At 47.1% G+C, this 72089-nt stretch overlaps 2 protein-coding genes across 2 annotated transcripts; one reads left to right on the plus strand and one right to left on the minus strand.

Moving 5' to 3' along the window:
* Positions 1–11121: 11121 nt before the first annotated feature.
* On the plus strand, positions 11122–14833 carry LOC127566477 (C3a anaphylatoxin chemotactic receptor-like). The gene is made up of 3 exons (XM_052008909.1): positions 11122–11233; positions 11963–12007; positions 13903–14833. Exon 3 carries the CDS (start codon positions 13910–13912, stop codon positions 14831–14833), a length of 924 nt encoding a protein of 307 aa, XP_051864869.1. The 5' UTR covers positions 11122–11233; positions 11963–12007; positions 13903–13909.
* A 10770-nt stretch (positions 14834–25603) lies between these two features.
* LOC127566499 (C3a anaphylatoxin chemotactic receptor-like) lies at positions 25604–49614 on the minus strand. Its single transcript, XM_052008936.1, has 2 exons — positions 49376–49614; positions 25604–27368 (listed from the first exon to the last, which is right to left on the minus strand). The coding sequence occupies exon 2, from the start codon at positions 27359–27361 to the stop codon at positions 26315–26317; it is 1047 nt and encodes a 348-aa protein (XP_051864896.1). The 5' UTR covers positions 27362–27368; positions 49376–49614; the 3' UTR covers positions 25604–26314.
* Between the last annotated feature and the right edge of the window lie 22475 nt (positions 49615–72089).

Here is a 72089-nt window from a genome sequence, read left to right on the forward strand (position 1 = left end):
AAAAGGTCAAAGCCTGTCCGACCTCTGCCTATAACTTAGTCCTGATAGTCTTGGAAATATCATTGAAAATATTGTCCGTCCTCTTTCTAGTTTAAAAACATTATTCTTTTAGGGAATCACCTTCGGACACCAACTCATGTCAATCTATGTTTATTAAATATATGCGGACCAAAACTTGCACCGAACTACAGATACGACCTCACCAACAATCTCTGCATCAGCAACCCGAAGAAGCCCACCTTGGCCAAACCAAGGAGCAGACCGACCAGGAGGTTCCACTCTCCACCCCCCACCCCGGTCCGCAGAAGTGGCAAGATGTTGGGGAGTCCGTGAAGAAAGCGGTTGCATGGCACCGCTCTGTGCAACAGTCACTGTCCCAGGTCGCCGATGTGAAGATCGAGTTCTCCTGCGTACCGAGACCTCCACTGAGGACCCTTCGCTGCCGGACGTCCGCCTTCTCCGCCAACACGGGATGTCGCTCAGCCGAGGGTCCGCCAGGGTGTCCCTCAAACCCTCGTCTCCGCGGTGACCGTGGTTTCGGAAGGAACGTTCCCTATGTCTGGTCCTCTCTATCGAAAGCCAGGCGGAAAGAGGCGACCAGGGTGCAGCTGAAGTCCTGGCGGAAGACGCGACAAGTACGCTGTTGATGAAGGACAGGCCAATGGTGACTTATATCCAGACATTGAGAACAGGTTTAGAGAAGTCCTGGAGAAAGCCGCAAACAGTATTAGGGAGCCAGAAGCTTATAAAGGCCCGACCACGGCGGACAGGAGACCTGGACTTGGAGAACCTGTCCACGTGCATCTTCCGGCAAATCAGGAGGTAGCAGGTCATGATCACAATGAGGAGGCCGAAGATCAAGACGGACCAAGTCACCTCGAGCATGGCCCTGCTCTAGTCCCCGAAATACGAGACAATCAGTTCAATGATCAGGATAGGTAAGCCCTTGAGGAAGGCTATGCCCCAGGCTCCAGGTCCCGAAGCAGGCCGCACGCACCCATGTCGGGCTCAAGTGATGCCGGAACCAAATGGGTCGAGTAACGGCCAGGTAGCGGCAGATGCTGATCAGGGTCAACAGGAAGACACTGGCGGCAATGTAAACTTTGAAGATGGAGACGAGGAATATTGAGAATATGTTGTCAGTTGAGAAGAAACTTGGCAGGAAGACGAAGGCCAACCTGATGGGAAGGGGGTGTGAGGCAGTCAATCAGGTCCGCCACAGCCAGGTTCAGGAAGCACATCACGTGGACGCTCCTTTTCATCTTGGAGCCCGTCACTGAGACGGGCGGGCCGTTGCGGAGGAGCACATTGCGATTTTAGGGCGAAGATGATTCTGCACAAGATGGAAATTACTGGCCACTGGACCCCGAAGTCTCCTGGGGTGGAATTGTTGGAAGAGAAGTTCCGACCGAGGGTGGAGTTGGACGGGTCTTCGGATAGCGACATGGTGAGTCTGATGGGGGAGAGATTGTGGAGATGAGAGGGGTGGGTAATTGAAGGAATAGGAGGGAGTGTATGAGAAATGAAACTGAGGGAGAGAATGCGGAGGTAGGGGCAGGGGAGAGACGGATGTTAGGAGTGAGCGAAAAGTGCCGGAGGGGGCGTGAAGAGAACTTATGATCGGCAGGGGTGCGAGGGAAGGAGGAGGAGATAACTCCGAGATGGAACAAGGTTGGCCCCTCCCACACTGCGGCACTTCATCGTCGCCGGCCCTCCCGGAGCGGTGCTCCCTCACCACACCTGTCGCAACGCGGCGCTTCCTCCTCAGTGCCCCTCCCGCAGAGCAGCCCTCCCTCACTGCGCCTCCCAAATTGCGGCGCTCCCTCCTCACCGTCCTTACACTGAGTCCGTCCCTTTCTCTGCCTTGGCCATTGACATGCCCGTCCGGATACTTAATCAATGTTGTGAGAGTCTCTGCCTCCACCACACCCCCCCCCCCCCGACGAGGAAGCGCGTTCCAGATCCAACCCCCCCCCTCCCCCCCGGAGGTAAAATTCTTCATCAGATCCCCTCTACTGTCCTCAGTCTAAACTCACGCCCTCTTGGTTTAGACACTTCTGCCACTGGGTGATGTTTCAAACTCTCCACCTTATCTCTGCCCTCATCATTTTGTACACCTCTATCACTTCCCCTCTAAGCCTCCTCTACTCCAGGGAGAACAGACCCAGACTCTCATCATAACTGAAACGCTGCATCCCAAGCACCGTTCTCGGGAATCTCCTCTGAACCCTCTTCAGTGCCCTCATATCCTTCCCATAGTGCGGTGATCAGAACTGTACACAGTACCCCGGGTTTGGTCTTACCAGTGTTTTCTCAAGTTGTACCAGAACCTCCCTGCTCTAATGTTCTGTGTCCCGGCTGATGAAGGCAAGTATTCCGTACACCTTCTTCACCGCCTTATCTATCGGTGCTGCCTCATACATGGATTCTTGGGCTTGTACACCGAGGTCCCTCTGTTCCTCAGTACTCCCTACCATTCATGGTGTGTGTCCTACCCTTGTACTCTGAGGCCCCTCTGTTCGTCAATATTCTCTATTATTCATTGTGTCTGTCCTACCCTTGTCCACTGAGGTCCCTCAGTTCATCACTACACCCTACCATCCAGGTCTTGTGTCCCTCCCTTGTACGCCGAGCTCCTTCTGTTCCTCAATACTCCCTACCATTCATGGTGTTTATCCTACCCTTGTGCACCGAGGTCGCTCTGTCCGTCAGTTCTCCTTATCACGAATGGTGTGTGTCCTGCACTTGGCCACCGAGATCTCTCTGTACCTCCATATTCCCCACTATTTAATGCTGTCTGTCCTTTACTTGTATACCAAGGTTCCTCTGTTCCTCAATACTTCAGACAATTCAGGCTGTGCATCCTACTCTTACAAACCGAGGTCCCTCTGTTCCTCAATACCCCTATCATTCACTTTGTGTGTCCTACCCTTGTACCCGAGGTCCCTCTGTTCCTCAATACTCCCTTCCGTTCATAGTCTCTGTCCTAGCCTTGACAGCGAGAGCCCTCTGCTCCTTAATATTCCCGACTATTCATGGTGTCCGTCGTACACCGAGGTCCCGCTGTCCGTCAGTACTCCCTACAAGTCATGGTATGTGTCCTACCCTTGCACACTGAGGACCCTCTGTTCATAAATACTATCTATGTCTTCTGTCTTACCCTGGTACGGCGAAGTTCTTCGGTTTCTCAGTACTCCCTACCTTTAACAGCGTGTGTGCTAGCCTTGTACACTGAGATCTCTCAGTCCATAAATAACCTCTACCATTGATGGTATCTGTCCTACGTTTATACATCGAGTTCCCCCTGTTCCTCAATACTCCCCATCGTTCATGCTCTGTGTCCTACCCTTACACAGCAAGGTCGCTCTGAAACACCACCAACCAGTTGGTGGGCACAGGTTTTCCGCACCTGGCCAAGTACGCCGTCGGGGCCTGATGTCTTGCGAGGATTCACCCTCTTGAAGGAGGTCCTGACATCGGACTCCGAGGCAGACATCACAGGGCCGCCAGATGCTGTGAGGATTCGCCCAGGTATAGTGTTATTCTCCCTTTCAGAGCGTGCATAATAGGCAGGGAGTGAAGCATCACTGACATTTCTGCTGTTAGGTTTCGCCTTGTAGGAAGTAACGCCATATAAACCGTGTCACAGCTGCAGTGTATCCGATTGTGTCTAACTTCACATGGATTTGCCTGTTTGCTCTCCCTATGGCCTTCCATAGGTCGTACCTAGATTTCTTGCAATATTCTGTATCGACGGTCCTGAACTCCGCAGATCTAGCCCTCCGCAAAATATGAAGATCCTGGTTCATCCATGGCTTCAGATTTGTCAAAGCTCGGTAGGTTTCGAAGGCATACGTTGGTCCATGCAGTTATTGATGCAGTCGCAGACGACTTGATCACGCAGGTCATGAACACGGCAGAAGTGAGGTGTTACACTTTGGGAGGGCAAATGTAAGGGAAGAGTATACTAAATGGCTGTACCCCGAACAGTACTGATGTTCAGAAGGGTCTTGGGGTCCAAGTCCATAGCTCCTTGAAAAGAGCTGCACAATTAGATAGGGTAGTGAAGCATGCTACATTCATCGGTAGGTATATTGAGTGTAAGAGTCAGGAAAACCGGTTGCAGATGTCTAAAACCGTCCCTTGCTCTGGGACAGCAGGGAAGTTAACATTGGCCTGTCCTTCAAAAGTACCCTTCCCTCCGTCTTCTCCGACCGCGACTTCCGCCAGGTTCTCAGGTGCTCCCTGGCCGCCTTTCTCTGCCTGGCCTTCGCCGAGTACGGGACAGAGTTGAGGAAAGACTCTCCTTAGCCCAATTTCACAGCGGAGACGAGGATCTGAGGGACGCCCCTCGCGGACCCTTGACCAAGCGACATCCCCTGACGATGGAGAAGGAGGAGGTTCGGCAGCAAGGAGGGTCGCAGTGGAAGACGCTCTCTCTGCGGGAGTCCGCTCCCTTTACATAGGGTGGACAGAGTTGCCCAGCGTGCTAAAATATGAACCAGAGAACAATGCAGCACAGTAACAGGCCCTTCAGCCCACAAGGTCTGTGCTGACCATGATGCAAATTTGAACTAACCCTATCTGCCTGCACATGGTCCATATCACTCCATTCCCTGCCTGGTCATGTGTCTAAATATCCCTTCATCATTGCTATCGTATCTTATTCCAACACCCTCCTTGACGGCCTGATCCGGGCACGCACCTTTCTCCGTGGACAAACTTGCCTCTTCATCTCCTTTCAACATAACCCCTCTCACATCAAAGCGACACCCTCTCGTATTTCACATTTCTACCCTGCGGAAAATATTCTAACGGCCTTTCATAATTTGATAATCTTTTATATCTTCTGAGCCAACGACGCTCCAGAGCGAGGAATCTAAGTTAGTCCAACCTCTCCCTGTCTCTAATATTCTCTAACCCAGGCAACTTTCTGGTCATTTTTTTCTGCACCCTCTCCAAAGCCTACACATCCTTCCTGTAATGGGGAGACCAGAACACTCAAAGTGCGGCCTTACCAAAGCCTTAGACATCTGCAACATGACTTCCCGACTTTTTGCTCAATTCCCCGACAATGAAAGCAAGTATGTCGTGCGTCTCCTTCACAATCCCGTCTGCTTTTGTTGCCATTCCAGGGATCTATGGACCCGGACCCCACGATAGCACTGCATAAGGATCCTCTGGGCCCTGCCTTTGTGAAGAATATTTAATGTCCAGGCCAGAATGCCGATTGCTGAACTTAGCCTTTTCGCACGTCAGACGCAACTGTCCAAAGCTGAGGATGCTTACCGTTAAATAGTTGAAGTTCCTAACTAATCATCTTTGCTCATCCTCTTGAGCTGATCAAGAGAAGCAAAACTGTCCATGTTGACCCACAAGTCTGTGACCTCATCAAGAGAAAGGACATTGTCCATGTTATCCTGATTAAGATGGTCCATCCAATTGATCTGATCAATGCAGTTCTAAAACATCGCTCGGAGATGAGGTCGTCACTAGATGACTGGATAAAACTGGATTTAAAAATGAGAGGAAGTAAGGGTTGTTCTGGAGTCCCAGCGATGAAGACGTACAATCCATCCTTCAGCCTCGTCCCGAGAAGGATCTCTAGTTTGGAAGAATTTCCCTTGCGTGTTGGAAACCCCTTATAAAATTATGATCGCTGTTAGAATTTACTCCTCAGATTAAAATCTGTTCCATTTAAAAGAATGTGTTTAATCTGTTTAGTCAGCTGGAAGTGTCCCCTGCTTGGTTGGAGGCAAGGAGCCATCACTGAAATGCAGATGATTGACGGCTTAATCCCTTCAGAAGAGAGACTAGAATAGTTACGTCAAATTTTCCGTAAACTACAAGTTGATTCAGTATAATCTCCCTGAAGTGAGGGAGCAAGTAGATACTGAAACCCGCTAAGGCGGAATGTGTTGGCTTATGTTTTGGGCTCTCGGACGGGTATACTCAATATCGTCACAGTTGGCACCCAATATAAAAACGTTTTATTAATTAGCAGTTGTGCAACTCAGAGTGTGATCGATAAGTGTTACGGCAAACCACCTGGTAATGTCAACGGGGGAAAAGACTGGCCTCGTACCCTATCTCAGCCTCTCAATATTTTACAAACTACATCAGGTTCCAGAGAACGCTCCAGATAAAAAAAAAGAAGTTTCTCCAACCTTTCCCTGTAGCTAATACTCTTGAATCCAGGCTACGTCCTTGAGAACCTCTCCTGCAGCCCCTCCGATGCCTCCACATCTTTCCTGTAATGGGGTGACCAGAACTGCACACGATATTCCAAGTGCAGCCTAACCAAGGTTTTATACACTGCAACATAAATGCCCGACTTTTATACTCGACACCACGACTGATGAAGGCAAGTATGTAGTACACCTTTTTTTAGCACCCAATCTACTTGTATTGCGACTTCTAGGGAGCTGTGTACTTGGACCCCAAGATCCCATTGCATATCAGTGCTGCTCAGGGTACTGTAAGTTACTGTACACTTTTGTATGATATCTGTTCTCTCAAATTACAACGCCTCACACATGTCAGGATAAAATTCAATTCCCTACATTTCCAACTGATCACTTCTGCTGAATCCTTTGACAACCTTCGTCACCGTCCAATCTTAGTGTCGTCTTCAAATTTACTAACCCACCAATCTGCATTTTGATCCAAGTCATATATATATATATACAGAGTATCACAAACATCAGAGGTCCCAACACTGATCCCTGCCCAACACCACTGGTCACAAACCTCCAGTCAGAACAAATCCCATCCACCACTGTATTCTGTATTTTATGGACAAGCTAATTGGAAATCTTAATCCTATTTCCCATGTGTCTTAATATTCTGGATCAGCCTACCCAGTGGAACCTTTTCCACAGCTTTACTGAAGTCCATGTAAACAACATCCACTTTCTACCCTCATCGATCATCCCTGTCAACTGTCTCTACAACATCACATCAGAACATCCCAGGGTTAGACACAGAGTGAAGCCCTCTCTGCACCGTCCCATCACACACTCCCAGGGCACGGGTTAGACACAGAGCTTCATTTCCTATGTTGCTTCTCAGAAATAAGGGAACTATTTGGTTGTTCTCTGCTGCGACAGTTCAGTGTTATCTCCTGGTGACATCGACCCAACTTCCGCAAACTGAGCTGTGTCATTTGCTGGCTTGCCAGCACTGTTTGTGACCTAGTTTGGTTCTTCAACCATCCCATACTCTCGGACTGTATATACGTTAACATTGGCCTGTCCTCCTCCAACACCGCCATTCTCTGCGTCTTCGCAGACTTCCGCCAGGTCTTCAGGTGCTCCCTGGCTACCTCGCTCCACCTGGCCTTCGCCGAGGAGGGGCCAGTGTTGGGGAACGACCATCCCCGCCCCACCGTCGAAACGGACACAAAGGTGTGAGGGAGAGTCGGGCGTTGCAAGAGAGAGGGTCTCCAGTGGATGTCTCCCTGCCAGGGAGTCCTCCCCTTATAAATCAGGTGCCTGGGCCGGAGCCTACTGCAGATAGCGTTAAAAACATAGAACAAGGAACAATTCAGCACAGGAACAGGCCCTTTGACCCACCGTGTCTGCACCGACCACGATGTTAATTTAAACTAATTCCGTCTGCCCACACATGGTGTATATCCCTCCATTCCGCGCCGGTTTATATGTTTGTGTTGTGTGAAATAGTTCTTACTGTCTTAAGGATCAAGGACTCTGAACACGAGCTTTCTCGACCAAAACTAGTTTAATCACAAAGGCAAACGTGGGACAGAATGGATGGGAACAGACACACGCTCACTCATGCACAGAATACCACAAACACGAGAGGGGAAGAGCAACTGGGGTAAAATAGACACACACTAATACACACAAGCACACAGTAACAATGCTCAACTTCAGGATATAACACTTCAATACCCATCCCACACTAGCATTGGCCCTTAACGCTCCCTGAGCACGTGGTGATGCACTCTTACCAATGAAATCTGCAACGTTGTCTCACTAATCCTGGGGTCGTCAAAAGAGGAAGGGCTAGTGGATGAAGCCCTTTTTATTGTGCTAGTATGCTGGGTGGAGCCTGATTGTTGTGATTTAAACAAGCCAATGGTGTGAGAGTCAAAGACAAAGGTTCCTGCCACAGCCCATGGTCAGGCAGGTTCACAGACAAAGGGTACTTGTCAGGCAGGTTCAGAGTGGCCAGGCAAGTTCAGAGGAAAAAGGTACTCCCACACCTGAGGGGTGGGTGGAGAAGCACCTTGATTGACAGTAGTATCACTTCAGATCAGAGGAGCAATGCTGTCCTCCGGTCAGCGGGGGTCAATGTCGTTACTGTCACGTGACAGCCATGTGTCTATCTCACAACAGTTTGCCTAAATAACTCTGAAACGATGATAATTCCAATACCTCCCCTTGGTTACCCGTTCCAGGCACAGACCACTCTGTGCAAAATGTGTTTCATAAATCCTCTTTAATCTTTCCCCATCCAGCTGAACTGCATGTCGTCGAGTACTTGACATTTCTGCCCTGGGGTAAAGGAAAGGTTCTGACTATTTAATCTACAACTGCCGCACACAATTTAATACACTTCTGTCAGGTGATTTCAACTTCCCCGATATAGACTGGGACCTCCATGGTGCAGAAGGTTTCGATCGGGCAAAATTGGTTGGACATATCCAAGTGGTCTTCTGAAATCGGTGTGTAGATGGTCCTACTTGAGGATAGGCCAAACTGGACCTGGTGTTGAGACATCTATGAATAAGGATGAGAATTGCGGGAGAACATTAAATTGCCGCAGGTCAAACTACGAGAGTACTTGGCAAGCATCACGGAGAGTACATTGGGAACAGCTGCTTTTGGGGCCAGTCCACATCTGACATGTGGAGGGTGTTCAAAGTCCAACTGCACAAGAGTACGGGGCAGATATGTTCCACTAAGCAGGAAGGACAAGGGTGGCAAGTTAAGGGAATTCCAGATACCGAGAGTGGTGGTGAATTTAGTCAAGGAGGAGAAGAAAGCGGAAGGTAAGGCTTCGGAATTTAAATCAAACAGGGCCCTTGAGGATTATAAAGAAGCTAGAAGGGAACATAAGAGGGGAATTAGAAGACCCAGGAGGGACCTTGAAATGTCCTTGGAAAGTTGGAATAAAGAGAATCCCAAGGCATTCTAAACGTATATCGAGCAAGAGGATAATAAGGGAGAGGGTAGGAGCACTCGAAGATAAAAGAGGGAAAATGTGCTTCGAGGCGGAGGATGCGAGCGAGGTCTCAAATGAGCACTTTGTGCCGGTATTTTCCAAGGTGTAGGAAGTGGAAAATAGGGAGATCGATGTGCACCGTACGCATGAGCTCGGGTATTTTGGGATTAAGCAAGAGGTTGCGTCGGGTGTCCCAAAGAACATAAACATGGTTAAGTCCCCAGGGCCAGACTACAGAGCGAGGCAAAAGATGAGATTTCTGGGGCCTTGACCAAGTTCTTTGTATCCCCACCAGCTGCAGGCGAGGTCCCGGGGGATAAGCTCATGTTTTCCCGTTGCTTAAGTAAGGAAATAGGGATGATCTTAGAAACTATAGACCAGTGACACTCGCGTCAGTAGTCGGGAAACTATTGGAAAAAATTCATTGGGATAGGAGTTATAAGGAATTTGGAGAGTCATGCTTAATTACGGCAGGTCAACATGGCTTTGCCGAGCAAGTCATGCCTTACCAACTTGATTGGGTTTTATGTAACTCTTACGAAAACATGGATGGTCGGACATCTCCCTCTACATCGTCCCATCACACATTACCAGGGTTAGACATAGAGTGAAGCTCCTTCCACATCGTCCCATTACACACTCCTAGGGACAGACACAGAGTGAAGTTCCCTCTAAACTGTCCCATCACACACTCCCGGGATCAGACACAGAGTGAAGTTGCTCTACACGGTCCCATCACATACTCCCGAGGTCAGGCATAGAGTGAAGATCCCTCTGCACCATCCCATCACACCGTCCCATGGTCAGACACAGACTGAGAATCCCACTAACACTGTGAAGGTCACTCTACACTGTCCCATCACACACTCTAAGGGCACAGGTTAGTTTCATTATCTATGTATTCATTAAAGTTTCATTATCTATGTATCATCTCAAAAATAAAGGAAATGTTTTGTTCTTCTGTGCTGAGTGACCTCAGTGTTATCTCCTGTTGTCATTGATCTCACTTCCTCAAACTGGGCTGGGTGGAGCTTGGTACGCACAGGGTGTGTGTCTGCTGAGACGGACTGATCCGTTTCTCAGCCTCATACAGGATCGAGTCCACTCTCCAGTTCACTCTGAGACCAGCGTCCACCTCCACCACACGTCACCCTTCACCGATCTACCTCGACCGCGCCGACAATCCCAACGTCGAAAGCTGCTCGGTTCCTCTTTCAGTTTACTGCCTTGTAGTTGGAAGAATAGCGGATCTGAGTCCAACTCCCGAGCTGCCCAGAACCACGCACCGTGCCGGAGATTCCGGGGAAGGTGAGTTGCACCTCGAGGGAGGACAGTGTTCAGGATTTCTCTTCATTTAGAAAGGCAGCGTCTGATCAATGAGAGTTAATTTGTTTTTGTGTGGGACACATCCTGCCTCACTAATTTCAGAAGGTTTTTAAAGGAGGGAACTCAGAAGACCGATGAAGCCAGGCCGGTAAATGTTATCAACATCGACTTCAGTAAGGCATTAAACTCCTTGTAGTCATGATACCCCACCTGGGAGGCTGGTCCAGAAGATTAAGTCACATGGGAACCAAAGTGAGTTCGCTTATTGGATCCAAAATTGGCTTGGTGATAGGAGGCAACAAGTAAAGGTGGAAGGATGGATTTGTATTTGTAAGTCTTTGACCTCAGGGATCGGTGCTGGGATCTCTGTCGTTTATTGTTCACTTCACCTATTTGGATGTGAATGTCGGAGGTACGATTATGGGGTCTGCGGATGAGGTGAAAGTTCGTGGTTTTGTGGATAGCGATAAACGATGCCTTTGGCCACAACAGGAGACAGAGCAGTTGTAAATTTTGGGGGGAGTGTTGGCAGACGGAACTTAATGCCGACAAGTGCGAGGTGATACATGTTGTGATGTCAAATTTTGTGCTGAGTAATGTTGATAAACAGAGACACCAGAAGTTTCAAGTCCATAGACGCACAGAGTAATAGAGTCACACAGCAAGAAAACAGGCGCTTCGACACAACTGGTCCATGCCTACCAAGATTCTCATCTGAGTGAGTGCCACATGCCTGTATTTGGCCCATATCCCTCTAACCTTTTCTTATCCATGTAACTGTCCTAGTATCTTTTAAGTCTTGATTCCCCAACCCTGGGAGAAAGACCATGCGCAATGACCCTGTCTCTGCAGCCTCGTGATGTTATACACCTCTGTAATATCACTTCTCATCTCCTACGCTCCAACGAAAAAAGTCCGGCCATTCCACGCTGCTCAAGCTCTCTCCATAAATCACTCCCTCCAGCCCTGGCAATATCCTCGTTAATTTTTTTGCACCCCTTCCAGCTTAATGGAATCTTTCTGATGGCAGCGTGACTAAAACTGAACAAAAATATTCCAAATGCGACTAATGTGTGGTGCAAGAGCTGCAGGATATTCGAACTTCTGTACTTAATCCCCGGACTGATGAAGGCCAGCATGCCAAATGCCTTAAGCACCAATATGTCCACCCTGCAACGCCACAATCAGGAAGCCATGTAATTTTACTCCTAGGCCCCTCTGTCTGCAAGACTTCAGGGCACTATCGTTCACTGTGAATATCCTGCCATCATTTGTCTTCCTGAAATACAACACCCCGCAGCTATCCGAAATTAACCCAATTTGCCATTCCTCGGTCCTCTTAACCATCTGACCAAGATCCCTCTGTAAATCCTGATCACCTACTTCAACGAAACTAGCTATTTTACTGTCATCTGCAAACTTACTAACCATGAGTTTCACCTTGCAGAATCGGGAGGTTGGACGAGATTTGGAGCGAGAGATTTGAAAAGAGGTGAGTCTCTGTGCGTGTGCTTGTGCGTTTCCCCTTGCATGAGTATCAAGGAGGTATATTTGCAACTTGTTAATGGCTGATTGGCTAATTAACATCAGCGAAATAAAGGAAGGTAGGTAAAAGAGGAGCAGCCATTTGAGGAGAGGATCGGGGTTAGAGTGGGGTATTCAGACGCGTGGGCGAGAGGAGGCGGGGGCTAAGGTAAGTCTCTGGTAAGTTTCTTTCTTTTTTTGGTCTTTACTTTCATGTCTGGCCAGAGTAGGTAGAATGGCTCCAGGGTCAGTGGTGTGTTTATCTTGAGTGATCTGGGATACCTCCAGTCTCCCTGATAACTACATCTGCATGAAGTGCATTTCATCTGCAGCTCCTTACAGACTGTGTCAGGGAGCTGGAGCTGCAGGTGGATGACCTTCTGCTCCTACGGGAAGGCGAGGAGTTCATAAATAAAAGCAACAGGGAGGCAGTCACTTCTAGTCTGCAGGAGGCAGGAAATTGGGTGACTTTCAGGAGAAGGAATGAGAAAAGGCCGGCAGTGCAGAGTATCTCTGTGCCCGTTCCCCTCAATGACAGGTATTCCGCTTTGGATACAGTTTGGGGGACGACCTCTGAGGGGAAGGCTGCGGTGATCAGGTCTCTGATACTGAGACTGGTTCTGTGCCGCAGAAGGGAAGGGGTGATAAAATAAGAACGGTAGTGATAGGGGATTCCATAGTAAAGGGGGGGGGCAGATAGGAAATTCTGTGCACGTGTAAGACACTCCCGGATGGTATGTTGCCTCCCGGGTGCCAGTGTCAGGAACGTCTCGTATTGGGTCCACACTATTCTGAAAGGAGAAGAACAGCCAGAGGTCGTGGTATATATTGGTACCAATGACATAGGTAGGAAAACAGGTGAGGTCCTGAAGAGGGAATATAGGGAGCTAGGTAGGAAGCTGAAAAGCTAAAAAGCAGGACCTCAAGGGTAGTGATCTCTGAATTGCTGCCTGCACCACATGCCAGTGAGGCTAAGAATAGATTGATGTGGCAGATGAATGAGTGGCTAAGAAGTTTGTGCAGGGGGCAGGGTTTCAGATTTGTTGATCATTGGGATCGCTTCTGGGTAAGTGACACCTACACAAAAGGGACGGGTTACACCTGAACTGGAGGGGGACCAATATTCTTGCGGGCAGGTTTGTTAGAACTTTTGGGGAGGGTTTAGATTAGTTCGGCAGGGGGATAGGAACCCGAGTGATAGGTCAGAGGTTGGTGCACTTACTGTACAAGTAGATGCAGCGTAAAGAAAGACTGAGAGGAAGGATAGGCTGTCGAAAGGGCAGAATTGCAGTCAGTTGGATGGGCTGAAATGTGACTATTTTAATGCGAGAAGTATCAGGAACAAGTCTGATGAACTTAGAGCGTGGGGAAGTACATGGAACTGCGACGTGGTGGTCATTCCAGAGACTTGGCTGTCACAAGGGCGGGAATGGCTGCTGGATATTCTGTGGTTTAGATGTTTCAAAAGGGACGGGGAGGGAGGTAAAAGAGGTGGGGGAGTGGCTTTGCTAATCAGGGACAGTGTCACAGCTGTAGAAAAGGAGGATGTCCTGGAGTGATCGTCAATTCAGTGAGTGTGCGTGGAATGTGCCTCCGGAGGAGTTGGTAGAATCAGATACAGTGATTGCTTTTAAGGGGCATTAGACAGACACTTCAATAGCAGGGTACAGAAAGATGGGGATCTAAATCGGGGAAATGGGTTTGGTGCTTATGGGCAAAAAGTTCCGCATGGACGTCTGGGCTGACACGCCTGTTCCTGTGCTGTGTAACACCCCTCCTATCGTCACGCTCCCACCACCCCTGCTCTCCTCTTACTCTATTCCCCCAACAGCCCTCTCACCTCCACAATATTTCCCCCACCAGAAGCACCATGTCGCTCTCCGACGACCTGTCCAAATCCACTCTCGGTGGGAACTTCTCCTTCAACGCTTCCACCTCCGAGGACAGCACGATCACGTGGACAGCGCCCTCCATCTTGGCCATGATCATCCACGTCCTCACCTTCCTGCTGGGTGTCCCCGGAAACGGCGCGGTCATCTGGGTGACGGGCTTCAAGATGAAGAGGAACATCAACACGGTGTGTTTCCTGAACCTGGCGGTGGCGGACCTGACCTACTGCCTCTCCCTCCCCTTCCAGATGGCCAACGTCAAACTGCAGGTCTCCTGGGACAAGAACTTCGTCCTATGGATATTCTTCCAGTCTGCCATCATCCTCAACATGTCCGCCAGTGTCTTCCTGTTGACCCTGATCAGCTTCTGCCGTTACCTTGCAGTCACTCGGCCCACCTGGTTCCGCCATCATCTCAGCCTGTCTTGGGTGCGTGCGGCCTGCTTCGGGGCCTGGGGACTAGCCTTCGTAATGTGCCTACCCACCATGCTGGTTAAGCAGATTGTCCCCTATTTCCAGGACAAGACCTGGGCGGTATTGCAGATAACTTGGGTCGTCTTCATCTTCATCCTCCCCATTGTGATCATGACTGCTTGTTATCTACTGATTTGCGGGGAGCTTCACGGAAAAAAGTTAGCCAAGTCCAACAAGCACGTCCGCCTCACCATGACTGTGGTCGCTGTCTTCATCATCTCTTGGTTCCCGTACCAGGCTTGCGGCCTCGTTCGGGCCTTTTCCAATCCGCCTGCCCTGATATGGTGCAAAATAGCCTTCAGCCTATCTTCTTTCAACAGCGCCCTCAACCCCCTTCTCTACGTCTTCACTGGCCGAAACTTCCGCCAGGTCTTCAGGCGCTCGTTGGCCGCCTCCCTCCGCCTGGCCTTCGCCGAGGAGGACCAGACTTAAGGAACATTCCTTCCGAAACCACGGTCACCGGAGAGACGAGGGTGTCAGGGACCGCCTGGTGGACCCTCGGCTAAGCGAGATGCCGTGTCGATGGAGAAGGTGGACGTTCGACAGCGAGGGGTCCCCAGTGGAGGCCTCTGCACGCAGGAGAACTCGCTCTTCACATCGGCCGTGAAACCAGTTCCCGAGCCACTTCACGGATATCCTAGCCGCCTACCACTTCTGCGAAAGGAGACGCAGCCTGTTAAAGCTATCTCCATATCTCAGTCCATCGAGTCTTAACAACATCCTCGTAAATCTCCGCACTCGTCACAGCTAATGTGGTATCTTTCCGAAACTGAACACAATATTCCAAATGCGGCCTCACCAATGGCTTGTACAACTTCAACATAACATCCGGACTTCTATACTCAGCGGCGTGACTGATGAAAGTCAGCGTTGCAAACGCCTTCGTAACCATACTGTCTGCCTCTGATGCCAGTTTCAAGGAACCATGTACTTGTACTCCTCTGTCTCTCTGTTCGACAGCACACCCAAGGACGCTTCTGGTAACAATAAAAGTCCTATTTTCATTTGTCTTCCGAAAATTCAACACCTAAAACTTATTCGAATTGAACTCCATTTACCTTACCGTGGCCACACCCAGCTGATCAAGATCTCTCTGAAAATCCCGATAACCATCCTCATTGACAGATGCAGACACCATTTTTGTGTCATCCGCAAACTTACTGGTCATGCCTTGAACAATCTCAACCAAATCATTGAGACAAATAGAGTGGTGAAAAAGGCATATGGCACGTTTGCCTTCATAGGTCGAGGCAGATAATATAATCGTTGGAACGTTATGTTGCAACTTGACAACACACTTGGGGCACAGTGCGCAGTTTGGGTCGCAACATGATAGGAAGGATGTGCTTTAGCTGGTGAGAGTGTAGAGGCGATTCACCACGATTGGATAGCTTTAGTTTTGGGGAGAGATTGGATAGGCTGAACTTTTCTTTCCCCTGGAGGGACTGAGGTCGAGGTGTGACCTGATAGAAATCTATCAGATTAAGAGTGAGAGGGTAGATGTGAGAACCCTTTTCTCATGGCAACGGTATCAAAAACAGAAGGGCATTAGAGAAAAGTTTTAAAGGGAATCTCAGACAATTTTTGTGCACAGAGGGTAATTGATATCTGGAAGGTGCTGCCAGGGGAGAAGGTGGAATTAAATACAATCACTACGTTGGAGTCATGGGGAATTTAGACACATGAAGAGACATGGTATAGAAGAGTTCGCTCCTTATGCGGTCAAAAGGGAATGCTGTAGATGGGCAAAACGGTCGGTGTGGAAGTGTTGGGCTGCAAGGCGGTTTCTGTGCTGCGTGACACTCCTTCCCTCCTCCCGTTCCCCCCTCCCTCCGTGTTTTCCTCCCTCCATCTTCCAAACATCAACTTCCAAACTTGCACTTCCAAACATCTCCCCCCACTAGATCTATCATGTCGCTCAATGACGAACTGTCCAATTCCACCCTCGGAAGGAATTTCTCCTCACGGTTCCATCCCCGGGAACTTCAGGAATCAAATGGCCAGCCTCTGCTGGCTCCCATACCATGATTGCAGTCTAGCCCGGCCCGTTTCCAAACCCGCCGCTCTGACATGGAACAACATACTCTTCAGTCTATCCTCCTTCAACAGCTCTCTGAACCCCCGTGCCTACCTCTTCATTGGCCACAGCTGCCGTCAGGTCATCAGGAATTACCTGGCCGTTTCACTCCGTCTGGACTTTGCCAAGGAGGGGTCAGAGTTACGCAACGACCCTCCCAACTCCCCTGTCTCCGCGGAGAGGAGCATCTGAGGGAGACCTTCGAGGACCCTCGGCCGAGCGAAATCCCATGACGACGGCTGAGGACGAAGTTCGGAAGCGGGGGGTTGCCCTGTGGAGGTCTCTCAACGCGGTATCTCCAACCTCCCCTTACGCCCACTGCTCTCTAACCCAGTTAACATCCAAATTAACTTCTTTTGCACCATCTCCAAGGCCTCCATATCCTTCCTGTAATGTAGCAACCAGAACTTCACACTATACTTCAAATGCGGCCCAAGCCAAATTTTTATACAGCTGCAACATGACTTCCTGACTCCTTTATTCAATGTTCCGACCATTGAAGGCAAGCATGCTATACGCCTTCTTCACCACCCTATCGAATTGCTTGGCTATTTTCAGGGATGGCTGGACCTGAACCCAGGATCCCTCTGCACATCAGGGCTGTTAAGGGTCCTGCCATTAATGTCTACTTTCCCCTTACCTTTGACCCCACCCCCCCAACGTGCAAAACCTCACACTTGCACAGATTAATCTCCATCTGCAGTTTCTCCGGCGATACCTGTAACTGATCTTATATCCTGCTGTGTCTTTTGATAACCTCCATCACTATCCACAACTCCACCGATCTTTGTGTCGTCTACAAACCTACCAACCCACACATCTAGATTTTCATCTAAGTCACTTACATGCATCAAAAACAACAGGGGTCCCAGCACAGATACCTGCAGAAAATTACAGACTTCCAGTCAAAATAACACCCCTCTGTGTACTTTGGGTAAGCCAATTCTGAATCCAAACTACCAAGTCATCATGGATCCCATGCATGTTGTATATTGAAATTAATGTAGAAGAAATAACAGCAGTGCACTATTTTGGAATTTAACCCTGTAATAAATTTTACTTTCAAAACAAAGTGTATGACTTGACACAGAGTGAAGCTCCCTCTACCCTGTCCCATCACACACACCCAGAGTTTAACACAGAGCTCCACTTCACATGTTACTTCTCAAAATTATGGGAAATATTTTGTTGTTCTCTGCTGCGTGAGGTCTATGTTATCCCCTGGTGTTATCGACCCAACTTCCTCAAGCTCAGCTTTATTATCTGCTGACTCACCAGCACACATTTTGGGTGACTCTGGGCTTTCAACCCCCACATGCTCTGCGACGTCACCATCGGCCTGTCCTCTTTCAACCGAGCCCTGAACCCCCTTCTCTATGTCTTCGCCGGCCGTGACATCCGCCAGCTTCTCAGGCGCTCTCTGGCTGCCACCCGACCTTGGCCGAGGAAGGGCCAGCGTTGGGAAAAGACCCTCCAGAATCTACCGTCACCCCCGAGACGATAGTCTGAGCGATCCGCAATCCGCTGGCAGACCTGCGGCAGAGCGACATCCCATGAGGACGGAGAAGGAGGATATTAGGCAGCGAGAGGGGACCCCAGTGGAGGTCCATCTACACGGTTAGTCCAATGTCTCCTTACTCCACTGCTCTGTAATCCAGGCAATATCCTGGTGAACGTCCACTGCACCCTTTCCAAATCCTCCACATCCTTCCTGCAATGGGGCGATCAGAACTGTGTACAATACTGAAAATATAGTCTAACCAAAGTGGGCACACTCCTTCATCTGGAAGGCCCATAACCCGCCAGCGGGGCCCTCCCACCACCTTACAGGCCACTCCCAGACAACCAAGACCATCCTCCGTTCACCAGTCGGCCAGACCCCACAGCCAGTTGGCCAATCCTTTGACAGGAAGCTCCTCCCCTCTATCAGCAGGCCCCGCAGTTCTTTGCGTGAGGTCCCTCCTACAATGGGTCCCTGTGCCCCTCCCATAGCACAAAATCCCTCCTCTTCGGTAGCCCCTTCCCCTCATATCAGCTGGCCCCTTCCCCTCCGGCCGCGCCGCGCATCGGTTCTTCTCTGAGTCCACAGCCGCAGCCTGAGGGCCTGGCATAGATCGGCCAAGCGGCTCTGCATGCAGGGTCTGCAGCCACCTGTGTTTCGAGCCGCTACTTCCCCTCATTGAAGATGAGGTGGCCGGCTGACTCCAGCCGCTCGAAGGTCCAGAATCCCTCTCCGTCGGACTGTAGCCGATGGGTGTGAGACTTCTGGAATTCCGGAGGGAGAGACCGTCTGCATTTAGGCCTGCGATCCTGCAATGCACCTCCCCCTCCTCCACTCCCTCCGTAGTCGGAGAGCCAGCCACTGGAGGCAGAGACCTTCTCGTTGGCCACTCCCCCTGTTGCTCTGGTACTTCGGAGCGCAGCCTGTCCTTGGTGGCCCGTCCCATCGTTGTCACGGCATTCACAGAAGGCGAGGCACTCTCTTATTGCCATGTTTTCCAGCAGCGGTGGCCCTTTACCTCCTCATGGCTATTCCCATGGGATGCAGAGAGGCCGGACCCCATCCGGATGACCCCTTACATATTGCTATGGTAGCAGGAACAAGCAGGACCCCTCTCCATTCAAGGGCGTTGCCATGACGGCGAATGCCTGTTTCCATGGAGGTGGGTTCCTTTCACCTACCCTTCCCCGTTGCTGGGGTGACCTGTTGTGATTGTTGTCGAGGAGGCGGAACACACTTAGCTGCTTTTCTGAGGCAGAAAGGTTGTATACGTCGCTGATCAATATCCCCATGTAAGTTTTCATAATCTTTTACATGATTTAAAAAATCACCTCCTTTACTATCATCCGCAAATTCAAATGGTGGGTTTGGGAAGTGATGAACCTCAACTGTGGAACGGGTAGTGTTGATGAGATTTGTTTGTAAATACGTCGTGAATCCTTGAATGGTTGGGAAGTAATGAGGACACTAGATAGAAGGGCATGTTTTGATGAGGATGCTGTGAATCTACAACGGGATATAAATAGATTTAGAGAGGTGTCAAATGGAGCTCAATGTGGGGAGCTCACTTGGTTAAGAGAAATCAAAAAAGCATATTTCTCACCAAATTGGTGAGAAAGGGAGTGAAATTCAAAGGATGTCGGTGTTCCATGTAGGAGCCACAAAAAAACCACGGGCGGAACGATAGCACAGCGGGTGGCGCGACGCTATTACAGCGCCGGCGATCGCGGATCCATTACCGCTGCTGTCTGTAAGGAGTTCTCACCGTGTCTGCGTGTGTTTTCGCCGGGTACTCCGGTTTCCTCCCACGTTCTGAAAACATACGAGTTAGCAGGTTAACATGGGTTTAAATGGGCGACGCGGACTCGCTGGGCCGGAAGGCCCTGTTGCCATGCTATATAAATAAAGTTTTGGAAGTTTTTATTTGAAAAGCGACATCCTATCCGGTTACACCACAGCTTCGTATGGCAACTGCGCTGCCCAAGACCACAAGAAGCTGCAGAGAGCTGTGGACGCAGCCCTGTATTTCATGGAAACCAGCCTCCCCTGCATGGAATCTATGCCACGAGAGAGGTAGAAGCCGGATCAACGCATGCATTTAAAGTGGAGGTAGAAAATGATTTGATCGATGGACCAACAGAGGGTGAGGAGGAACTAGCAGGGACAAAGAGTTGAGGCCGGTGTAGACCAGCCATGATAGTATCGAGTGTTGGGGCAGGACAGCGTTGGTAGTGGAGTCCTGCTCCTGTTTCCCTGTGTGGAAGTCACAACAGACTTGTTTGGTCTCACCACAACCCAGTGGAACAGGCAGTTCCATTCAGAACTGAGGAGGAAACGTGCTTGTCAGAGACGGCCCTTCACAGGCTCATCTTTGGGTGTGTTTTGTCCTTATCGTATGTCCTCGTCTGGGTGTGAATCTCTCTCTCTCTCTCTCTCTATCTCTCTCTCTCTCTCTCTCTCTCCCACTTTTTCTCTCCACCCTCAGTCTCACTCCCTCTCCCCTTTCTCACACTCTACCCCGTCTCTCTTTAGCCCTCTCTCCCCTCTTCTCCCCCTCTCCTCTTCCCTACCTCTCCCTCACCCATCCTTTCCACTTTCTCCCTCCCCTTCGCTGTTTCCCCACTCTCTCTCCTTTCTCATCCCTGATCTCCATCCGTCTATCAGTCCCGCCTCTGCGTTCCCCACTCTTTACCTCGTCCCACTGTCTTTCCCTAAGCTCTTTCCCCTGCCCTACTCTTCCCTATTCCCGTTTACACTCCCCTCCTCCCACCTCACCACCTCTCCCGCCCTTTCCCTCCCTCCCAGTTCCCTCTCTCCCACTCCCAATCTCCTTCCGTGGGTGACATTCCTCCCGCCCCCAAAGTTTGGAACGTTCGCTGTGATTGGGAGGACGTGCTGTCAGGTGGCGAGAGTCAGGGCTTGTATGTTCCACCAGCGGTAGGTCTGACATCCCTGATTGGCTCACACAAAGAACTGGTGCTCCCAGTTAAATAGCAGCCCCGAAATTTCTCAGATATCCCCACGAACTGTGAAAAAATCTGTTGGAGGGTGACAATTGATCTTTCTGTGCAAGGATCAACTTCCTTTATTTATGACACTTTGCAGGCGTCTCACCACGGGGGTGGTTTGGGAGAGGAGGGTTGTGTCTTGGAAACCCTGCATAGCTTTCTCATTGGTCTTCTATGGGGGTCCAGGCAACAATATACCCATTAGATGAGTGCACAAGCGGCATCAGCATCGAAGTGGAGGGAGAGTTCTTCCAAGCCGTCAGGGACTGTAGGATATTGCTGCTGTCAATCACTCACCGACCGTCGCCTTGGTGGGTGTCCTGGAGGATGGGGCCATCTTGGAGCGATTTCCACCTCCTCGGCTCTGAGAGAGGGGTCATAGTGGAAGATATGTTGGTTCTTCCAAATACCATGGCAACGATGGCGGGACCTACAGTCATGGCAATGGGCCTTCATCTCTACTACCTTGGGAAAGGAGGGAGGGATTAAGTGAGCTCCAACTATTCTGGATACCATGGCAACAGGATTCCCCTGGCAAAGGGGGAGGGTTCATGAGTGGGCTGCTCCTCCGCCGGATACCATGGCTTGACTGTCATGGAAACCCGACTGCTCTGGGAACGAAGGGAGGGCCGAAGAATGGGATAATCTTCCAGTTACCATGGCACCGGGAGAGAGTTCATAAGTGGGCCCCGAATACTCCAAGTGCAATGGCAACAGGTCTTCATGGTCAGGGAAACTCCCTTGGCAATGGGAGAGGAGTCAAGTGTGTTCCGGTTATCATGGTATCAAGGTAGGGGTCATCGGAAGGGGCTCTGCCCCCAGTTTCTCTGAATCGGATAACCTTTTCATCCCAGAGTAAGCCTCGGGAATCTCCTTCAGACGGTCTCTGATTTCACTCTGTTTTCTTAGGTATGAGAACTATAACTGTGCACAATACCAGCGAACTCACCAACGTCCTGTACAACATGAACAAAACCTCCCGGTTCCAAAACTCCAAGCCCTTCGCAATGAAGGCCGTTTGCCTCCTTGGTGGACTTACGTGCTAGATTTTAGTCGTTCATACACTGGAACACCGAGATCCCTCTAATCTTCACTCACTTGCAGTCTCCCTCCATTCAGGTAATAGTCTGCCTTTTGATTTCATTTATCCAAGTACCTGACTTCACATGTCCCCACAATTAACTTCATTTGACCACTCACTCAATATTTTTCTTTCCCGTTGCAGAATCACAGTATCGTTACCACAACATGCCCTTCCACCTGTCTCCGTGACATTGACAAATATGGAATCTTTCCATACTATTCCGTCCTCCAGGTCATTCACCTAAATAGTGAACAATTAAAGCCCAGGATTGATCCTAGTGCACTCCACTAATGACCTACTTCCAGAATGAAAATAACAGTTACATGCTAGAGCAAGTTTCAAGTTAACCTTGAAATTCGAACAACGTAGTAAATTATAAATGCTATGGGGTAAACAGAGTGGGGAATGGGTCAGGAAGGGTGAATGGAAGATTTACTCCGTGTCTAACCCTGTAAGTGTATGATATGCCCAGGTAGAGGAAGCTTCATTCTGTGACTAATCCTGGGAATGTGTGATGGGATTATATAGAATAAGATTCACTCTGTGACTAACTCTGGGAGTTTTTGATGGGACAGTGTCGAGTGAGATCTATTCTGTATCCAGTCCTGGGAATGTGTGACGAGACGGTGCAGAGGGAGCTTCAGACTGTGTCCTTACCTGAGAGTGTTTGTTGGGTCGGTGTAGAGGGAGATTCACTATGTATCTGACCCTGGAAGTTTGTGATGGGACGTTGCAAAAGGAGTTTCACTCTCTGTGTAATCCTTTTATTTTATGTTAAACAATGTTTACTCCCAGAATAAAACAAAGCTTAGTCAGGCACTGACAACATCATAAATATTAGATTATTGATGTCTATTTGTCTCTCAGCCTCACTGAAGGATCGCTTTCCCACATATCCTGCGGGATAGGACCCAAGTATCCGATGACGGAACGGTGTGGAGATATCCTAAGGGTAGATATTCACTGTTGCAGAACGAGGTTCGGACACCAGATGGAGGGATGCGGAGGGATATCTGTGCCGAACACGATGGTGAATTAAGCTAAACACCTTCTGCCTGCACGTGATCCATATCCTGTCATTCCAGATATACGCATGTGTCTCTGTAACAGCCTCTTAAACGCCACTAACGTATCTGCTTCCGCAACGCCGAAGGCAGCCCGATCAAGGCACCTATAACTCTCTATGTAAAACATACCCCGCACATCTCTTTTACACTTTTCCCCTCGCGTCTTAAAATTGTGAAATTTAGTGTCTACTCTGCAATTCCCTTCTTAATTTTATGATCTTCTGTCAAGTCTCCCCTCAGCCTCTGCTGCTCTCGGGAACACATTCCAAGATTGTGTAACCTCTCGTTACAGCACATATCCTCTCATCCAGGCAGGATCCTGTTGAACCTCTTCTGCACCCAATGCAAAGCTTCCATTTAATGAACTGCACGCAAATGCACTCCAATTGAGGCACAACCAATGTTTTATACATCTGCAGCATTACTTCCAGACTCTTATACGCATTGCCCCCACGAATGAAGGCAAGCATGCCACACAGCTTCTTAAAACCCCTATCTACGTGTGTGACCTATTTAGGGGAGTCTCTTATGTGCAGCAGGTTTATTAGGGGTCCTGCCATTAATTAGAAACTTCCCAATATTTTTGTCCTCGCAAAGTGCAACACCTCACAGTTACCCGGATTAAACTCTATCTGCCATTTCACCGCCCATGTCTGTAACTGTTCAATATCCTGCTCTATCCTTTGACAACCTTCTTCACTTTCCACAGCTCCCCAATTTATGTCCCTAGTGCAAACACATTGACCTACCCGTCTACATTTTAATCCGCCATTTATTCTTATCACAAACAACAGAGGTCCTAACACTGATCCCTGCAGAACACGACTGTTCACAGACCTACAGCCAGAATAACACACCTCCACCACTACCATATGTATTTTATGCGCCAGCTGATTCTGAATCTAAACTATCAAGTCACCGTTGATCCAGTACATCTTAATCTTCTGGATCAGCCTACGATTAGGGACATGGTCAAGTGGCTTACTGAAGTCCATGTAGCCAACAGTCGCTACCCTACCCTCATCAATCAGTTTCGACACCTCCACAAAAAGCTCAGTAAATCCATGCGGAACATTCCTCCTCTGGTTTCTCGTTCATTGTCCCATCAGGTCCTGGGGACTTATCCATCTTAATGTTCTTCAAACGACCCAGCACCAACTGTTCCTTCATCCCAATATGCCCTAGCATATCCCAAACTGCTCTGACTACCCAACTTCCTTCTCCTTGGTTACTTCCCTGCTCACATCCTCTGACTCCAGGTATGACCGTCCATCCCTTGGCCTTGAGTGGTCCAAACTTCTGCCCGGTTGTTCTCTTGTTTTTAATGTAAGTATAATATGCCTTGGGATTCTCTTTAATTCTCCTCACAAAATGGACACGTTCTTCCTAAGCCCCTGATGGCGTTCTTTGCTGCATTTTTTTTTGCATTCTTTATATTCCTAATTGCCTCTCAGTCTCACTGAAGGATCATTCTCTCTGCATCTCCAAATTGACTTGACACAGGTGTCCGATGACGCGACTGTGTGGAGATGCCCTCAGGTTAAACATTCACTGTTGCAGAACGGGTTTCGAACACCAGATGGAGGCACTGTAGAGGGATCTCTGTACCGAACACGATGTCGAAGTAATATTAATCACTTCGACCTGCTCATGATCCTTATCCCTCCATATTCATGTGTCTATCTCACTGCCTCCTAAACACCACTGTCGTATTGGCTTCCACCACTACCCTTTGTAACTCGGTCAAGGCATCTACTCATCACTGTGTAAAAGACATGCCCCGCACATCTCCTATAAGCTTTCCCCCTCTCACCTTAAAACTATGCCCTCTAGTATTTACCATTTCTACTCTGGGGAAAAAATATTCTACCCTATCCTTGAAGCTCATGATTTTATAATCCTCAATCAGGTCTCCCGTCAGCCTCCAACGCTCCAGATAAACCAAGCAGAGCTTCTCCGTGCTATCCTGAAAGCTCGTACCCTCTGATGCAGGCAGAATCCTGGTTGTGCCACGGACTGCAACGATCAGCTTGGAGAACCAACTTATACAGACCTAACCCTCCCTCAGCAATGCAACACGATGAACTACCTCTTGCGCTATCATGGACTTGTCTTTCATTGTGCCTTTGTGTTTTTCACCAAGGTATTGTTTTGCTTTGAATAGTCACCTCTCTCTCTCTCTCTCTCTCTCTCTCTCTCTCTCTCTCTCTCTCTCTCTCTCTCTCTCTCTCTCTCTCTCTCTCTCTCTCTCTCTCTCTCTCTCTCTCTCCATTGTCTTGTAGACGTTATATATACATTCTGTGTGTTGTTTGTACCTACTGGCATGTGTTACTGTCGCAAGCAAGTTTTTCATTGCACATGCACCTCACCGGACTTCTACACGTAACAATAAACTGGACTTGGCTTTACTTTCCTTGACTTTAATTGGCAATGTGGCAATTATTAGACATTTACAAAGAGTTTATTTAGGTTTCCTTCTCCTCTTGGTTGCAGTTGTAACATCGCTGATCCTTTTTCTCCAACTGATTGTTCGTTGCTCCAGATTCCAGCATCCGCTAGCTCTTGATTCTTCGTTGCTCCTCACGTATGGAGAGCAGGGACGTGCTGGAACAACTTTATAAAATATTGGTCAGGACACAGCTGGAGTACTGTGTACAGTTATGGTCACTGAACTGCAGGAAGGAGGTGACTGCACTGGAGAGGGTGCAGAGGAGATTCCCCCAGGACGTTGCCCGGGATCGAATGTTTCAGTTACGAGGAGAGACCGGAGAGGCTGTGTCTGTTCTACCTGGATCGGAAGAGGCTGGGGGGTTGGAGAATGATAGAGGTGCAAGGGGCAAAAATAATAGAGCGTTCGTGCTTTTTTATCCGGTCGCATAACAACGAGTCAGCCGAGCCAAGAATTCAGTCAACCAGCTTCGCATGGATTCACTTACAGGCCCCTAATAGACGATGTGTGGGGCAGGATTTGGCGGATTACACCTTCCTATCGTTTACCGAGAAATATTGGGTTGGTTGCTCTGGAATTTAAACCGGTCATCGGCAGAGCGGATGTGGTTTACGGCCTGGGATTTGGCTGGAAGCCTGGATCGGTAGGCCCGCGGGATCGGGTCAACAGTGGCGGGACGAGGTGGGTAGGGGAGGGAGTATCCCGTCAAAGAATGGGCGGGGCACACTCAGACGCTGTCTTCCACGCTGCAGGCGGTCTTGACACGTGTGGTGCAGACCGAGTCCGTCGGCTCCTCAGTGAAGGCCAATAGGAGCGAGGCGGTCAGGGAGCGCCTGAAGACCTGGCGGAAGTTGCGACCGGCGAACATGTATAGAAGGGGATTGAGGGCGCTGTTGAGGGACCCCAGGCCCACGGCCACGCTGTCCCAGACCAAGGCCGCGGGACTGGAGGTGAAGGCCTGGGCGAGGCCGCAGGCGTGGTACGGGAGCCAGCAGACGAAAAAGGCGCCGACCACCACCGCGATGAGGCGGATGGTCTTCTTGGACTTGGCGAACTTGCTCCTCTGCAGCTTGCAACCAATCAGCAAGTAGCAGAAGGCCATGATCAGGAAGGGGAGGGCGAAAGCCAAGAGGGACCGAGTTATCTCCACCACTGCCTTGGTCCTTTCCCCGAAGTACGTCCCGCTGTAGTTAACGTAGCAGAACGACAAGCCCAGGTCGGGATGCGTGACCACCTTCCGGATGAGCAGGGTGGGCAGGCACATGAGGAAGGCAAGACCCCAGACTCCGAAGCAGGCCGCACGCACCCAAGGCAAGCTCCGGTGAGTCTGGGACCAGATGGGCCGGGTGACGGCCAGGCATCGGTCGATGCTGATCAGGGTCAACAGGAAGACGCTGGCGGACATGTTGAGGACAGTGGTGGTGGGAATGAGCTTGCAGAGGACGTCGTCTGTGGGCCATACATGTCGCAGGGCGACGTTGGCCATCTGAAAGGGGAGGATGAGGCAGTAGGTCAGGTCCGCCACAGCCAGGTTCAGGAAACACACCGTGTTGACACTTCTTTTCATCTTGAAGCCCGTCACCCAGATGACCGCGACGTTGCCGGGGACGCCCAGTAGAAAGGCGAGGGCGTAGATAATCAGGGACAAGGTGACGGACATAATCTGTTCAATCTCGGGCTCCTCGGGGGAGTAATCGGCGGAGGAATTCATTCCGTCGCTGTAGTTCAACGTATCGTCGTAAAGGTCTTCAAAATTCTCTTCATAGGGTGACATTGTGTACCTGGTGGGGGAGATATCGTGAAGGTGAGAGAGGTGAGAAATGGAGGGCAGAGGGAGGGAGAGCAGTGGAGGCAGAGGAAAAGGGAAGGGATGGAAGTTCTCAGAAAGAATGAGGTGCAGGAGAGAGCGGACAAACGATTCGGAAATCTCGCAGGGCGGCGCTCTCGCCTCAGCACCCTCCCCATAGTGCGGTGCTCTTTCATCCGCCCATCCCACAGAGCGTAGCTCCCTACTCCGCCCCTCCCACAGTGTGGAGCTCTCTCCCCACCGACGCTCCCACAGCGCGGCGCATCCTCCTCACCACCCCTGTCACAGTGCGGCTCTCCCAACTCTCAGCCCCTCCCACAACGATTCGGACAATTGAGTCGGAGGGCCGATTGGTAAGTCGATACAAAATTGGAGGAATTGTGGGCAGCGAGGAAGCTTGTCACGGGATACAGATCAATTACAGACTTGGGCCGAGAAAGAGCAGATGGAGTTTAATCCTGGCAAGTGCGAGATGTTGCAATTTGGAAAATCAAATGCAATTGGATAGTACACAGTTAAATTCAGGTCCTTAAACAGCATTGACGTACAGAGGGAAACTGGGGTCCAAGTCCATAGTTCCTTCAAATTGAGAATGCAGTCGACAGGCTGGTGAAGAATGCGTATGGCATGTTTGCGTTCATCGTCGGGGCATTGAGTATAAAAGGAGGTCTTGTTGCAGCTGTTACGAAAACTTGCTTCGGCTGCATTTTGAGTATTGTGTGCAGTTCAGGTCGCCCCATTACAGTAGGGATCTGGAGGCTTTTCTGCGGTTGCAAACGAGGTATACCCAGATGTTGCTGGGAAGAGTGCGTAAACTCTAAGTAGAGTTATAGATTAATTCAGCACGTAAACAGGCCTTTCCAGCTGAACTGACCCATGCCACCCAAGATTCCCATCTAAGCTAGTCCCATTTGCCCGTATTTGTCCCTTATCGCTTCATCACATATTGATGTTAAGCTATTAGTGAGACTTGGTTGCAGGAGGACCAGGACTGGCGGCTCAATGTTCCGGGGTTCCGATGTTTAACACATGACAGAGAAGGGTTTTTTTACGGGGAAGTGATGGTATTACTCACCAGGAAGATGTCACTGCAGTGCTCAGAGAGGACATGCTGGAGGGCTTGTCTTCTGAGGCAATACGGGTGGAATTCAAAACAAAAATAAGGATGACAGTGTTAATTGGACTATATTGTACACCTCCCAATCGTCAGCGGTGTTTAGATAAATAAATTTGTGGACATTGCAGACTGTTGAAAGAAAAAATAAGGTTGTGATCCTGGGTGATTTTAACTTTCCACATATTGACTGGGCCACCCATACTGGAAAGGAATCGGATGGCATAGTGATTAGAAAGTATCCTTATTAAATATGCAGATGTTCCAACTAGGGAGAGAGAGAGCAATACTGGTTCTCCTCTGACAGAACGAGACAGGGCAGTTGACAGAAGTGTGTGTCAGGGCACACTTTGGATCTGGTGATCATAATTCCCTCAGTTTCAAGATAATCATGGAGAAGGGTAGGATTGGTCTTCGGGTCAGGATTTTAAATTGGAGTAAGACCAATTTTGATTTCATCAAAAGAGATCTGGCAGTCGTGGATTGGGACAGGCTATTTTCCGGAAAAGAGATGATTGATCAGTGGGAGGCTTTCAAAAGTGAAATATTGGGAGTACAGAATCTGTATGTTCCTGTTAGAATAAAAGGCAAGGCTTACAGGTTTAGGAAATCTTGGTTATCGAGGCATACTGGTAAAGGAAAATAAGGTGTTGTGTATCAGGTATAGGCAGTTAGGATCAAATGAGGCGCCTCGGCAGTGTAAGAATTGCAAGAAAACACAGGAGATAAATCAGAATGACGAAAGCAGAAAATGAGCTTGCTCTGGTAGACAAGGTGAAAGGGAATCTATTACAAGAGTTTCCATAATTATATTAAGATCAAAAGGGTAGCAAGGGACAAAATTGATCCACTTGAAGATCAACGTAGTCATCTATGCACGGAGCCAAGAGATATGAGGAGGTATTAAATTATTTTTTTAATCCATCTTTAATTTGGAGACAGGCATAGATACGATAGGATAGAACTGAGACAAAAGAACAGTGAGGTCATGGACTGTATCTGGATGACGGAAGAGAAGGTGCTCGCTGTCTTGATGCGAACAAATGTGGATAAATCCCCAGATCCTGACAGGGTGTCACCTTCGACCTTTTGGGAAGTAGTGCAGAAATTGTAGGGTCTCTGACAGAGATGTTTAAAACGTCTTTAGCCACGGTTCAGGTGCCAGAGGATAGCTAATGTTGTTCCGTTGTTCAAGGAAGGCTCTAAGAACAAGACGAGAAACTATAGGCTGGTGAGCGTGACGTTGGGCGTGGGTAAGTTATTGGAAGGCATTCTAAGGGACAGGATATGTAAATATTTGGACTGACAAGATCTAACAAGGGAATGTCAACATGGAGTTGAGTGTGGCAGGTCATGTCTAACCAATATTATAGTTTTCGGTAAGGTTACCAAGCAGTTTAATGAGGAAAAGGCGGTGTACGTTTTCTACATGGACTTCAGCAAGGCCTTTGAAAAGTCCCTCAAAGGAGGCTGATTCATCAGATTAAGTCGCATGGCCTTCAGGATGAAGATTCATCATTTTTGCTTAGCGGGGGAAGCCAGAGAGTGGCAGAAGATGGTTGTTTCTGTCTGGAGACCTGAAACTCGTGGTGTGCCAGAAGGATCGTGCTGGCTCTGTTGTTGTTTATCGTCTATATTAAGGATTTAGATGACAAAGTGGTACATTTGATCAGGAGGTTACAGATGACACCAAGATTTGGGGCGTAGTGGACAGCCATGAAGGCTATCAAAGCTTCCAGTATGATCTTGAACAGCTGGGAAAATGGGCTAAAAATAGAAGATGTAATTTATTGCAGACAAGTGTGAGGTGTTTTAGTCTGTGAGTACAAACCAGGGTAAGGCTTACACAATGAATGGTAGGGCTCTGAGGTGGGCGATAGAACAAAGAGACCTGCGTGTACAGATCCATAATTCCTTAAAAGTGGCGTTAAGGGTAGATAGGTACGCAAAGAGAGCTCTTGGCACATTGGCCTTCATAAATCAGGGGTATGGAGTACTGGAGTTGGGATGTTATGTTGAAGTTGTACAAGACACTGGTGAAACATAGAACATAGAAACAAAGAAAACCCTACAGCACAATGCAGGCTCTTCGGCCCACAAAGCTGTGCCGAACATGTCCCTATCCTAGAAATTACTAGGCTTACCCATAGCCCTCTATTTTTCCTAGCTCCATGTCCCTATCCAACAGTCTCTTTGAAGACCCTATCGTATCCGCCTCCACCACCGTTTCCGGCAGCCCATTCCACGCACTCACCACTCTCTGAGTAAAAAACTTACCGCTGACATCTCCCCTATACCTACTCCCCAGCACCTTCAACCTGTGTCCTCTTGTGGCCACCATTTGAGCCCTGGGGAAAAGCCTCTGACTATCTACCCTATCAATACCTCTTAACATCTTATATACTCTAACAGGTCCCCACTCATCCTCTGTCGCTCCAAGGAGAAAAGGTCGAGTTCCCTCAACCTGCTTTCATAAGACATGCTCAGAATTCCAGGCAGCATCCTTGTAAATCTCCTCTGCACCTTCTCTGTGGCTTCCACATCCTTTCTGTAGTGAGGCGACCAGAACTGAGCACAGTACTCCAAGTGCGGTCTGACCAGGGTCCTACATTGCGGCAACAATACCTCTCAGCTCCTAAATTCAATTCCATGTTTGATGAAGGACAATACACCATGTGCCTTCTTAACCACAAAGTCAACCTATGCAGCTGCTTTGAGCATCCTATGGATTCGGACCCCAAGATCCTTCTGATGCTCCCCACTGCCAAGAGTCCTACCGTTAATACTATATTCTGCCATCATATTTGACCTACTAAAATGAACCACTTCACACTGATCAGGGGTGAACTGCATATGCCACTTCTCAGCCCAACTTTGCATCCTATCTATATCCAGCTGTAACCTCTAACAGGCCTCTATACTATCCACAACACTTCCAACCTTTGTGTCATCCGCAGACTTACTAACCCATCCCTCCACTTCCTCATCCAGATCGTTTAGAAAAATCACAAAGATAAGGGTCCCAGAATAGATCCCTGAGGTACACCACTGGTCACCGACCACCATGCAGAATATGACCCTTCAACCACCATTCTTTTGTGGGCCAGCCAGTTCTCAATAAACCTTGCATGGGGTATCTTATCAAACGCCTTGCTTAAATCCATATACACGACATCTACTGCTCTCCCTTCATCACGGTGTTTAGTCACATCCTCAAAAAAATTCAATCAGGCCTGTAAGGCTGGATCTGCCCTTGACAAAGCCATGCTGACTATTCCTAATCATACTATACCTCTCCAAATGTTCATAATTCCTGCCCCTCAGGATCTTCTCCATCAGATTACCAACCACTGTGGTAACATTCACTGGTCTATAATATCCTGAGCTATCTCTACTCCTTTTCTTGAATAAGGAAACAACATCCGCCACCCTCCAAGCTTCTGGAACCGCTCCAGTCTCCATGGAATACACAAAGATCATCGCCAGAGGCTCCGCAATCTCCTCCTTCGCCTCGCATAGTAGCCTGGGGTACATCTCATCTGTCCCGGCGACTGATCCAACTTGATGCTTTCCAAAAGTTTCAGCACCTCCTCTTTCCTAATATCTACGTTCTCAAGCTTTTCAGCCTGCTTCAAGTCCTCACTACAATCCCCCAGCACTTTTTCCGTAGTGAATATTAATGTCAAGTATTCATTAAGTACCTCCATTATTTCTTCCGGTTCCATACACACTTTCCCACTGCTGCACTTTATAGGCCCTATTCCTTCGCATCTTATCCTCTTGCTCTACATATACTTGTAGAATGCCTTGGGGTTTTCCTTAACCTGCCCACCAAGGCCTTCTCATGACCCCTTCTGGCTCTCCTAATTTCATTCTTCATCTCCTTCCTGTTAGCCTTATACTCTTCCAGATATCTAACATTTCCTAGCTCTCTGTACCTTTTATAAGCTTTTCTTTTCGACCAGATTTATTATAACCCCACGGTTCCTGTATCCTCTCTTGACTCCCCTGTCTGATTGGAACATGCCTCTTCTGAACGCCACACAAATATCCCCTGGATCTTTGCCATATTTCTTCCGTACTGTTCCCTGATAACATCTATTCCCAATTTAATCTTCCAATTTGCTGCCTCAGAGCTTCATAATTCCCTTTACTCCAAGTAAACGCCTTTCTGCTCCGTCTGTTCCTATCTATCTCCAGTGCTATGGTAAAGAAGATAGAATTATGATCACTATCTCCAAAATTCTCCCCCACAGAGAGATCTGACACCTGACCAGGTTCATTTTCCAATACCAAATCAAGCACAGCCTCTCGTCTTGTAGGCCTATCTACATATTGTGTCAAGAATCCTTCCTGAACATACTGTACAAACTCCACCCCATCTAAACCCCTCACTGTATGGAGATGCCAAATGATGTTTGGGAAATTTAAATCTTCCATCACATCAGCTCTGTCATTATCGAAGTCGTTGTGATATGGTGATGCCAAATTTCGAGTATTGTGTGCAGTTTACAAGGCTGTTGCCGGGATCTGAGGACCTGAGTTTAAAGCAAAGGCTGAATAGGTTCGGATATTATTCCCTGCAACGCAGGAGAATGAAGAAAGATCTCATGGGGATGCACCAAATTATGAGGGTTAAAGATCGGGTGAATGCATGCAGGAAATTTTTCCGAAGATTGGGTGAGACCAGAATGAGAGGTCATAGATTTAGGGTGAAAGGCAAAATATGGCAAAGTTCTTCACAGAGGGTGGTAGGAGTATGGAACGAGCTGCCAGCGAAAGAGGTAGACGGGTTTCAATTTTAACAGATAAGATAAGTTTGGACAGGTACATGAATGGGAGGGGTTTTGAGGGACATGGTCAGGGTGCAGGTAGATGGGACTAGGCAGGAGATCAGGTTGGCATGTACCGGATGGGCCGTATCTATACATGTACCTGTCCAAGTAGCCTTTAAACGTTGTTAGTGTACCTGCCTCAACCAACTTCAGCTGGCTGGCCATTCCATCTACCCACCACTTTCTGATAACTATGGGGAAGGTTTAAAAGGTTTAAAATAGCTTCTCAGGGGGACGGGTACCTGAACAACAAGTCCTTAAGTAAGAGAACGGGCAGCAGAGCTGATGTCAGTGAATGCAATATTCGGCAGATTCCGAATAACAGGTGTGATGGGAAGAATGGTTTGAAGTGTCTGTACTTCAGAAATATAGAAAAACTACAGCACAATTAAGGCCCTTCGGCCCACAAAGCTGTGCCAAACATGTCTCTACTCTAGAAATTACTAGGCTTACCCATAGCCCTCTATTTTATTCAGCTTCATAGACCTATCCAACAGTCTCTTGAAAGACCCTATCGTATCCGCCTCCACCACCGTTTCCGGCAGGTCATTCCATGCATTTAATGCTCCGAGTATTACAGGCAAGGGTGATGAACTTAGAGCATGGATCAGTACATGGAACTATGATTTTGTGGCCATTGCAGAGACTTGGTGGTGGAAGGGACAAGAATGGGTGATCGATGTACTAGCGTTTCGAAGTTTTAGAAAGAATAGAGAGGGGAGGTAAAAGAGTGGGAGGAGTTGCAATATTACTCAGAGAAAATATATCAGCTGAACTCCGGGGAGACATAGTTGAGGACTCGGATACAGAGTCTATTTGGGTAGAACTGCAGAATAGGAAGGGTGCAAACACTTTCTTGGGGGTGTACCATAGACCTCCCAATAGCGACCTGGGCATTGAGGAACGGATTAGGGAAATGTGTAAAAGTTACAGATTTCAACTTCCCTGATATAAATTGGGAACTTTTAAGTGCAAGCAGATTACAAATCTGGGGCAGAATTTGTTAGCTGTAACCAGGAGGGGTTCTTAAATCAATATGTTCACGGTCCAACAAGGGGAGAGGCTATCCTAGACCTGGTGTTGGGTAATGAGGCTGGCCAGTGACTCACCTATCAGTGGGTGAGCAATTGGGAAACAGTGTCCACAGCTCATTAACTTTCAAGATAGCTACAGATAAGGATAGGCATGTGGCTAGAGGGACGAATTTTAGTTGGAGCAGGGCTAATTATGAAGGCATAAGGTAGGAACTGGGTAGAGTAAACTGGGAACACCTTTTTGCTGGCAAGTCCATGAAAAAGTGGGAAGTGTTTAAGGATCAAGTACATAAGAGTACAGGGGAGGTATGTCCCGATGAGAAGGAAGGACATGAAGGCAAAATAAGAGAAGTGATGAACTTAGTCCAGTAGGAAGAGCACTGGAAGTTAGGAATAGACAGAGAACGTGAGGACTATAAATAGGCTAGAAATGAACTCTAGTAAGGATTTAGGAAAGTCCACAGGGGCCATGAAAAGCCGTAGCAAGTAGTATTAAGGAGAATCCAAAGGTATTCGATACTTACATCAGGAATGAGAGGATACCGAAGGAAAGGACAACTTAAGGATAAAGAAGGGAATTTATGTTTGGATGAAGGGGATGTGCGTGAAGTACTGAATGAATATTTCTCTTCAGTATTTGCTCAGGAAAGGTACTTGCAGGATGCAGAAATTGGAACTCAGGTCGTAAACGTGTTAGGGCACTTGGAGGTCCAGGATGAGGTAGTGTTAGGTCTCTTAAACAGTATTAAGTCACCTGGGCTCGATGGGATAAAACCCAGGTTACTGATATGGCGAGAAGGGAAATTGCTGGGGCCTTGACCGGGATCTTTGTGTCCTCTTTGACCACGGAAGAGGTCCCGGAGGACTAGCGAGTGGCTAATGTTGTTCCTCTATTTAAGAAAGGAAAAAGGGAAAATCCGGGGAACTATATACCAGGGAGTCTCACGTCAGTTTCAGGGAAATTGCTGGAGAAAATTCTTAGAAATAGGATTTCCGATCATCTGGAAACCAATGGCTTGATTAGGGAAAGTCAGCGTGGCTTTGTGCGGGGCAAGTCGTGTCTCACTGACCTGGTTGTGCTTTTTGACAAGGTGACGAGAGAGATTGAAGGTAGAGCTGTGGATGCCATCTATAGGGACTTCAGTAAGGCATTTGACAAGGTCCCACATAATCGGTTAATCAAGAAAGTTCGGATGCATGGGGTCAGTGGACAACTGGATGTGTGGATCCAGAACTGGCTTGCCCGTTGAAGACAGAGTGTGGTGGTTTAAGGGACATTGGGGCTGAGGCCTGTGAGTATTGGTGTTCCACAGAGATCTGTACAGGGACCTCTGCTGTTTGTGTTGTACATAAATGACCTGAATGAGCATGCTAATGGATGGGTTAGTTTGCAGACGATACCAAGATTCGTGGAGTTGTGAATAGTGCAGAAGACTGGCGACGAATGCGGCGTGATATAGATTCAGTTGCAGATCAGTTACGGGTTCTCTACCGGATAAATTTGAGGTGTTGCAGCTTGGTAGGACTAATGTCAAGAGGCAGTACACTCTTAAGGGAAAGACCCTTAACATTGTTGAAGAGCAGAGAAACCTTATGGTGCAAGTCCATGGATCGTTGAAAGAGGCTACACAGATAGATAGGGTGGTTAAGAAGGCTTACGGAATGCTTGCATTTATTAATCGAGGTATTGAGTCAAGAAGTTATGATGCATCTCTTTTGAACTCTGATTAGGCCGCATGTAGAGTATTGCGTGCAATTCTGGTCACCTCACTATAGAAAGGACGTCGAGGCTTCAGAAAGAGTGAAGAAGAGTTTTACCAGAATGCTGCCTGGATTAGAGGGCATGTGCTATCAGGAGATGCTGGACAGACTTTGGCTTTTTTTCTCGGGAGCTGCGGAGGCTGAGGGGTGATCTGTTGGAAGTGTATGAAATTATGGGGAATAGATAGAGTGGACAAGCAATATCCTTTTTCACATTATTGAGCGATCCAATATCAGAGAACATGCAATTAGGGTGAGAGGGGTCGGTTCAGGACAGACGTGAGTGGTACTTTTTAATTGAGAGAGTGGTGGACGCCTGGAATACGTTGCCTGAAAGAGTAGTGGAGGTAAATTCATCTGGAGCTTTTAAGAGGGGCTTCGATGGGTACATGAATGAGAGGAAATTAGACAGATATGGGCATTATCTATGAAGGGATCAGCTATGTCATCATAACTTTGTGGCCGAAGGGCCTGTTCTGTGCTGTTCTATGTTCTATGTTCTAGATTTGCCAGGATACTTCCTGGATTGTAGTGTATCGATTATCAGGAGAGACTTTAAGGAAGCTAGGTCTTTACTCTTTGGAGAGAAGGAGGATGAGGGGAGACATGATAGAGGTGTACAAAATATTAAGAGGAATAGATAGAGTAGACAGCCAGCGCCTCTTTCCCAGGGCACTAATACTCAATGCAAGGAGTCATGGCTTTAAAGTAATGGGTGGGAAGTGCAAGGGATATATCAGAGGGAGGCTTTTCACCGAGAGAGTGGTTGGTGCATGGAATGTGCTGCCTGGGGTGGTGGTGGAGGCAGATACGTTGGTCAAGTTCAAGAGGTTATTAGATAAGCATATGGAGGAATTTAAAATAGGGGGATATGTGGGAGGAAGGGGTCAGGCGTGGTTTAAAGTTCGGCACAACATGGTGGGCCGAAGGGTCTGTATTGTACTGCATTGTTCTATAGTTCTATGGTTCTATTAAATCGGTCCTCGCTCTGTCCTCTGGTTCTTGAATCCCCAATCCTGGTTCAAATACTCTGTGCATTCACCCTTCCTGTGCCTCCACATGGTTTTATACCTCCTTTCGATCACCGGTCATACTATTGCACTATAATAAAGAAAAACCCAACTGGTTCACCCTCTCTATTTAACTGAGCCTCTCGGGCCCCAGCAGTATCCTCGTAAATCTTTTCTGCACTCTTTCCAGCCTCATGACATCGTTCTTGTAGCAAGGTGACTAAAACTGAACACAATATTCCAAATGTGGCCTTACCAACGTTTTGTACAACTGCAACATAGCATCCCAACTTCTATACACCGTGCCTTGACTGATGAAGGCCAGTGCTAAAAGACTTCTCCGTCGCCCTCTCCATCTACCATACCCCTTTCAGGGAACCATGCATTTGCACTTCGAGGTCCCTCTGTTCTGTACCAATCCCCAGGGACCTACCGCTCACCGTGAAAGTCGTACCCTGGTTGACAGCTCAAACTTATCCGAATTAAATTCCATTTGCCATTCCTGGTCCCACTTACCCAGCTTATTTAGATCCCTCTACAAATCTTGATAACCATATTCACCGTCGTCGACAATACCTATTTGAGAGCCATCTGCAGACTGACGAACCATGACTTGCACATTCTCAACCAAATCATTGATATAATGACACATAGCAATACGAGTCTCACAGAGACCTGAGGAACATCACGAGTCACCGGGCTCCAGTCGGAAGTCCAACCTTCCACCACCACCTTTTGCGTCTTACCATCAATCAAATTTTGTAACCAATTGACAAGCTCTCCTTGGATCCCATGCGATCTTTCCATGGCGGCCTGCCACGCAGAACCTTATCAAAGGCCTACATGAAAGTCCATGTCTACTGCAAAACCCTCGTCGGCCTTCTTGGGTACTTCTCAAAATACTCTACTAAGTTTAGAAGACATGACCTCCAACGCACAAACTGTGCTGACCATCCCTAATCAACCCCTCCCATTCCAAATGCTTTTATATCTTATCCCTTAGAATCCTCTCCAGTAAATATCTGTCGTAGATGTTAGACTTACTGGTCTAGAGTTCCCAGGTTTTCCTTTGCACCCCTTCTTAAGTAAAGGCACAACATTAGCCACCCTCCAGTTTTCCTGCACTTCACCCGTCGCTAACGATTATGCATAGATTTCAGCCAGGGCTCCCTCAGTTTCTTATCTGGCTTTCCAGAGTGTTGTTGGACATTCCTGATCAGGCCTTGGTTATTTATCTACCTTCATACATTTGAAGACATCCAATACCTCCTCGACTGTAATGCAGACTGTAATCCTCCCCATTATCTATCTGAATATCTGTAGTCTTCATGTCTTTCTCCAAGGTAAAAACAGAGGAGAAATATTCATTGAGGAACTTGCCAGTCTCCTGCGGCTCCACTCAAAGATGTCCTCTTTGGTCTCTGAGAGGCCCCATTCTCTCTCCAGTTACTCCTTTACCCTAAATGTACTTGTAAAATCTCTTTGGATTCACCTTAATCTTCTCTGCCAAACCTATCCCATGCCACATTCATGGCCTTCTGATTTCCTGCTTGTATGCACTGCTGTAACCCCTATCCTCCTCCAGGGATTCACTAGCTGCCTGTACCTGACCAATGCCTCTTTAGCCCTTGTCATCCACGGTTCCCTACTCTTGCCAGCCTGCCCTTCCAACAAGAACATGGAGATTTTGAACTCTTGATATTTCACTTTTAAAAGGCTCCCACTTACTAGATGTTCCTTTGCCTGGAAATGACTTACTCCAATCAACTTCTGCAAGTTCCTGAACAAGGCCATCAAAAATTGCTTTCCTGCAATTTGGAACTTTAACTTGTGGACCATATCTGTCCCTTTCCATAACCAATTTCAAACAAATAAAAGTATGGTCACTGGTACCAAAGTGCTTCCCCCACTGACAGCTCAGTCACATGTCCTGCCCCATTTCGCAAGGTTAGGTCAAGCGCTGCCTTTTCAATGGGAACGCCTCCGATATAATGCCTGAGGAAACTTTCCTGCACACACTTAACAAATTCCACGCCATTCTAAGCCCTTGGCACTATGGTAATCCCAGTTTATACAAGAAAAGTTAAAATCTACTGCCGTGACAACCCGATTATCCCTGCAACGTTATGCATTTTCCATGCATGTATGTTTTTCTAACTCACATTGATTATTACGGGTTATACAGTACAATCCCAATAAGGTTATCATCCCTTCTTATTTCTCAGATCCACCCATAACGTCTCACTGGGCGATCCCTCAATAATTTTAGCTCGTACTACTGCTGTGATCTTCCGCTTAGTCAGAAATGGAACTCCCCATCTTCTCTCCTCAACTCTATCCCAGCTGTCGCACCTACACGCAGGAACATTTAACTCTCTCTCTCCTGTCCCTCACTTAGTCATGTGTCTGTAATGGCTGTAATGTCCCAGTCCAATGTAGCTATCCATGCCCTGAAAGATTGGGCAAACTTAGGTTGTTTTCTCTGGGACATCTTGGGCTGAGGAGTGACCCGATAGCTGCTTATAAAAGTATGTGATGCATGGAGACTGTAGACAATCAGAATCGTTTTGTAGAAATAACAAATGCTGGAGGACTTGCATTTAAAGTGAGAGAGGGGAAGCTGTAAGGAGATATATAGGGAAAGATTTTTACACAGAAAATGGTGTATTTCTGGAACGGGCAGCCAGGGGATGTGGTAGATACAACAGATAAGAATAAACTCTGACGAAGGAAGAATTCAAACCCCGTGGGTTCAAAGTTCCAGATAACTCAGTTAGAGGAAGTTGGATCTGTGATACCAGGAGATAACACTAACCTCACTCAGCAGAGAACAGCTAAACATTTCCTGTTTTTCTAAGAAGTAAAATGCAGAAGAAAATGCAGATCTGTGTCTAACCAGCACCCAGGGAGTGTGTCATGAGACACTGTAGAGAGATATTCACTCTTTGTCTTATCCCGGGACTGTGTGATAGGATGGCGTAGAGAGAGCCTCAATCTGAGGCTGACCCTGAGAGTGTGTGGTGAGACGGTATAGAGGGAGATTCACTCTCTGTCTATCCCAGGGAGTGTGTAATGGTACGGTACAGAGAGAGATCCACTCTTTTTCAAAAGAAAAATCATGGTTAACTTCCAAACTTCAACACCCTTGCAATTTCTGCTGAATCGCGTTAAATATGCAAGATGCATGGTGACTTGTTAGTTTCGATTCAGAATTGGCTTGTTCTTAGAAGACAAGAGGGTAGTGGGGGGGGTTGTATTATCCTAGCGGACATAACTGCTCACCATTGTGACCAACGGTGTTCCGCAAGGATCAGTGATGAAACCTCTGTTGTTTGTGATATGTACAAATGAATTGGATGAAAATGAAGGTGGGTGGGTGAGTAAGTTTGCAGATGACACAAAGACTGGTGGAGATGTGGGCTGTGTATAACATTGTCAAAGGAAACAGTAGAACATGGACCAGTTAGGGATCTGGGCGAAGAAATGACAGATGGAGTTTCACCCTAGCAAGCATGACGAGTGAACTTTGGGAGTTCAAATGTAAGGGGAAACTATACAGTAACTGGTAAGGCCCTTCACAGCACTGTGAGATGGGACGGTGTAGCGGAAGTTTCACTCCGTGTCTGAATCTGAGAGTGTGTAATGGGACGGTGTGGAGGGAGCTTCACTCTGTATCTCACCCTCGGAGTGTGTGATGGGACGGTGTGGAGGGAGCCTCACTCTGTGTCTCACCCCGGGTGTGTGTGATGGGAAGGTACAGAGGGAGCTTCACTCTGTGTCTGAGCCCGGGAGTGTGTGATGGGACGGTGCGGAGGGACCTTCACCCTGTGTCTGAACACGGGAGTGTGTGATGGGACACTGTAGAGGGAGTTTCACCCTGTGTCTGACCCTTGGAGTGTGTGATAGGATGGTGTAAAGGGAGCTTCACTCTCTGTCTCACCCTCGGAATGTGTGATGGGACAGTGTAGAGGGAGCTTCACTTTGTGGCTGACCCTGAGAGTGTGTGATCAAACCGAGCAGATGGCGCTTCTCTCCGAGTCTAACCCTGGGAATATCTGGTGGGACGGTGTAGAGGGAACTTCAGTCTGTGTCTAACGCTGGGACTGTGTGATTGCACAATTTAGATGGAGCTTCATACTGTGTCTGACCCTGGGAGTAGGGGACAGGGTAAAGGGAGCTTCATTCTTCGTCCAATACAGGGAATATCCTATGAGATGATGTAGTGGGAGCTTCACTCTTTTTAAAAAGAACGTTTACTGCAAGCTTAAATGCCAAAATATTACACTGCTGTTAATTTCTCTGCATCGTGTTAAATATATATGGTGACTTGGTGGGTTGAGATCAGAATTGGCTTGTCCAGTGAAGACAGAGGGAAATGCTGGAGGGGTGTTATTCTGTCTGGAGGTGTGTGACCAGTGGTTTTTCGCAGGGATCTGCGATGGTATCTCTGTAGTTTGCGGTATATATGCATAAATGACTTGGATGAAAATGTAGGTTGGTAGGTTCGTATGTTTACAGATGAGTTGTGGGCAATGAAGAAGGTTGTCAAAGGATACAACAGGATGTAGATCAGTTACAGATATTGACGAAGACACAGCAGATGGAGTTTCATCAGGGTAAGTGTGGCTTTTGCACTTTGGGAGCTCAAATGTAATGGGAAAGTATAATGTAAATGGCAAGGCCCTCAACAGCACTGATGTTCAGAGGGATCTTGGGTTCTAAGTCTGTCTTTCCCTGAAAGTGGCCACACAATTCGAAGAGGTGATGAAGGCAAGCCTGTCATACGCCTTCTTTACTAGTTATCCACTTGTGTTGCCACCTTGAGAGAGCTATGGAGCTGAAGATCACGATCCCTCTGCACATCAATGCTGCTAAGGGTCCTGCCATTAATTTTGTATTTTTACTTGCATTTCATCCCACAACGTGCAACACATCACACATGCCAGGAGTAAACGTCCATCTGCTATTTCTCTATCTATATCTGAAACTGACCTATATGCTGCGGTGTCGCTTGAAAACTTCCTCAGATACACATATGTCTAACAGCTAAACCTTTTCAAGCACGATGGAAAGAGAAATCAATTTTACGTGGATTCTGGCAAAAGGACTCGAGTGTGCATGAACTCTTTAGCTTGCTATGAGGAGGTAGTAAGACTACACAGCCGTCTCCGCTAAATCAACCGATAATAAACTTCTGCGCAACCTCGATGCAGCCCAACTTGCTAAGTTAAGGATGAAAAAGGATGAACAACAGCTGTGTCCTGTTTCCATGGTTTTTGAATAAATGAGCTCAGAGTCATAAGGCCCTGTGAAGGGATATGTCAACATAGGTATGCTACGGCATGCTTGCCTTCATTGGTTGGAACATTAGTCTCAGAGTGAGGATGTCGTGTAACAGCTGTATGAAAATTTAGTGAGGCCGCACTTGGAGTATTGACGGCAGTTCCGCTCGCCCCATTACAGGAAGGCTTTGGAAAGGGTGCAGAAGTTGTTTAGAATAATGCTGCCTAAGTAAGAGCGTATAAGCCATAAGGACAGGTTGGACAAACTTGAGTTGTTTTCTCTTCAGCGTCGGAACATGACCAGGGATCTGATGGAACATTAGATAATAACGACAGGAAGCATTAGGCATACAGTGAGAGACTTTTTCCCAGTATAGAAATGTCAAATATTATAGGACGTGCATTGAAGAGGATAAGGGGAAAGTTTAATGCAGATGTCTGTGTTAATAGTTTTACTCAGACTGTGGTAGTTGCCTGGAACGGGCTGCGAGTGGAGGTGATGGAAAGGCCAGATGGCTTAGAATACAGTCTTCCACATCAGGAATTAAAACCCCGTGAGTTCAAAGCTCCAAGAAACTCTGTCAGAAGTAGTTGTTGCGATGACACCAAAAGATAACACTGAACTCAAGTCAGCAGAGACCAGCAAAATATTTCCTTTAATTATGAGAAGACAGATAATGAAGCTTTGTGTCCAACCCCTGATGGCAGATTGTCTGATGGGACCGTGCAGACGGAGCTTCACTCTCTGTGTCTGGCTCCGGGAGGGTATTATGGGATGGCGTAAAGGGAGATTCACTCTGTGTCTCACCCTGGGAGTGTGTGTTCGGACCATGCGGAGAGCGCTTCTCTGCGTGTCTAACCCTGGGAGGGTGATGTGGGACGGTGTGGAGGGAGCTTCAGTCTGTGTCTAACGCTGGGATTGTGTGATAGGACAATTTAGAGGGAGCCTCGTACTGTGTCTGTGTGTGTGATGAGACAGGGTGGAAGGAGCTTCACTCTGTGTCTTATCCTGAAAGCGTGTTGCGAGACGGTGCACGGGGAGCTTCACTCTGTGTCCAAACCACACGATGTCCAATGTCCAAAGCGGGTTTATGAACCTTAAATTACAAAACATTACACTCCTGCTATTTCTTCGACCTCGTATTAAATATACAAGATGCATGGTGACTAGGTGGTTTGAAATCAAAATTGGCTTGTCCACTGAAGACAGAAGGTAGTGCTGTCGGGGTGTTATGTGTTATTCTGTCTGGCGCTGTGCGACCAGTGGTGTTGCGCAGGGATCTGTGATGGTACCTCTGTAGTTTGTGACATATATGTATAAATTACTTCCATCAAAATGTAGGTCGGTTTGTTAGGAAGTTTACAGATGACACAAAGATCGGTGAAGTTGTGGACAATGAAGAAAGTTGTCGACTGATACAGCTGGATATAGGTCAGGTACCGTTCACAAGATCACAATATCACAAGACAAAGGAGCAGAAGTAGGCCATTCGGCCCATCGATTCTGCTCCATGAGCTACACTAAAACTATTCCTATCTAGCCCCAATTTCCGGCTTTGTTCCCATATCCCTTGATACCTTGACTAATTAGATACCTCTTTATCTCTTCCTTGAACGCCCACAATGCTTAGGACTCCACAGCTGTACGTGGCAAAGAATTCCATAATATCCCTACCCTCTGGCTGAAGAAATGTCTCCTCATTTCTGTTTTAAACCGTTACCCTCTAATTCTAAGATTGTGCCCTCTAGTCCTGGACTCACCCACCAAGGTAACCAGTTTAGCCACATCTACCCTGTCCAGTCCTTTCAACGTTATAAATGTTTCTATGAGGTCCCCTCTCATTCTTCTGTACTCCAGTGAGTACAGTCCAAGAGCCGACAAACGCTCATCGTATGTAAGCCCTTTCATTCCGGAAATCATCCTCTTAAATATCCTTTGAACCCTCTCCAACATAAGTACATCCTTCCTAAGATATGGGGCCCAAAACTGCATACAGTATTCCAAATGAGGCCTCACCAGTGCTCCATAGAGCCTCATCAACACTTTCCTACTTTTATACACTATACATCTCGAAATGAATGCCAACATAGCATTCGCTTTCTTTACCGCCGATCCGACCAGGTGATCCTGCTCGAGTACTCACACGTCCCTTTGTACTTCAGTACTTTGAATTCTCTCCCCATCTAAATAATACTCTGCCCGTTTATTTCTGTTTCCAAAGTGTACAACTGCACATTTCTCAACATTGCATCTCATCTGCCATTTCTTTGGCCATTCTCCTAAACTATCTAAGTTTCTCTGCAAACTTCCTGTGTCTTCAATAATCCCTACTCCTCCACCTATCTTGGTGACGTCTGAAAACATAGCCACAAAACCATTTACTCCGTAATCCAAATCATTAATGTACAAAGTAAAAAGAAGCAGCCCCAACACCGACACCTGTGGAACACCGCTAGTAACCGGTAGCCAACCAGAACAGGATCCTTTTATTCCCACCCTTTGTTTCCTGCCAACCAGCCAATGCTCCACCCATTCTGTTATCCTACCCGTAATTCCATGACCTCTCATCTTACTAATCAGTCTCTTATGAGGCACCTTATCAAAGGCCTTTTGAAAGTCAGAATATACAACATCTCCCACCCCTCCCTTATCCACCCTACCTGAAAATTCCTCAAAAAATACCAATAGGTTGGTCAGGCAGGATCTTCCCTTCACGAAACCATGCTGGCTTGGACGGATCTTGGCTTGCACCTCAAGGTATTTCATAACCTCATCCTTGAGAATTGATTCCAACATCTTTCCCACCACCGATGTCAGACTAATAGGTCTGCAATTTCCTTTATGCTGCCTGCCACCTTTCTTCTGCACTCTTTCTATGGCTTCCACGTCCTTCCTGTAGTGACGTGATCTGAACTGAGCACAGTACTCCGAGGTACCTGACCAGCGTCCTATATAGCTGCAACATTACCTCTCAGAACCTAAATTCAGTTCCAGGATTGATGAGGACAATACACCGTATGCTTTCTTACCCACAGCGTCAACCTGTGCAGCTGCTTCGAGCTTCCTACGGGCTCGGACCCAAAGATCCCCCTGATCCTCCACACAGCCAAGAGTCCTACCATTAATACTATACTCTGGCATCATATTTGACCTACCAAAATGAACCACTTCACACTTATCTGGGGTGAAATCCATCTGCCACTTCTCAGTCCAGTTTTGCATCCTATCTGCCTCCCAGTTATGGGCGGAGACATGGCAGATGGATTTCCATAGAAACATAGAAAACCTACGACAAAATTCAGGCCCTTCGGCCCACAAAGTTGTGCCAAACATGTTCTTGCCTTAGAACTTACTAGGCTTACCCACAGCCCTCTCTTTTTCTGAGCTCCATGTAACTTTCAGAAAGTCTCTTAAAAGACCCTATGGAATCGGCCTTCACCACCGCTTCCGGCAGCCCATTTCACGCACTCACCACTGAGTAAAAAAAAATTACCCCTGACATCTCCTCTGTACCTACTCCCCAGCACCTTAAACCTGTTTCCTCCAGTGGCAACCATTTCAGCCCTGGAAAAAGCGTCTGACTATCCACACTATCAATGCCTCTTATCTTCTTATACACCTCTATCAGGTCACCCCTCATCCTCCGTCGGTTCAAGGAGAAAAGACCGACTTCACTAAACCTGTCCCCAATAAGTCATGCTCCCCAATCCGGGAAACATCCTTATAAATTTCTTCTGCCCCCTTTCTATGGCTTCCACGTCCTTCCTGTAATGAGGTGAACAGAATTGAGCACAGCACTCCAAGTGGGGTCTGACCAGGGACCTATATAGCTGCAACATTACATCTCGGATCCTAAATTCAATTCCACGACTGATGAAGGACAATACCCCATATGCCTTCTTAACCACAGAGTCAACCTGTGCAGTTGCTTTGAGCGTCCTATGGACTCGGACCCATGCCTCCTTACTTTCTCAATAAGCCTTGCATGGGATGCCTTATCAAACGTCTTGCTGAAATCCATGGACACTACAGATCTTCCTTCACCAATGTGTTTAGTCATATCCTCAAAATATTCAATCAGCCTCGTAAGGCAGGACCTGGCCTTGACAAAGTCATGCTGGCAAATTATAATCATATTATATCTCTCAAAATGTTCATAAATCCTGCCTCTCAGGATCTTCTCCATCAGCTTACCAGCCACTGAGGTAAGACTCACTGGTCCATAATGCCCTGGGGTATCTCTGCTCCCTTTCTTGAATAAGGGAACAACATCCGCAACCCTCCAACCCTCCGGAACCTCTCCCGTCCCCATTGATGATGCAAAGATCATCTCCAGAGGTTCAGCAATCTCCTCCCTCGCCTCCCACGGATAGCCTGGGGTACATTTCATCTGGTCCCGCATATTTATCCAACTTGATGCTTTCCAAAAGCTCCAGCACATCCTCTTTCTTAATATCTACATGCTCAAGCTTTTCAGTCTGCTGCAAGTCATCACTACAATCACGAAGATCCTGTTCCATAGTGAATACTGAAGTAAAGTATTCATTAAGTACCTCTGTTATTTCCTCCGGGAACATACACACTTTCCCACTGTAACATTTGATAGGTCCTATTCTTTCACGTCTTATCCTCTTGCTCTTCACATACTTGTAAAATCCTTAGGGTTTTCCTTAATCCTGCCCGCCAAGACCTTCTCATGGCCCCTTCTGGCTCTCCTAATTTCCTTCTTAAGCTTCTTCCTGTTAGCCTTATAATCATCCAGATCTCTAACCTTACCTAGCTCTCTGAAACTTTTGTTCGCTTTTCTTTTCTTCTTGACTAGATTTATTACAGCTTTGTACATCACGGTTCCTGTATCCTGTCATAACTTCGCTGTCTCATTAGGAAGTACCTACGTAGAACTGCATACAAATGTTCCCTGAACATTTGCCACATTTCTTCTGCACTTTTACCTGAGAACATGTGTACCCAATTTAAGCTTCCAATTTCCTGCCAGTTCCTGCCTCAGAGCCTAATAATTCCCCTTCTCCAGTTAAACGTTTTTCTAACTTGTCTGTTCCTATCTCTCTTCAATACTATTGAAACGGAGATAGAATTATGATCACTATCTCCAAAATGCTCTCCTACTGAGACATCTGACATCTGAACAGGTTCGTTTCCTAATACCAAATCAAGTACAGTCTCTCCTCTTGTAGGCTTATCTACATATTGTGTCAAGAAACCTTCATGAACACACTTAACAAACTCCACCCCATCTTAACCACTTGCTCTAGGAAGATGCCATTCGATATTTGGAAAATTAAAATCTCCCATCACGACAACTCTGTTATTATCACAACTTACCAGAATCTGTTTCCCTATCTGCTTCTCGATATCCCTGTTACTATTGGGCGGCCTATAAAAATACCCAGTAGTGTTATTGACCCCTTCCTGTTTCTAACCTCCGCCCATAGAGACTCCGTCGACAATCCCTCCAATGACATCCACCTCTTCTGCAGCCGTGACACTATATCTGATCAACAGTGACGCTCCCCCACCTTCATCCGGCAGGTATGACGTTTTGCACTTTGGGAGTTCAAATATAAGGGGAAAGTAGACGGTAAATGTCAAGGCCCTCAACAGCACTATTGTTGGGGTCTTGGGGTCCAAGGCTATAGTTTCCTGAAAGTGGCCACGAAATTCGATAGGGTGATGAAGGCAAGCCTGCCATACATCGTCGTTACCACCCTATCCACTTGTGTTGCCACCGTCAGGGAGCGATGGAGTTGGAGCTCACGATTCCCCTGTACTTCAATGCTGCTAAGGGCCCTGCCATTAACTGTGTATTTTCCCTTTACATTTGATCCCATAACCTGCAACACATCACACTTACCCGGATTAAACGCCATCTGCATTTCTCCACCCATATCTGCAACTGGCCTATATGCTGCTGTATCGCTTGACAAACCTTATGTCTAGCAGCTAAAACTTTCCAATCACGATGGGAAAATAATTCATTTTGACGCGAATTCCGGAAAAAGAATGCAACTGTGCATAAACTCTGTATGTTGCAATGAAGAGGTAGTGGGACTACACAGCCATCTCAGCTAACTAAACCGATTGTATACTGTTGCGCAACTTCGAAGAAGTCCAGCTTGCTAAATTAAGGATGAAAAAAGAGAACAATGCAACAGATGTGTCCTGTTTCCCTGACTTTTGAATGAATGAACTCTGAGTCATGAAGCCCTGTACAGGGGCATGTCGACGTAGGCAAGAATGCTACGGCATGCTTGCCTTCATTGATTTGGGACATTAGTTATAAGAGTCGGGATGTCATGTGGCAGCTGTATGAAGCTTTTGTTCGGCCGCACTTGGAGAATTGACGGCAATTCCGCCCTACCCATTACAGGAAGGATGTGGAGGTATGCGAGTGTGCAGATGTGTTCACAAGGGTGCTGTCTAGATTGGTCCGAATAACCTGCAAGGAGAGGTGGACAATCTTGGGCTGTTTTCTTTTCAGCTTCGGAACATGAGCGGAGACTTGATAGAACCTTAAATAATTATTAGAGGCAGGCATAACATAGAGAGTCAGAGACTTTTTTTCCCCAAGATACCTTTTAACATGAGAGGTGGGACGTGTAAAGGAGATGTTCGGTGTAACACTTTTTGCACAGTGTGGTGGGTGACTGGAACGGGCAGCCTGGGGAGGTAGTGCAATCACCAGAGTGATTCGAATATAGTCGGAATTTCCAAGATGCAGCCTGACCCAGAGTTTTACCTGCTCATATCTGTAGAGGCTGCCTGCAGGGATAAGAGAATATCTTCCTTTTCTGTGTAAACAGCCATTAGTTCAAAGCGCCCGAGCTTCCCCCTCCAGCTCATTACACTTTCTGTCTCTCCTTCACCATCTGCCGAGACTTTCGTCCCCTGGGACCCCAGCTCCGGTATCACACACTCCTGCTCACCTTTGATCCTTGAGATGCAGGTCAGCGACCCCGGAATCTCCGGCTCAGTTGTGGTCCTGGGCAGCTCGGGCTAGTCTGATTCGGATCCGAAATCGTTGCGACCATAGGGAACTATCAGGAATTTCTCAGCGACGGACAGTGGGATTGTCCTTGCGCTCGAAGTACATCGGCGAAGAGAGACGTTTGGTGCCGTAGGACGCTGGTCTGGGAGAGATCCAGAGTGGGGACTGGGCCCCGTATGCGGCTGAGAATGATTCACACCCTGCAGTCACTCAGTAAGAGGAAGTACGGCAGATAGCTCCAGTAGATAACAGTGAACACACTGAGCGGAGAACGTCAGAACATTTCCTTTACTTCACATCTTCCAAAAATGTGTAAGTCCCATGCCCTGGGTATGTGTCATGGGATAGTGTCGCAGGAGCTTCATTCAGTGACTGAAGCGAGGAGTGTATAATGGAAAAGATGAGACGGAGATTCACCCTGTGTCAAATAGTCACATTTTTCAAAATAAAGTTTATCACAAGGTTAAATTTAGTTAAATGTAGTTTATTCGGTCACATTCAATATCCGATTGACATGGGATCCCCCATGACTTGGTTGTTTGGATACAATTGGCTTGCCTATGGAAGACAAGGGTAGTGGTGGAGTGGTGTTATTCTGGATGGAGAACTGAATCAGTGGTGTTCCTCAGGCATCAGTGCTGGGACGTCTGTTGTTATATCTCTGTAGCTAATACCCTCAAATCCAGACAAGTTCCTGGTGAACCTCGTCTGCACCTTTTTCCAAAGCCACCACATCCATCCTGTAATGGGGAGACCAGAACTGCATACACTATAGCCCAAATGAGGCCTACCTAAGGTTTTATAAATCTGCAACATTACTTCCTGACTCTGATACACCATGTACCAACCAATGAAAGCAAGCATACCATACGCCGTGTTCACCACCTACTGCGTGGCCAGTTATAGAGAACGATGCACTTGAATTCAAGGTCCTTCTGTACATCAGTGTTGTTAAGTGTCCTGCCATTAACTATACAATTTTCCTTTATATTTGACCTCCCAATGTACAAATATCACACTTGGCTGGATTAGGCTCCATCTGCCATTTCCCTGCCCATATCTGCAACTAATCTTTATCCTTCGGTATCAGTGGACAAACTTATTCACTGTCCACAACTCCACCGATATTTGTGTCATCGGCAAATTTACAAATCCACCCAGATGAATTTTTCATCCAACTCATTTGCATGTTTATCACCAACAACAAAGGTCTCAGCAGTGATCCCTGCGGAACACCATTGGACAGAGAATTACAGTCAGAATAACACCCATCCACAACTATCCTGTTATATAGGCAAGCCAATTCTGAAGCCAAACCTCCTTGGATCCCATGTATATTGAATGTAATGTGGAAAACATTGTAGCAGTGTAATATTTTGGGATGTAACGTGATAATAAACTTTATTTTGAAGAAAGGTGCACGGGTTAGACACAGTGTGAAGTTCCCGTTACACCATTTCATCACACAATCAGTCCATTAGACACAGAGTGAAGCTCCCTCTGCACTGTCCCATCACACAACCCCAGGAGTAGTAACAGGGTGAATCTTCCTCTGCAATGTCCCATCACACACTCCGTGGTTTAGGCAAAGAGTGAATCTCCCTCTACACCATCCTATCGCACTCTGCCGCGACCGAAACAGAATGAAATTCTCTCCACGTCGTCCAATCACACACAGCCAGGGTCAGACGCAGAATGAAGCTCCCTCTACACCGTTCCATCACACACTCCCGGGATTAGACGCCCGTTAATTGGAAGATTAGGGGATTGAGAGCAGCGGGCTGCAGTCATTAACTGATGTACAGCTCTTGGTGCTGCTCAGCTGGAAGCCACTGTGCGAAAGAGAGGCTCCTGTGCAGGAGTTTTAGTTGGTGGGAAAGAGGGCTGTCTTTCCGGAGGCAGAGTGCCTGTGTGGCAGAAGAATCTTGTGGGAGGCTATGGCGACTGCAAGATCAGTGCAGTGGGGGTCTGAAGCTAAAGGGAACTAAGACTGTGTCTGTCCCATAGTTAACAGTGATGAACTCTCTCGCCTTCCTAATCGCTTACCCCGTGGTGAACTGGATGTAGAAAGGCGCGACAACGCCTTGGATCTGGGCAACCTCTTTGGGAGGTATCTCCCAAAGTTAGATTTGGGAGGTCTTCTCCCAACCTTAAGATGCAGCAGAGGACAGCACAAAGAGCCACAGTCCTGGACTCCTGCTCTCACCCTAATCGATCTCCCCTCTCCCGGGCTTTTTGACTTCAGGCAGCTTCCAATGTAATTATTTGATTTTTTTTGTTTGTATATCACTTCCGATGTCTGTTGTATTACTTTTTTATTTGTGATACATTTTAATTAGCTGGATGAAAACGTGGCTGGGTGGATTAGTAACTTCACCGACGATAAAAAGATAAGTGTAGTTGTGGATAGTGTCGAAGATTGTCAAAGAATATAACAGGATGCAGATAAGTTGCAGAAATGGGCGTAGAAATGGCAGGTGGAGTTTAATCCGGGCAAGAGCAATGTGTTGCACTTTTGAAAGGTCAAATGTAAAGGGACAGTACATAGTTAATGAGAGGATCGTTAAGAGCGTCAGTGTATAGAGGGATCTTGGGGTCTAAGTCTATAGCTCACTGGAAGTTGCCGCACAAGTTCATGGGATGGTAAAGAAGGAGTACGACATGCTTGACTTTATTCGTCTGGGCATTGGGTTCATGAGTCATGTAGTTATGTCGCAGCTTTATAGAACTCTGTTTAGGCCACAGCTGCACTATGGCATTCAGTTCTGGTCTCCTTATTATAGTAAATATGTGAAGACTTTGGAGAGGGTGCAGAAGAGGTTCACCAGGATGCTGCCTGGATTAGATCGCATCTGCTATGAGGAGAGGTTGGAAAAACTGGGGCTGTTTTCTCTGGAATCTGAGAGGAGAACTGATAGAAGTTCATAAGACTATGGGAGGCTTAGATCGAGTAGACAGCCGGAATATTATTCCAAGGCCCATAATGTATTATACTGGAGGGAATGCACTTAAGGTGAAGGTGGTAAGTTCCATTATACAAGGAGTGGTAGGTGCTTGGAATACGCTGCCGGGGTAGTGGTGGAGGCAAATGCGGTTAAGAGGCTGTTAGATAGGCACATGAAAGTGCAGGCAATGGAGGGATATGGACCTTGTGTGGGCAGAAGGTATTAATTTAGTTCGTCGTTTAATTACTAGTTTAATTAAGCCGGCACAACCTGTGGTGAAGGGCCTGTATCTGTCTTGTACTGTTCTATGTTCCAGATCTCTTCTTATGCCCCTGTGTTATTTCGTACTGATTGCCTCCAATTACCCTTTTCGCCTGTTGATCACTTCCGGTGGCTGCTTGTTGGGATTTTTGCCTGTACCTCACTTCCGATACCTGTTTTCTAGTCTCTGTAGGATGTGTCTGTGGATCCTATTCAAACTATTAACGTCCTAACATTGTTGTTTTATCCGTTCAGGAACTTCCCGGCCTCCTAGCACCTCTGCTGCAGGAGGAGTCCGTGTTCCATGTCTGTACGGAGGATGAGAGTTTGTATCCCCTGTTTAGTATCTGAAGGGGCTCCTCCTAAAGTTCTAGTTACACTACAACCCCACTCTCCTGATCTTTGGGCACCCGGTTTGGAGCTGCTGGATCGGTCGGGGTAAAACTCCTCGTCGGTCTGCTTCTGCATCAGGCCAAGTGACCATACACGTGTCCAGGCAGCGGGAAGTCAGGGTTCCGACCCAGCCGACTTCCTGCTCCTCTTCCTAGGATAGGTCGTGCCGTGTTTTCCTGGGGAGGGAGCACGCGCTGTCCACTGTTCCATCAGAGACCTTCCGAGACCAGTGGGTGCGACAGAGGCTGGAGTGTGTCCGGGATATCACCACTGGCCACGAAGATTCAGCAAACACTGAGACTGACACCAAAATGTTGACCGTGTTTTAATTTGGATGGGATGCTTACAGAGATGGGGAGGGCCGTAGGGGCCGGAGGGCCTACAGAGCCGGGGAGGGTTACAGAGGCGGAAGGAGAGTTTGTCGAGAGTTGCAGGAGCCGCATTCACCTTAGGCGAGGGAAAGAGCGAAGTGTCACAGAATGTCGAGATGAACCGGATATATTGCAAAGATTCTAGAGCAGCCAGAAGCTGATGAAGAAACTTTGCAGAAAACATTGTGATATCTCACAGTGTGCCCAAAGCGGGAGTTTGGGTAAAAATGGCAGAGGGAGCTTCAACCTGTTTCTGACCCTGGGAGTGTGTGATAGGATAGTGTGGAGGGAGCATCACTCTGTGCATGACCACGGGAGTGTATGATGGGACGGTGCGGAGGGAGCTTCACCCTGTGTCTGACCTCGGGAGTGTGTGATGGGACGGTGCGGAGGGAGCTTCACCCTGTGTCTGACCCCGGGAGTGTGTGATGGGACGGTGCGGAGGGAGCTTCACCCTGTGTCTGACCCCGGGAGTGTGTGATGGGACGGTGCGGAGAGAGCTTCATTCTGTGTCTGACCCTGGGAGTGCCTGATGGGACAAGGTACAGCGACACTCACCCCTTATCCCCCACACAGCCCGTCAGTCTGCTCAGGATTTTAATGGTCTTCTTTGTTTCAGAAAGCAAATCCGACCCAGCTTCCCACCAGAGAATAAATTGCTTTCTCATCCACTTCCACAGCTGCGCACTGAGGTCATCGTTCACAGGAATTTGACACAGTTCCTTCCTGGCTCACTCTATCGACCCTCTCTCGCTCTCTCTCTCTCCTGCTCCCTGTCTCTCTCTCTCTCTTTCTCTGTTGCTGTCCATCACTCTTTCTATCCTCATATCTCTCTCACCCCCTCTCTCTCCCTCTCCCCATCCCTCTTTCATCCCTCGTCTCTTTCCACACATTCATCCCCTTCCTCTCTCACCTCTCTCTCCCCTCCTCTCTCTGCCTCTCCTCTCTCCCTCCTTCGCCCTCTGCTCTTCCCCTGTTTCTCCCCCCTTTTCTTTCTGTCACCCACTTCCCCCAGACTCTCCCCCTCCTCGGTTACTCTCACACCCTCTCTCTCTCCCTCCTCTCTCCACCTCTCTCTCTCTCCCACATGTCTTTCTCTCCCCTCTCCCTCTCTCCCTCTCTCTCTCGACAGCTGACGGTCCAACAGAAGGTGTTCCAGATCGCCAAGCTGTTGACCAGAGACAAAGCTGTCATCCCGAGACTGTACCTGCTCGAGAAGGTAAACTAGTCGGGAAAGGGGTTAATCAAACTCCCACCTCGCCGCCCCTCACACAGCTCGGCGCTCCCTGCTCACCGACCACCTGCACTCCTCCCATCACTGGCAGCACAGAGCTCCCTTCGCACCTCCCATTCCACGCAGCTGCTGGGATTAAGGTAGGCTGAGCCCCTGTATGGGAGTGGGAACAGATGGATTTTCCCCAGATAGAAACCAAACAAGAGAATCACAGAGAACATTGTTCAATACATATCTGTTGCAGAGCCCTGCAAGTGGGACCAGCACAGGATATGGAGAGACGGAGAGAGGTTGGGAGCAAGGAGTGGGGAGATCGAGAGGGAGACGTGGTGGTGGAGTACGCAGAGAGGAATTGTGATGGGATAGTTGAGGGAGTGGGGAGATAGAGTGAGAGGGAGGAGGCGGTACGGACAGATGGAGAGTGAGGGAGGACGGGTTGGTGGGGAGGGAGGAGAGAGACGTGTAGAGTGGAATAGTTGAGGGAGAAGCTGAGGGTGGAAGGTAGACAATTGAGGGAGGATGTGTGGGCGAAGGGGAGTAGAGTACGGAAATGGGCCGGAGAAACCAAACACCGTCGTAAACATTTTCTCGTGACTAAAACCAGTATCTCGTCCGAATACCTGCCTCGCTCAGCCCTAGACCCACTCCCCAAACCCTATCCCTCTCCAAAAATCAGGACCCTCTCCATGGGACAGCGAGGGGGAGGAATCCCCCCGGTGCCGTTCCCCTCTGGCTACAGGGGTGGGGGTTACAGCTCCTAAATCCTTAAAAGTATAACTTTGATATCATGTATAATATACCGAATAATATCTAAAAATACATTGAAAAAGGGAATCGAATAAAAAGTGCGCTTCTTCAAGTCTCGCCGGTGTGTGTGGTGGGACGGTGCCGTGAGGTGTTCGGGGGCCGGGATTGTCCTTATCCACTCCGCTGTCCCGGCTACCTCCTTCGGTAGTTATCCGTCGTTTTCCTCCTGATCACCTGGCGCCGCCCGGGGCCAAACGTCACCCAGCCTTGGCGGAGTTCCTCGAACTCGGCGCTGAAGTAGAGGGTGCGGTGGCACTGGGACACGGGGAGAGAGAGCCAGCGTTTCGTCCTCTCTCCGGGATCCAGGGTGCGATTTCGAAGCCGATCAGTGGGACGTTCTGAAGAGACCACGACCTTGGGGGTGAGGGTGAGAGAGGTGTGGGAGAAGGGAAGAGGAAACTGACAGAGAGATCCTTAACGATGGGCGAACTCTGTCTCTCCCGAGCGAAACATTGCGCGGCTCCACATTGGGTAATCGGCGGTGGAGCGGGCCAGCAGCTTTAAATTCCCAGGCGTCGACATATCGGACGACCTGGCCTGGGCCAGCACACAGATGCAATCACAAGGAAGGCGCGGCAGGGTCCTATAGCTGAGCTACCAGAACTGCACACAATACTCCGTGCGGTCTCATCGATGATTTGTGCAGCTGTAACATGATGTCCCAAATCGTGTGCACAGTGCCCCGACCGATAAAGGCTCAATCCAAACACTTCCTTGACCACCTTGCCTACTTGTGTCACCACTTTCAGGGAACTATGTATCTGTACCCTCAGGTCTTTCCGTTCTGTAACACACGCAGGACCCTCCAAATCACGGTGTAAATCCTGCCCCGGGTTAACTTCCCAAGATGCAAAAATGAAATAAAACAACAAAGTAACTGATTGCAAATACTGTAGTATGTGTATATAATGGTTCTTAATCTGATTAGTTAAAGCCAACTGTATCACAATATTACTCAATGTTTCAAACAGGTTAACTGTGTGTTTGCAGTGTAGATGAAATGTTTCATTACATTGCCATTAACTAGAATTAGAAAAGAAGAAGCAACTTGTTAACAAGTTTTGTTTTAAAATTTTATGTAGTGAATGATTCTGAGTCATTTGGCAAATTGTGTTTGACTATACACCTTAACCCTGATTTGTTAGATCCAACTGTATCGCAAGACTCACAACAGCTTCAAACAGGCTGAATGTGGATACTTGCAAGCGAGAGTGGATTTGTTTCAGTCCACTGCCATTGACTAAAAAATTAAGCAACTGGTTGTAAAATGCTTTACTTTGTGTGAAGAATGCTTTAAAGTCATTTGGCAACATTTATTTGACTGTACAACTTAAACCTGATCAGAGCTCACTGCATCACAAGCTGCTTCAAACAGACTACGTGTGTGTTTACAATGTAGAATTGACATGTTTCATTCGCCCGTTATTAACTAAAATAAAGCAATGAAGTAAAGTACCTCTGGGATAGAAGTGACCTGTACAAGGGGGTTGTTTTATCTGAATTGGTGGGGGACCAGTATCCGAGCGGGCAGATTTGTGTGTGCTCCCAGGGAAGTTTGGGACTAGATTGGCAGGGCACGGGATCCAAAGCAAAAGTGAGGTAGTTGGGAGGCTGTAAGTTGGTACAGAATTGAATGTCAGTAACTTAAGTGGAGAAGACAGGCAGCAGCTTGCGACACTATTGGACTAAGTTGCCTTTATTCCTTTGTAAGATTCCTGGCAGGTAAGGCGGATGAACTCAGGGCATTGATAGCTCCGTTGGACTTGGATTTTTTTCGCGATTACTCGGGAATAGGACATGACTGACAACATAATGTTCCAGAGTACAACTGCTATAGACGGTATAGAGGTAATAGAAAGGAAGTTTTGAGCTTTGCATTTCTGATTAAAGAGAACGTCACGGCAGTGGTCCGAGTTGAAATTGCCAGAGGTCATTTCGTGCTTTATTTGTGAAGTTTAGTTTAGTTAGGCATTTATTGTTTAATGTTCTCGTGGGCCGAATGAGCTTTTCCTGTTCAATGTCCTATGTTCGCTAAGTGTGTCGTGCGCTTTATAATTCGTGTCATACACTTAATTAGTTCGGAACAACCACAATGTTGCGCCGAACTAACCGAGGAAATGAGATCTAATTCCTTCTGACTACACAATATCCATATGTCTCCACTGTCTGCACATTCACGTGCTTAACTGAGAGCTTCTTATACAGCTCTGTCGTATCTGTCTCCACCGCCACTCCTGGCGGCCCATTCCTGGAAACCCACCACTCTCTTGGTAACAAAAAAGTGTCTCACACACCTCCTTTGAACCTACCCCCTCTCATCTTAAATAAATTTTGTACATTTCGACCCTGGGAGTAATATACCGGCTGTCTACTCTGTCTGTGCCTTACATAATGTTATAAACTTCTGTCAGGTCTTCCCTCAGCCTCGGCTGCTGCAGAGAAAACCACCCAAGTTTGTCTAACCTCTCCTGATTAGCATATCGGTTAACCTCTGACCAGAATCGAATGCAATACTCTCGATGCGGCCGAACCAGAGTTTTACGAAACTTCAACATAACTTCCTGGCTCATAATCTCAGTGCATTGACTAATAAAGGGAAACATGCCGTGCATCTCCTTCACCGCGCTATCGACTTGCACGGCCACTTTTCGGGAGCTATGGACTTGGATCCCAAGATCCTTCCATACATCAGCGCTGTTCAGGGTCCTGTTATTAACTGTGTACAGTGTATTTGATCTTCCAAAGTGCAACACCTCACACTTGGCCTGATTAACATCCATCTATCATTTCTCCGGCCATATCTGCAACAGATCTCTATCCCGCTGTCCCATTTGCAACCTTCGATACTATCCACAACGCCAGCAATCTTTGTGCCATGTGCAAATTTCTAACCCACCCATCACAAGTCATCTACATTTATTACAAACAGGAGAAGCCCCAGTACATATCCCTGTGGAACATCACTAGTTACGGACCTCCAGCCAGAATAAGTCGAATCGCCACTGCTCTCTGCCTTCTATGGGCAAGAAAATTCAGAATCCAGCAAGTATTTAAAGGGAACTGGAAGGATAAGTGAGTTTCACACAGATGGCGGTGGGTGTATGGAACAAGCTGCTGAGAGGAAGTGGAAGAGGCGAGTACAATGGCAACATTTAACATTTCAATTCATGCAGCAGCGGTCCTTGCAACATTACATAATGCGATAATTTAGCTTAAATAATTTAAATTGTTTTTTTTCAATTTTTAGTAATTTCTGTTGCGCATCTTACGCCAACTAATTGAACGATAAAACGTGATGCCTAAAAAAAAACCGAGTGCTCTCTCCCTGCCTCTGCAAGAGCATAGAAGTGCTTGTGGTTTTGTTTGATCGTGGAAACTCCAGCCGTGTCAAGATGTATGGGGAAATACCAGGTGGTTCAAATACACCTGGACGTGCTCTGACAGCAACTTCCGAGCAAATATTCAGAATAAACACATTTTCCAAATTGCCCGACCCATGCAAATTATTAAGGTCATCAACTTAAAGCGACTTTAATAATGCAAATTAACTCATTGAAAAGAGATTAATACGCAAAAAGAAACAATCAGGAAGTTTTCGGTCCAATGGTAGTAAAAATATAACACTGAAATAATAATAATCAGAGATTAAAATAATAAAGATAGATTTCAAAGGGTAGACAATAACAGGAAACGATAGGCCCGTGAGTCTGAGGTCGGTAGTGGGTAAATTTCTGAAGGGGATACTGAGGGGCTAGTATCTACCTACATTTGGAGAGCTCGGGTCTGATTCGAGAAAGTCAACACTGCTTTCTGCTTGGGAAGTTGTGTCTGAATAATCTCGGAGTTCTTCGAGGAGCTGACAAGAGGGTAGCCGAGAGTAGGGCATTGGACGTCGTATATATGGACTTTAGTAAGGCCCTAGAAAAGGTATCTCATGACAGGCTAGCTGGAAGGTTAAAACACATGGGATCCAGGGGGAGAGAGCTTATTGGATTTATTAGTGGCTTGATGCTGGGGATCAGAAGGGGATGATCAAAGATTGTTTCTCTAACTGTAGGTCTGTCTCTGGTGGTGTGCATCAGGGGTCGGTGCTCTGACCTTTGCTGTTAGCAATTTATACAAACGATTTGGATGTACAAGGCATGGTGGGTGAGTTTGCGGATGATACTAAAATAGGTAGTGTATACACTGTATAGTGTAGTAGGTTATGAAAAATTACGGGGGGGGGGCTTGATCAGCTAGGTATATGGGCTGAGAATTGGCAAACGGCTTTCAATCCAGATAAATGTGAGGGTTTGCATATTGGGACCGCAAACCGGTGTAGTACTCATATAGTAAACTGTAGGACCCTGGGGCGTGTTTTGTGACAGAAAGACCTAAGAGTACAAGTGCATAGTTCACTGAAAGCGGCGTCACATGCAGATAGATTGCGGAAGAGGGCTTTTGGAACTCTGACTTTCATAATTCGGGCATTGAGTATAGGAATTGGGAAGTTATGTTGCACTGACATAAGACGTTGTCAAGGCTGTACTTGGAGTATTGTGTACCATTTTCGTCACCTTGTTATAGGAAAAATGTTATAAAACTAGGAATATGTTATTAAACTGGATAATATTTACCAGAATGTTGCCTTGTCTTGGGGGCACGAGATACAAGGAGAGGTTGCGTAGACTAGGACTTTATTCTCTGCAATGTAGGAGATTGAGGGTTGACCTGATCGAGGTATATAAGGTCATGACCGGCATAGACTGGGTGAAAACACATCGTCTTTAACCATGGAGGAGGTGCTAAAAACAAGAGGGCATAGGTTTTTGATCAGAGCCGAGAGATTTTAAAAGGATATCGCAGAAAAGTACATAGATTGGAAAGGTTTAGAGGGATATGGGCCAAACCCGGACAAATGGTACGAGCTTAGACGGTAATCTTGGTCGGCATGGACGAGTCGGGCCAAAGGGCCGATTTCCGTAGTATATTAGTCCAGGACTCTTTGACACACTTTGATGCTCATTACCAACCGTTCCCCAGGAGGGGGCATGGATTGATGTCCTGGTTCGCCTTGCCCAATCCCTGCAGAATATATAACTAATAAAATATGTACAGAGAAATGTCAGTTTCAGGGCATTGTGCCTATCTGATGACCTGCACGAAAAACATCACAGCTTCGGCATTTAAGAGCCAGCTGCGAAACAATAGCACAACACAATCAAAGCCCTGAGAAACATACTTGGCATCCTGATGAATAAATTGAAGGGGCAATGATTGTACTTCTGGAAAATCTGACAGGAAAGTGGGGAAGAGGGGCCTCAGAGTCAAAGGTTCACAGTCGTACATCGAACATGGGATCAGTCACAGAGTTATACAGCACGAAAACAGGCCCTTCGGCCCAACTCAACCGTGCCAACCAAGTTGCCTACCCGAAGGAGTCCCATTGACCCATGTTCGGTCCATACCCCTCCAAACGCTTATGATCTTTGTTCATGTCCAAATATATTTTAAATATCGTTATTGTACTCGACTCAACCACTTCCTTTCCCGGCTGTTTCAGAGACTCAGCGCCTTCTCTGTGAAAAAACATGTCCCTCAGGTTTCCTGTAAATCTTTCCCCTCTCACCTTAAAACTGCCCTCTAGTTTTCGACTCACATGCCTTGGAAAAAGATTGTGATCGCCCACCTTATTAATGCAACTTTTGATTTTGTAAACCTCGAAAGGTCACCCCTCAGCCTCCTTCACTCGAGGGAAATTCGTCCCCAGCTTATTGCGTGAAATTCTGGTCACCGCACTATAGGAAGGATAGCGAGGCTTCGGGGGGGGGGGAGGGGGGCGGGTGGTGGGGGGAGGTGTGCAGAGGAGGCCGACTAGGATTCTGCCTGTACTATCAGGAGAGGCTGGACAAATTTGGCCTCCTTTCTCTGGGGTGGCGGAGGCTGAGGGGTGATCGGATGGAAGTGTACAAAATTAAGGGGGGCATAAATAGGGTGGACAAGCAATATATTTTCCCCATTATTGAGAGATCCAATACCAGAAGACATGCACTTAAGGTGAGAGGGGGGTACGTTCAGAACACACGTGAGGGTTACGGTTTTTGCTGAGAGAGTGCTGGCTGCCGCAATGCGTTACCTGATAGGGTCTTGGAGGCAAATTCATTAGGGGCTTTTAAGAGGCCCTTGGATGAGTACATGAATGCGAGGGATATGAGCATTCTGTATGTAGGAGGGAATAGCTATATGGGCGTATCTCAAACAGCGAGGAGTTGGAATACAAGGAGATAGAGAGCATAGTGGAATGGTGTCATGACAACAACCTTTCCCTCAATGTCAACAAACCAAAAGAGCTGGTCATTGACTTCAGGAAAGGGGGCGGTGCACATGCACCTGTCTACATCAATGGTGCTGAGGTCGACAGGGTTGAGAGCTTCAAGTTCCTGGGAGTGAACATTACACGCATCCTGTCCTGGTCAAATCACGTAGATGCCACGGCCAAGAAAGCTCACCAGCGCCTCTACTTTCTCAAGAGGCTAAAGAAATACGGTTTGTCCCCTTTGACTTGCACCAACTTTCATCGATGCACCACAGAAAGCATCCTATCTGAATGCATCACGGCTTGGTAAGGCAACTGCTCTTCCCAGGATTTCAGGAAGCCGCAGAGATTTGTGGACACAGCCCAGCATACCAAAGACTCCAGCCTCCCCTCCTTGACTCTGTCTATACCTCTCGCTGTTCTTGGTGAAGCAGCCAGCATAATCAAAGACCCCACACACCCGGGTCATTCTCTCTTCTCTCCTCTCCCATCAGGTAGAAGATACAGGAGTCTGAGCGCACATACCACCAGACTTAAGGACTGCTTCTACCCCACGGTGATAAGATGATTGAACGGTTCCCTTATAGAATGAGCTGGACTATGACCACACGATCTACTTTGTTGTGACCTTGCACCTTATTGCACTGCACTTTCTCTGTAACTGTGACACTTTACTCTGTACTGTTATTGTTTTTACCTGTACTACCTCAATGCACTCTGTACTAACTCAATGTAACTGCGCTGTGTAATGAATTGACCTGTACGATCGGTATGCAAGACAGGTTTTTCACTGGACCTCGGTACAAATGACAATAATAAACCAATACCAGTACCAATAAACCAATACCAATAATATTGTGGCCAGAAGGGCCTGTTCTGTGCTGTAATGTTCTATGCTCTATGTTAAATCTCTCCTTTTCTTCTACCCCTCCAAACCAGGTATCATCGTTGTAAACATTTTCTTCACTTTTTATAACTTGTTCTTTGTGCTGGGGGAAAAGCAGGGCCCCCACTATCGATATAAGAATTCCATTAAACTCTCTGCCGCGCATGAGATTCTACATCTCTGTAGATATCTGCGTTTTGGGCAAATCCGGAATGCATTGAAACGCACGTGACTGCTCTGCCTGCTCCGCTGGGATGGAAGAAATTTGACATGAAATCTTCCATCCTACAGTAAGGGGTTCGGATATTTTCCCCGATATTTGTTCACTACAACAAACTGTGAGCTGCGCCAGGGAAGAAAGATACAACTTGGAACAATCCCAAGATGAGGTATGGCACTGATGTTCAAGTAGTCAAGGCACACACACACACACGCACGCACACGCACACGCACACGCAGACGACACAGTTCACTGATGGGAACCAATGCCTTTTGTTTGATGATACGTTAACTAAAACGGTTTCTGTTAGTGTCAAATGAAGTTGTGTCAGATATGATGTGAAGCACGTTTCAGAAACGGGGTAATTCCCCCCACTCCTATTGTTTCTACTTTTAAGATCAGATGCGGGACCGAAGTGAGTTTCAGTACAGGTGTTGTGGAAGGAAAGTCAATTTACATCTGCGTTGTCCACACATGAGGCAAGTTGAGGTAATGAGATGATGCGTCTTCTGCGACTTCGATTAAGACAAAATAATCGGGTCAGATTGTTTGGGAAATACCCGTTTTATTGTTCCTTGTTCATGCCTTGCAGCTTCACGTACCATGCATCAGCCACAACCTAATGCATTAGCGAACCACTGAATTGAGTCAAACCAAATTCATTAGTATGACGACCATTAACGTCACTTAGGGTGGTGATGGAGTGATGTGTTGTCAGATTGGACCTTAACCAAAGGCCGAATCGACAAGCTAAGTTGGTTAAGTTAGCTTTTGGTATCCTGGCATTTATAAATCAAAGTATTGAGTATAGGAGTTGGAATGTTTCGTCGAGGTTGTATAAGTCATTGGTGAGACCAACTTTAGAATATTGTGTGCAGTTCTGGTCGCCGAACTACAGGAAGGAGGTCAGTAACATTGAAAGAGTGCAGAGGAGATTTACTAGAATGTTGCCGGGTCTTCAGGAGTTGAGTTACAGGGAAAGATTGAGCGTGTTAGGACTGTATTCCTTGGAGCGGATAAGAATGAGGGGAGATATGATAGAGGTTTACAAAATGATGAGGGGCATAGACAGAGTTAATGCAAGTAGGCTCTTTCCACCTATATTAGGAGAGATAAGTACGAGAGGACATGGCTTTAGGGTGAAAGGGGCAAGGTCTAGGGGGAACATAAGCAGGAACTTATTCACTCAAAGAGTGGTGGAAGTGTGGAATGGGCTGCCATCTGATGTGGTAAACGCGGGCTCGCTCTTAACTTTTAAGAGTATATTGGATAGATATATGGACGAGAGAGGTCTGAAGGGGTATGGGCTGGGGGCAGGTAAATGAGACTAGCAGAATAATGTTTCGGCACAGACTAGAAGGGCCGAATGGCCTGTTTTCTGTGCTGCAGTTTTCTATGATTCTATGGTTCTAAATCTCCCATGGCGTTGTGTTAAAGGCAAGGTATTTTCATTGTTCCGTGTTGGCCTCGCTCCTCTGCAATATCCCTGATCGGATTTATGTGGCGACACCCTGTTTAGAGTTCAGCTGCATGCATATCAACTGCCGCATTTTTGAGATAATTACAATGGTTCTTCATCGACCTTGAGGTAGGTCGTGCATTGAACAGCCCATTCTTACGTCACTATATCTAAATAGATTTTTGTACATTTTTATAACTTTTAATCACTAAGTTTTGTTCTTTTAATGCAATATAAATAAAAGTTTTAGACGCTTAATTAATTTATACTTTATATTGTTAAAGAGATCACAAAAAATAAACCAATAAAACTTTCTGCAATGTTCTTGAAACAAGGAAAGTAAGTTGTGGTGATCAGGTCACAAGGTCACACCTCCTCTCCGTTCTGGTACATTAGTTCTGGAAATCATTGTTTTGGCAGCATGCCTTTCTACCGACATTGGAGGGTAAGGAAATATGCCAGGTTCAGTAAATAACACGGGTCGGTATTGTAAATATCCTGCAGGGTTCAATTCCAGTTGTAATTTGACTCTGTTCAAATGAGGCTTGTACCAGATTTATTCAAATTTTCGTTCCCTGAGTAATTGTGTTGAATAAATTAGAAGTGGGCTTTTTAAGTGCCGCTGATGCAGCTGTGATATTGTCAGACTCTGAAAAGTAAGAACATATAGTTGGGAGTCTCCGGCTTTGGGTAAAATTTCCATTTCTTTTTATCTGCTCAAACTTCCGATTTGCTTTTCAGTAAAGTCGTGAATTTTATGATAATCGCATGAAATAATTATTGGAATTGCAATTATATATTATTGTCACTCGTACCGAGGTACCCTGATAAAATTGTCTTGTACACCGTTCATACGGATCAATTCATTACACCGTGCATTGAGATAGCACGGGGTAAAATAATAACAGAATTCAGAATAAAGTTTAACACCGACAGAGAAAGTGCACTGCAGGTAGATAATGAGGTGCAAGGTCTTAACGAGGCAGATTGTGAGGTCAAGGGTCCATCTTATCGTACTATGGAAGCGTTTAATAGTCTTATAACAGTAGGATAGAAGCTGTTCTTAAGCGTGCTTTCAGACTTTTGTATTTTCTGCCCGATGGGAGGGGGAGAAGACAGAATGACCTGGGTGAGTGGGGTCTTTGATTATGTTGGCTGCTTTACCGTGGCGGTGCAGAAACTGTGGTGAAGGATACCTTCCACTGTACATCAGTCGTTATCAGAAATACAAACACAAAATGCAGATCAAATAGTATCCGTGCCGACAGCAACAGAACCTTACAATCTGGGCATAACCACGAGTACGTTTAAAGATGCTGTTGTGGACGAAGGGCGGGGAAGTAGACGGTGTCAGTGATGAGGTGGGAAGAGGAGAGACGAAATGATACAAGGAACGGTGATAGTGAGATTAACTGGAAGGTCGCTCAAAATAATTGTCTGTACATTAATAAGGAATGTTGAGTTAATGCCGATGATCTGAAATCATGTAAGAAACGCTGATAATTGGAGCTCTGGAATGCTGTTCAATCTCAAATGTCGAATCGTGGCTGATTTGAAGAAAAGCTGGTGACCCTCAAGCATTCTTGCTGGATTGTTTCGTTGGGGTTGGAAGCTTCAGAAAGGGTTTCAGAAAGTCGGAGAGGGAAACAAGCAGGCGGCGAGAGCGGAGGGGTTACTCACTTAGACTGAAGTCTGTGTCTCCCCATTACAGGAAGTATGTGGAGGCTTTGGAGAGGGTGCAGAAGAGATTCACCAGTCTGGATTAGAGTGAATGAGTTACGAGGAGAGGTTGGACAAGTTGGGTTGTTTTCTCTGGATCGTCGGAGGCTGAGGGGAGACCTGATAGATGTTCATAAAATTATGAGAGATCAAGGGTGCTTAGGACAATCAGAATGTTTTCTTTTTCTCTGCATTAGAATTGTCATATTCTCGGTGACATATCTTTCAAGTGAGGGGGGATAAAAGGAGATGTGTTGGGCAAGTATGTTTCGGATAGAGAGTGGAAAGTGCCTGAAACGTGATGCCAGGGGGGCCTGGTGGAATCAAATAAGATAGCGTAATTTGAGAGGCTGTTGGAAGACACATGAATATGCAGGAAATGGAGGGATATTGACCATATGCATGCCGAAGGGATTAATTTACTTTGGTATTGTGTTCAGCACAGGCACCGTGGGCCAAAAGACCTGTCCTTTACTTGTGCTGTTCTATGATCTATGACAACGCCTTGTGAGCAGCAAAAAAGGTGAATTACATGGTATAAAGAGTTTCAATGGAAAGGAGTTTTCCGGGAATCAGACCGTGGAAATAACAATAAAAGCGCCAGTGCTGCACCTCAAACCATTCAGACAAAAAAACCATGATGTGAGAAGGGCATTGGGTTCTGGTGGATATGTAACCATGGGGGTGATCCCCATGGATTCACCGCAATAGGAGGCCGTCCGCTCCTTCGCGTCTGCTCTGCCGTTCATCAACATCATGACGTATCTTCATTTCCAGCACCATATCTGGTTCAATGCAGCCCCCTAATCTACAGAAATCCGTCTTTTTCAGCTGTGAAATAGTCCAGAGACAATGTCTCCACAGCTCGCTTCGATAGAGAGTTCCAACGTTTCACGGACCTCTGAGTAAAGACAGTTCGCCCATCTGAGTCCTTAAACAGAGCCCTCTTGTTCCATGACGCCTCAGTTAGGGGAATCAATCTCTCTGCGTCTCCCCTCCAAGACCTTTGCGAAACATGTGTTCCGAAGAGATCTCATGTCATTCCGATAAACTTCAGAGAATCCATTTTGCTCAATCTCTCCCCATGAAGGCAAACCTTACATTCCTGGAGCGTATAGTGAATCTTCGATGCATTTCCGCTGTGGCAAGTACAGCAAAACTGCAGCGTATTCCACATACAATCTCACCGACACCCCATAAAATTGTAGTGCATTCCCTTACACTTGCAAGCAATCATTATCTGTATAAAGGCAAGCGTGTAATCAGTCCTCCGATTCTCCGCTGTTGTCTGTATGTTGGCCTTCGGTGACTTTTTCGAACCCAGGTCCCCTTGACCCTCACCCCTATCCAGTCTCAAAGCTGAAGTCTCAATCACTCGGAATCAGGCACATCGGATCCACGGTGACTTGGAAAATTGGATTCAAATCTGGCTTGGCGAAAGGAGGGTTGTGGTGGAAGGGGCCTTAAACTGAGAGAGGGAAAGTTTAAAATAGATGCTCGGGGCAATTGTTGTTTTACACAGAGAGTGATATGGGTGCCTGGAATGCTCTTCCAGGGATAGTGGTGGGAGCAGACACGATAGCGATGTTTAAGAGGCATTTCAACAGATACGTGAACATACAGGGACCATGTATCATGTGCAGGCAGATGGAATTACTTCCATTTTAGCTTACTGGTCGGAACAGACATCGTGGGCCGAATGGTCTGTTCCTCTGTTGCACTTTCCAATTTTCTAGTCAGCAAATACTCCTCCATGATGTTAACTGAAGATAAAGTTCGTGTTCCTACACATTATTTTCCACCTGTCATGTTCTCACTCAAGAAGCAAGTCCACGGTCCTTGACGCCTATGTACATCCTGCACCATAGTGGCAATCTTGTTAAATTCGCAATTTTCAGCAAACTTAGAAATGTGGTATTTCGTCCCCTCAGCCAAATCCCTGGACCAGCTCGGAACTAAACGCCGAACCCTGCAGTTACTCCACAGCTTGCTGTCTGGGAAGGATTGTTTAATCCCCACACTTTGTCCTCTGTGTGATGACCAATGCTCCAGCTCAGATTCTATCTGCTCTAACCTCGTTAACCTGCCTTCCGTGCAAAACCTTTCGGAAAGTTTTCTGAAAACTCAATATACTACAATCCATTGGTTTGCCCCAATCCATTCAACCAGGTACATCCACAAACTCTCCGACATTTTATTTTAGCTCCCGGATTCAATATCGATTTCTGCAGCTCAGGTGATTCACTCCTGCTCTGCCATACCTTTCGGGTCCGACCTGTTAAGACTTTTAGGTTCCTTTTTTCAATGTCTGTCCCTTTACTGTACTCTGTCGCTATTATGCAACAACGAAGCCTGATGTTCTTGTAACTAATACTCACTGCTTCCATTATCTCATTTCTCACCATAATTTTCATTCACACAACCCCCTTGCCCCTCACATTCTTTGCCACTGACAACTTCTTTCATCTTTTGTTCTTCAGTTCTGATGAAGGGTCTCGAACATGGAATGGTAAATCTGTTTCTAGTTCCACAAACCATTCTTATCTGCTGATAGTTTCCAGCATTTTCTGTTTTATGTAAGGAAATAAGCAGGGAACAGGCAATGAACAGTCTGCTGCATTGGTGTCGACTAGCAGTTCGCCCTGCACCGATTCGACTATTGTTTTGAAGGCTAAACTGCTTTGACCTAAACAAACGAAGATAAGTAATTATTCGTTCAACAGCAAAAAAGTTGTATAATAATGTATCAGATGCAAATAAGGACAGTCGTATTTGCAAATCGAATTTGCTCTCATATGAACAAGTACAGGTATGCACAGGGGCAATTAAAAACTTGTTTGCAGCAGTATCACATGCACAGAGCATCAAATAAGCAGCATTCTCAAGAGAAACAAATTAAACATAAATTATACACAACTTTCATTGAGCATTTGTATTTTATTAAGCTTACTTAGAAGTTCAGGTAGCATCTGTGGAGAAAGAGAGAGAGCTCCAAAGGGAGGGGGAAGAGGAAGAGGGCGAGAGAGAGAGGGTGAGAGTTTAGTTTTAAAGGCCTTCATCAACGTTTTCTTTAAATTCGACCTGAAGCTTTGACGCCTTTTCTCTCCATGCAGCTTTTAAGAATTTTTCTTTTCCATTTGATGTTTTATATATCCAGCTTCTGATTTTATGTTTTTTTTCTCTAAGTCACTAATTAGGCAGAGGAAAGCAAGTACAAGGAAAGTCTGGTGTGGCGAGATCAGGATCGTTGGTATTACTGCACTCAACTCATGTGCAAACCGTTCTTGCTGAAAATAAGTGAGCTTTTCAGACTTACCAGTACTCACATCTCCTTTCACTGAAAACCCCGCCTCCTCTCAGATGATCTCTGTTTTCCAAAATTTCTCCATTCAGAAAGAATGTCTGATATAAGTACTGTTTTTTTCAAGAATCTGCTCCTTTGGTCTGGACACGATCGTTTTGCACATTGGAACAAAACAAAACAGGAGTTGATCATTCTGCCCCTCCGCCATTCATACTTTTTTATAACTTAGTTGGAGGCCATTCGGCCCATGAGTCGATGCTGACTCACAGGGGTACCCACATATCCAACCACCACCCCCCTTTGTTTTTGCTGTTAGTATCTCTCACATGCGCCATTATTCTCCCGTAGCCAACACTCTCGGAGTATTTTACTGTGTCAATTAACCCACCAACACACCCGTATTTGGGATACGGCAGGAAAACCACAGTCACAGGGTGTACGTTCAAACACCACACAATCATCTACGGAGGTCAAGATCTACCAGCTGTGCCTCTGTGTCAGCCATTTGTTTACCCTCTCATTCTGCGCCTTTTCAAACACGATCTCCATATTCTTAGTGCCCTGAAAGCCCAGATTCGTGTTTCAATGAACACAACGTTTGCACTTCCCTTGATGGAGAATGAGAAAGGATCTTCAGAAACGGCTCCCCATTGCATTTCCAGAAGGCAGCGTCATGATTCTCGTCCGCTGACCCTCGATTTTTTTACTCATCGCAGGCTGAGCCAGCTTTTAATTTCCCATCCCTAGTTGTTGCCCTTGAGAAGATGGTGTTGCACTGCATTCTTGGGCAGCTGCAGTCCTCATGGAGTGGCTATAGGCAGCAGAGCTGTGAGGGATAGAGTTCCAGGATTATGACCCAGCGTCTGTGAAGTAACGGCGATACATTTCCAAGTCTGCACGGTGTGCGGCTTGGAGGGCAATTTCAGGTGGTTAAGTCCCCATGCTTTCTTTGACCTTACCCTTCCAGCTGGGTCTGCAGCCGCGGAAAAAATGAATGGAAGACTTTGCATTTGCGAAAGTAAATGGAATTTTACAGTGAAAGGTAGGACCCTGGGGATTGATGTAGAACAGAGGAACGAATGAGTACAAGTACGTAGTTCGCTAAAAGTAACGTCACAGGTAGACTTGATGGTGAAAAAGGCGGTTGGCACGCTGGCCATAAAGCAGGGCATTGAGTATAGGAGTTGGATGGGATCGTTCAAGACATTGGTGAGGACGCATCTGGAGTATTGTACACCGTTTTGGTCACCCTGTTGTCGGAAAGACGTCGTTAAGAATGCTTACAACAATGTCCCCAGCACTCGAGGGGCTGAATCATAGGCAGAGGTTTGGCATGCGAGGACTTTATTTCTCGGAGCTTAGGACCTGATAGAGGTTCATAAAATCACGAGGGGAATCCATGTGGTGAAAGCAGACAGTCCTTTTCCCAGTTAAAGACAATCGGAACATAAAGAGTATTGGTTTAAGCTGAGAGGGGAAAGACTTAAAGGGGACCTGAGAGACTTCTTCACACGGAGAGTGGTGATGATTCGAACGAGCTGCCAGGGGAAGTGGTTTACGCAGGTGCAATAACAACAATTAAAAAGATGTTTGCACAGGTACACGGAGGATATGGGCGAGGTCCTTTGTTTTCACCGTGGACAAAGACTTCGGAACCACGAAAGGCTCATAAGGAAATCTTGGGAACAGTCCATCTTGCAGTACAGAAGCTGCTGGGCGTCTTACAAAGTATGAGGGTAGGCAAGTCTCCAAGGCCTGACCATTTATATCCAAGAACACTGTGTGAGGCTGGAGAAGAAATTGCAGGGGCACAGGCGGAGACATTTGCATTATCGCTAACCGGTAGACCTAAGGGTAACAAATTTTGTGTCTTTGTTTAGGAGCGGCTGCAAAAAGTAACCTGGGAGCTAAAGACGAATTATTCTAACATCTGCGGCAGGTAAGTTACTGGAGAGGACTCTGATGCAACTGGAAACAAAGGTGTTGATTATGGACAGTCAGCATGGCTTTGTGCGTGAGAAATCATTCCTGAAGAAATTGTTTGAGTTGTCTGATGATGTGACCAAGAAGGTCGATGGTGGCAGGGCGACATGGACTTCAGTAAGGCATTTAATCGGGTTCTACATGGTAGTCTGTTCTGCAAGGTTAGATCGAATGGAATCTAGTGAGAGTTGGCGAATTGGATACACAATTGACTTAGTGGTAGAAAGCAGACGGTGATGGTAGGATGTTGTGTCTCGGACTGGAGGCCCGTGGCTAGTGTTGTGTTACAGGGATCGGCGCTGGGACCATTGATTTTTGCCATTTATATAAACGATTAGGACAAGAACGTGCAAGGTATAGTTGGTAAGTTCGTAGATGAAACTAAATATGTTGCAGAGTAGAGAAACAGGACTGCAGGTTCTGGAATCTGGATGAAAAACACGATGATGCTGGAGGAACTCAGCAGGCCAGGCAGCATCCGTGGAGAAAAGCAATCGGTCAACGTTTAGGGTCAGGATTCTTTCCCTGAAGAAGGGTCCTGACCGAAACGTTGACCGCCTGCTTTTTTCCACGGATCCTGCCTGGCCTTCTGAGTTCCTCCAGCATCATCCTGCGTTTATGTATTACAGAAGACAGTGAAGTATGCCGTAAAAAATTACAGGGGATCTTGCTCAGCCGAGTAAGTGGTCCGAGGAAAGGCAAATACAATTTAATTCAGATGCACGAGGTGCCGCATTTTTGAAAGTCGATCAAAGTGGGATTTTCACAGTGA

Source organism: Pristis pectinata, chromosome 42 (assembly GCF_009764475.1).
Source record: "Pristis pectinata isolate sPriPec2 chromosome 42, sPriPec2.1.pri, whole genome shotgun sequence".
Taxonomy (NCBI): domain Eukaryota; kingdom Metazoa; phylum Chordata; class Chondrichthyes; order Rhinopristiformes; family Pristidae; genus Pristis; species Pristis pectinata.

Bases quoted from the DNA above. Each gene is read 5' to 3' on its own strand.
- LOC127566477 (XM_052008909.1), top strand. From the start codon at position 13,910: ATGTCGCTCTCCGACGACCTGTCCAAATCCACTCTCGGTGGGAACTTC.
- LOC127566499 (XM_052008936.1), bottom strand. From the start codon at position 27,361: ATGTCACCCTATGAAGAGAATTTTGAAGACCTTTACGACGATACGTTG.